General features: G+C 34.1%; 2 protein-coding genes and 2 pseudogenes across 2 annotated transcripts; all 4 read left to right on the forward strand.

Annotated features, from left to right (window-relative positions):
- The first annotated feature begins 17489 nt into the window (after positions 1-17489).
- Positions 17490-18265, forward strand: LOC120120522 (annotated as a pseudogene).
- Positions 18266-18692: 427 nt separating this feature from the next.
- On the forward strand, positions 18693-19326 carry LOC120120454 (allantoate deiminase 1-like). Its single transcript, XM_039140086.1, has 3 exons — positions 18693-18860; positions 18936-19108; positions 19193-19326. The coding sequence occupies exons 1-3, from the start codon at positions 18782-18784 to the stop codon at positions 19313-19315; spliced, it is 375 nt and encodes a 124-aa protein (XP_038996017.1). The 5' UTR covers positions 18693-18781; the 3' UTR covers positions 19316-19326.
- A 2128-nt stretch (positions 19327-21454) lies between these two features.
- On the forward strand, positions 21455-27157 carry LOC120120480 (annotated as a pseudogene).
- A 14287-nt stretch (positions 27158-41444) lies between these two features.
- On the forward strand, positions 41445-58243 carry LOC120120566 (the record flags this gene model as incomplete). Its single annotated transcript, XM_039140178.1, has 8 exons — positions 41445-42107; positions 42711-42829; positions 42952-43983; positions 44056-44665; positions 44755-44896; positions 45850-45943; positions 46375-46456; positions 58226-58243. Coding segments are annotated over exons 1-8 (2760 nt in total), but the record flags the coding sequence as incomplete, so codon positions are not given.
- Between the last annotated feature and the right edge of the window lie 13846 nt (positions 58244-72089).

The following is a 72089-nucleotide window of genomic DNA, read 5'->3' on the forward strand; positions in this document are numbered from 1 at the left end:
AAAAAGGTAAAAATTTTCTTTTTGATTTTTGAAGCTATATACTTGATTTTTGGGATTAAGTTATTAGATAGATAATTAATCTACATGAAATTCTCTATCATTTGGTACCAATATTTCATGGTGAAGATGCTTCTATGTTGAGATTGAAATTTAGGGTTTATGTAAGGTTTTGTGGGTTTGAAGAATTGATTAAGAATTTATATGTTTTTTTATGTTGGAGATTAATTCTAAAGCATGTATGATGATTAATTTGATGTGTACATGTTTTGGCCTAATTTGGGATTTTGGACATGTTGAGATCTTGATGTAATTGATGTTTTATGGTTAGAATAGCATGAATTTAATATAAGGAAGTTGAATTCATGCTTGAAATTGAATGAAAAAGTTCACCCTAAATACTTAGTGATATTCGGCCAATTGGGGAAAAATTAGGGAAAAATATTAAAAAAATCCTGATGGTTTAGAATTGATATTAGAAGTGTTATAAGTGATTTGGAGATCAATTTAGATCAATTTGGAACCTTGAAAGTGAAAAAGGGCTAGTTTTCAAGTTTTATGGACTTAGGGACATTATTGTATAAATGTGAGATTTGGAGTATTCAATGATAATATTTAGTATTTAGATGCTGGAAAATTAAGTTGGGAAGTTATTTGGAACCAAATTGAAAATTTGGTAAGAGTTTGGGTTGGAATTCGAAAGGTCCTAAGAAATGGGGACTTGTTTGCAAGTTAATAAATGTAGAAATATAATTTGGGTAAATTAGGACAATTCTGGAAATTTTGGAAGCATGATGAATTTTTTGTTTAATTATTAAGTTGAATCGAATTACAAGTTTACAGAGATTAGAAGTTGGATTGACAAAGTTTAAGAAAGTATAGGATGGATTTGCAAGCTTTTGAATGTTTAAGTATAGGATTGAGGTGCTAGAAATTTTATGTTATTAGTGTGAAATAATCGTAAAGGTGAAGAATCATTATGAAGTTAATATAAAAGTTAAGATGAATTCTAGAAAGAGTTCATAATTAGTGGTTTGATTGTGTAGTTGGCAAAAATTGAAGGGTTGATAGTGAAAATAAATATTCATAGGATCGAATAAGTATTTTGAGAAGTTTGAAAGTTACGATAGAAGTACGATTTAGATTTATATCGATTTAAGTATCGGATTTTTTTCTATTCAATTTTTATATTTAAGTTTAGATTGTATTAGTTCGATGCTAACATATAGTTTGAATATTTTATGTTATTATATAATATCGTCAGATCAAGGTAAAATTAATGATTCAAGTAGCTTAAAAGGGAAGGAAAAAGTGTGGGAATCGAGAAGATTATCTTGGAGAAGGTTCGGTAGCGAAGCAAATGTGAGTACGTTTAATTCGTGTTTGTGTTATTGTACAAACATTGGCTTGCGATGAGCCAATGATAGAGTTACTACGGTAAGAAATGACTCCTAATGTTGTGTGAATTGTGATTCTAGCCTAAATGTTCATTTATTAAGCTTACATAATTATGAAATTAAGCTAAGGATGCTAATTAAGAAAAATTGTCTAGAAATCAGAATTCATAAATTATACAGAATTGATTAGAGGATGATTTCTATACCGTTAGATTTTTATATCAGTCTAGCTTCATTTAAAATAGATGGTGACTAATTTTTAGGTGTACACAAAACGATATGAATTTTTAATCGGTTATAGGTCAGAAAACAAGGCATCAGATTCTGCCGAAACAACTTCTATAAGTTAACTTTGAAAATTCGTTATAAATTGTACAAGTGGAACGACAGAGTGCCTTATATGGTTAGATTCGTATTCGAGTCTAGTTTACATTAGTGCAAAAAGAATAATTTTTCAGTATATTAATTAATACATAATAATATTTGTTTGAAGGTAGTGCAAACTACCAGAATATAGAATTTTGATAAATTGTACATTGAAAGTAGTGGAAAGTAAAGTATTTAAATCTAAAGCTTAGTGAGGCTTATATTTTGATTTAATAATAATGATAATAAAGTGTTAAAGTGAGTGCAGTTTGTTTGTTTGATTATTATAGTCGATGAAAACTTGTGATAAGTTAACCTCATTTTATTTTCCAGTATGATTTATAAATTTTAGTATGGAATATTTCTATAAAAGTTTTCATCAAGCTTTATGAATGATTTTGGGTATGAACTGCCCAAGTATGATATTTATGATGATGAATTTTAAATATTTACAATTATCAGATGATTTTCAATTATCAGATGATTTTCAATTGTCATATGATTTTCAATTGTCATATGATTTTCAATTGTCAGATGATTTACAGTTAACAGATAATTACAAAAATCAGATATTTTACAGTTATTAATAAATGATTATATAATGATAAATATAGCACATTGTATGTTACATTGAGAGTCGTAGGTACATCTGGCATGCCATTAAGTGAATACTTATCAGTTTAGATTTGGTACATTCGTGTATCAATGTTTAATTATCAGTTCAGCTTTGGTATATTCGTGTATTAATGTTCAGCACTGTTGGTGCTCATTCAGGTTATGATTGCATTGAAGTGCATTATATCTCAGTTTTCAGTTATGATTCGGCACCATTTTGTGCCTAGTGCACACCTTAAACTCACGTATCTTATATTCTCTTACATATACATTGGGCTATAACAGTAAATGTGAATGTTATGACAATATATGAAATAAATGAACATATAATTGAAAAGAAAATAGTGAAATATGATCGAATGAAAAGAACAAAAATTATTTATGATATTCGATGTTGACTTACGTGATTTTTGATAAAATAATGAGATGATGATTTTTCAGGTTTTTAGAAGGAAAAACGACTTGATTAGTCAGGTTTGAAGTTTTAGTGTTTTTATTTAAATTATAGTTGATTGCTTATATTTTATGGATTTTACGTTTTAGTTATATTTCTGTCTCACTAAATTTTACTTAGCGCGTGATGATTTTGTTAGGATGTGAAGAGGCTCAATTGAACAACCGAAAATGTGGAAAGGGGGTTAAATGGCAATAATTTGATTAGGGAGTAAGGAGAAAAAGATAGAGAAATATGACACAATGATTTATAGTGGTTCGACTTATCAACCAAGTCTACATCCAATACCTTAGCTCCTCACTAAGGATTTTCTAACAAATTCACTAATTTGTTCTTTCTTTTTCAAATATAAAAAGATAACCTTTACACTCCCTATCTTTTTCAATTGGCTAAGATAGAACCAATCTTCTTTTACAAAAGGTAAAAAAAAGTAAGCAATTAAACCTCTCTAAGGTAGGTGTTTACAAAATAAAGCTCACAAAAACACTAATATTTACAAGAGAGATAAAATAAGATTAAAAAACTCTTCTCTTGTGTCTAAATTATAACACCCCTAACTCGTACCCGACCCGAATACAAACCTGAAGTCTCACATTGACTTTTAAAATCATTTGCTTGTACAAGATAATAGAAAATTCAAACTTTAATTAAAATAATATTGAATATTTTACATAAATATAATAAAACGTTTACAAAATCGATCATAGCATATACTATTTGAACTTATAATTACATGCCAACAATATTTCATATAAAAAAAGAACCTACTATGTAACTATTGCTTATGATATGATCCTGGTAGAGATATGCAGTCCCAACTTCTTATCCTTGCTCCTCAAGCTTCTTTGATCCTACTTGTGAAATAATCACACGCTAAGTCACAGACTTAGTGAGGCATAAAAGCATAAATAAACTAATGCAACATGCAGTTACATACTTTCATGACATGCAATTACATACTTCATAACTTACCTGAATCATCATATCTCACACAAACAAGAACACATATGATCTTGCATTTAATCAATAATAACATGTCACCTCATAAAATGTTAATTCAATTTATATCTTTTATAAGCCCATGGTACACTACTGAGAGCTAAAGATATGTGAGTGCATTGCGGTTGTGCACAAATGTTGTCACCACAGCTCGTATAAAATGCACCAAAGTGCCACATAGAATGTCTCGAAGGACCACAAAGATATCCCAAATGACCATGTAGAATTATCCGGAAGGACCACATATATGTCCCAAAGGACCGCGTAGAACCCTTGACTTTTGGCATGCCAATTATACCCTCAGCTCTCATATCATATACTATGGGCTTTACCATATACATCATATCTTATAACTTATTTCACATAGTCAATTAAACACGTAGGTCATGTCTCATAGCTTATACCATTAGTTCATTTAAACACGTAGATTCTATCACATAGCTTATATCTTATGCTCATTTATCCACATATTTCATGTAACACATAGACTAACATATATTACATAGCTCATGTATAACATTTCAAGTAATATATATAAATATGCATGTACTCAAGTACGCATAAAAACCATATTAATCACATTTTAGTATTCATTCAATCATGAAAGTAAATCATGGGAAACAGACCCATCACGAGTTTAATTTCCATATAATCTTATATCATTGTAACATGCACTCACCTTAGCCTCACTCATTCCAATCAACTCTTTATCTCTCTCTTGCTCAATCTTACTTCGTCGACTTGTCCGGACTTTTCTTTCGCTCAATATCTACACAAATATATGATCCATATAAATATCAAAACTTGAATCACTAATAATCAATCATCAAAACTTAATCTCAAAAAGACACTTGATTCACCATTTCCATCTAAATAGTATCGGTACTCAAGGTACGGTACCGATACTTCTCTACTGTAGTATTGATACTATACTTCAGTATCGATACTCATTCTCGGTTCTAGAATTTTCTCTAAAAATGGTATCGATACCTACCTATTGGTATCGATACCCCTATTACCGATACTACTACTTCAGTATCGATACTCCTTAAAGAATTTATTAACTTTAGCTTATGGTATCGATACTGTTCATATAGTATCGATACCCAACCCCAAATATTATATATTTTTACTTTAAAGTATCGATATTGTTCATCTAGTACCGATACCCCTTACCCATAATTTCTCCCTTTAACCCAAAAATTTACCCAAACTTAGCTAAATTTCTCACTTTACTATTCTTTAAAGCCTTTAAACTCATCTACATTTATTCAAATCAACTTATCTCACTTTAACTCATCTTAACATCCAATATCTAACTAGAACACTTAAACCCAAAAATCATATCAAATATTCAACATGTCCTAAATCCATATCTAATACTTTATATTCCTTATTTCATCTTATGACAAGTCAAATATGACTTTAAAATCCATTTATTAACATTTTCTCATCAATTCACTTAAAAACCCTTTATACAAAATCTCTCATATCTTACAACTCTGTTAATTTCTACTTCTCTTAAAGTTTCCTTAATCCTTCTTAATTCTCCAAGAGTCAAAACTAATCATAAATTATAAGAAATAATCACTGGAAGAATCCTTACCTTAATCAAGCACTCACGTAGAAATGAGAAAGAAAGAATGAAGAAAGAAGGTGAAAACTCTGGATTTCCTCCAACTCTTCTCCACGTGGAGATATAAAAACCCATTAAGAATTTTAAATTCATTATTTTCCAAAAGACCAATATGCCCTTCTATCCTTCCATCTTTACTAATCAATCCTACTCAAATAAGTTCCAATTAAATCCCTAAACTTTTTAATTTTTTTTGAAATTAGACCCAAAGTTTCAAAATATTAGAATTTAGTCACTAACCTAATTTTTGGGATGTTACATGAATGCTTGGATAGGTGTTATAACCCTTATTCAAGTATCCTCAACTTGTATTTATATGTTGGAATGTTGTTGTGGTCGTTTCTAGCCGTTGGAGGTGTTTTGGAGCCGTTGGGGATCAATTTTCGTGCAAAATAAAACTGCCCATAACAAAGGGTATCGATACTCCTAAAGGGAGTATCGGTACTACCTTTGTTTATATTTAAATTAACTAGTCGTTGGGGCCTGATGGTATCGATATTATGCCTATGGTATCGATACTACTATACAAAGTAGTATCGGTACCCCTTTGGGTATCGGTAGAATTTTTATATTCTAGAATTTGAGCAATGTTGGTAGTATCAATACTACCTAGTGAGTATCGATACTTCCCTTCCCTTGGTATCGATACCATATGAACAATATCGGTATTGTTCATGAGGTATCGATACTGTAATAATAGTATCGGTACGGCTTGTCCAAAAAAATTGTTTTGTGCTCAATTCCAAGTTTTAAGGACTTTGAATTATTTTTGAAAACTTTGAACATATTCAATTCAAGTCCAAAAATATTTTGCCTTAAATTGTTATATCAAAATATAGTTCAACAATCTCCCCTTTTTTTATATAACAAAACATTGGAAAATTGTTTTTGGCAAAACTCCCCCTTAATAAAATATTTAATGAAAAATATATCAATTGTTGGAAAATGTATGAAAATGTTCAGCTCCCCCTTTTTATTAAGAAATTTAAGAAATTGAATTTTTCAAACCATATTTCTCCCCCTTTTTGATATATCAAAAATAATTCAACTTTAAAGTTCTAAAATAACTTTGGAGAGTAAGTGGTATATTTGACATTAAAAGCATTTGAAAAATCAAAAAGCCCCCCTCAAAAAGTGCATTCCAAACAAAATTTGACTTTAAAAGCTTGACACTTAAACAAAATTGAATTTCAAAAAAGAGTAACAAACATGTTCGTAACACATGAAATTCAATATATCCAAGTCTAAAATACTTTATGCAATACCAAAAAGAAATTAAGTGCATATGCATAAAGTTTTCCAAAAATGTTTTGCATTTGAAAAACGGATATCATTTGTTAGAAAAATATCATGTATAATAAATCACTTGCATAACCATTTAAAATTAAGATCAAATATTTAAAGTTTGTAAAATCAAAGCATTTGAAAAGTTGATATCAATTGTTAGAGAGATATCATTTGCATTGAACATCAATTTTGACCAAAATTCATTATGATTAACTAAAAATTATGAAAAATCATTAAAACTTTAAAATATTCATCATAACACCTTTTTAACATACATGAGATGAAAAACAAAACCTAACCATTTAAGATCAAAACTCATGCAAGCCAAAGAAACAAATGAGCAACCAATTATGCAAAATTAAAAAGCTTTTAAGCTTAGAGGTTACCCATTCCTTTTTTAGTGTGGCTAGAGCATATTGATTTCTTCATTTTCATCACCATTGCTCCCACATACCTACAAGAGACATTTAATTATATTTTGGTATCCAAATTGCTTTGGATCCTTGAATATTAGTTTCAATGCCCCTTGTTCCCTTAGGAACCCATACTTGTCTAATTTTAAAAGATTTTCTTTTCTTTATGGGGCAAGCATATTCCATATGACCATGGAATGGCAATGTGAGCATTTTGTCATTTTTAAACATAATGAGTTGTTTTGAGAAATTAATTTTTTTTCTTTTGTTAAGCTCTCAAGCTTAACTTTCAAATCAAAATTTTCTTTTTCTAAATCATTGATTTTGATTTTTGAAATTTCTAAATCATTTTTCAAAATTTCATTTTGATTTTTAAAATCAATTTTTGCTTTCAAAACCAAATCATTTTCAACTTTGAGTTTTGAAATTAATTTCTTATATTTGGAATTCATAGTCTCAAATTCCAAATACAACTCATTATAAACATCTTGTAACTTATCAAAAGAATATGAATTTAAATCATTTGAGTTAGAAGATACCATTAAATCTCCTTCGATGGCCATGAGGCATAGTTTGACTACTTCATCTTCATCGTTAGAGTCATCTTCATCACTCAAAGCTGCCATAAATGCCTTTTTCTTGGATGATCCCTTCTTCTTTAGGAGGGGACATTCATACTTGAAATGCCCTGTTCTTTGATAATTGAATCACACTGAAAGACTCTTCTTTTTGCTCGATTCATGCTTCACTTCCTTGGAAGACATGAATCTCTTGAACTTTTTGAAGAGCTTGACCATCTTTTATTCTTCATCATCGTCTTCATCCACTTCTTCATTTGAATCTTGATAGCTCTCGTTAATGGACTTGAAGGCATTGCCTACATCTTTCTTCTTTTCTTCCTTTTTCTTGTCCGTCTTTTCTTCATCATCTTCATCTTCCTTCACCATCAACACATAAATGAGAAGAGAACCAATCAACTCATCGAGAGTGAGAGACTTTAGATTCTTAGCCTCAATGATCATTGTCTTATTCGATTATCAAGACTTTGGAAGAGAGTAGATCATCTTTTGCACAAGCTTCTCGTTAGGGATTACTTCTCCAAATCCCTTTAGACCATTGACAATCATGAAAAATCTATCCATCATAGATTTGATGTCTTTATTTATCTTGAAATTCTCGTAGCTATGATTAAGAAGATTTATCTTGGTTTTCCTCACTTCATCGGTTCCTTCATGAGTGACTTGTAGCTTATCCCATATCTCTTTGGCATTGGAACAAGATGAGACTCTTTCATATTCATCTGGGCCTAATGTACAAAAGATAATGTGCATAGCCTTAGCATTGAGTTGGAACTTTTTCTTCTCTCCATCACTCTAATCGTCCATCTCACCGGGTGGAGTGGAGTAACCCTTCATGATTGAGTTCCAAGCTCCTAGATTATTAGCTTGAATGAATAGCATCATCCTATTCTTCCAATAGGCGTAATTTGCTCCATTGAAGTAGGGTAGCTTGTTGACTAGTTGTGAATCTTTAATGTAATAGGCACTGGAGGTTGAAGCCATCTCTTTTGCGTCGAGAATCAGTAAAGCTTCTTATAGGATCGTTTCAAGGTGGTTAAACCTTCAAATAAATCAAGCTCTGATACCAATCGTTAGGATTTGAAGAGGCTCAATTGAACAACCGAAAATCTGGAAAGGGGATTAAATGGCAATAATTTGATTAGGAAATAAGGAGAGCAAAAGATAGAGAAATATGACACAATGATTTATAGTGGTTCGACTTATCAACCAAGTCTATATCCATTAACTTAGCTCCTCGCTAAGGATTTTCTAACAAATTCACTAATTTGTTTTTCTTTTTCAATGATAAAGAGATAACATTTACACTCTCTATCTTTTTCATTTGGCTAATATAGAACCAATCCCCTTTTATAAAAGGTAAAAAGAAGTAAACAATTAAACCTCTCCAAGGTAGGTGTTTACAAAATAAAGCTCACAAAAACACTAATATTTATAAGAGAGATAAAATAAGATTAAAAAACTTTTCTCTTGTGTTTGAATGCTTTGATAGGTGTTCTAACCCTTCTTCAAGTGTCCTCAACTTGTATTTATATGTTGGAATGTTATTGTGGCCGTTTCTAGCCGTTGGAAGTGTTTTGGAGTCGTTGGGGATCAATTTTCGTGCAAAATAAAACTACCCAGAACAGAGGGTATCGATACTCCTAAAGGGAGTATCGGTACTACCTTTGTTTATATTTAAATTAACTAGCTATTGGGGTCTGATGGTATCGATACTATGCCTATGGTATCGATACTACTATACAAAGTAGTATCGGTACCCCTTCGGGTATCGATACCATTTTTACTTTATAGAATTTGAGCAATGTTGGTAGTATTGATACTACCTAGTGAGTATCGATACTTCCCTTACCTTGGTATTGATACCATATAAACAATATCAGTATTGTTCATGAGGTGTTGATACTGTAAGAACAGTATCAGTACTGCTTGTCCAGAAAATTATTTTGTGCATGACTTTGAATTATTTTTGAAAACTTTGAACAAATTCAATTAAAGTCCAAAAATATTTTTCCTTAAATTGTTATATCAAAATATAGTTCAACAGATTTTCATGCATAGGTTCGAATAAAGTAAAGGTCGTGAAGTGAGAAGCTTGTCAGCATCTTATGCAAAATCAAACCTACCGACAATATAAGTAAGACATCCTAACTTTGACTTATTAGTGGCATGTACATTATATTTGGTGGGTTGTTTTGTCAAATTTATTTTAAAAGGGGTTTGTAATAGTAATTAGGGTTATTCTCTTTAGTTTTGTCTAATTTTAGTATTAATTGTATTTATGAGTGAATAGTATAAATGTTATATTTTAAATGGTTTAAAATCAAGCGGTATTAGGCAGTTGTATTTAGGTATAAAACAACACTGCATTGCCTAATTACTGACTGAAATCAGAAACAATATTTTATAAATTTATATGAATAAGGAAAAACTTTTTAAAGTTAAAAATGAAATGTTTTAAAAGAAAAAAAAATTAAGCATTTAAGTTCAACAAATGTCAGTTGAATTGATGTGACATTTACGACTCGTATTTCGAGACATATATGGGCTATGAGTGCTACACACATCATCTTATCCGTTAAATGTTAATGACAATTGGTTTTATTAACAATAATTAAATAATTAGGTGTTTAATTTAAAAAATTAAAAGATCATTAGTCAAAATGAAAAGGAACATTAATTAAGTGATAATTGATATAATTTATCCTTAAAAATATTACACTATTGTAAATAATGCATAATTTGAGGGATACTTTTTAATGTAAGCTAACAATTTATATTAATTACTTAAAAGTATTAAAAATATACATTTTATATATCTAAATATTAATATTAATTTGTTATATATTTTTACTATAATTTAATTTGATATATCTCATATATCATAATGCTAGCGAACTGTAACATCATTTAAATTAATTTATTTTTAAATTATGATTTTATGTATAAAATGTATATTTTTATCTTCATTAAAGTACTTATTAACAATGATACTAAATATTAAAAATCTTAAACTTAACTTTTGAAAAAACATTCATAAAAAATATTTTTTAACAACATTTTTCAAAAATAATATCAAATTAACTATTAATTTTTTTACAGTAGAAGTCCTCTCATTTTCTCTATTAACAATTTAAAGAAACTATTCAAATTTGGCAAGATGTAAAAAATATTCTTAATATTTGATTATTTTTAATCCATATTTTCTTAGTATTTTGGTGCAAACATTTAATTTTATGACAAAAAATTGTTAACATTGAATTAAATAGTCATTTTGGTCCTTATTTCTAGAACATTTTGGCTCAACATTTCATTTTAGGATAAAAAAGTTCTAACATTTAATTAAATAGGTATTTTGATCTTTGTTTGTTTTAATATTTTGATCCCAATATTTTATTTTTAAAAAAAGTATTCATATTTTAAAGTGTTAAACGTTTTATTAACTAATGATTTGTATATAAAAAATTGTTATTTTTATCAAAAAAATAAAATATTAAGAATCAAAATACTAAAAAGATAGACTTAATAAAAACAATTGTCTAAATTATGCATCGAAAAACGTTTTAGTGTGTATAAAATTTTCGCTAAAAATAAGTGCCTAACGTTTTCATCGAAGCACTTTTAGGTGTCTGGATAGTAACAATCATTAAATTTGATCACTAAGTGACATGTGTCACACTATGATAATTTTAAGAATTTATTTTTAAAAAATAATTTTTATTATTAAAAAACCAAAACCAAAACCAAACAACCCATGCCCCCTCTTCTCCTCCCTTCCCCATTCTATAGTTGTCGGCTGGCCAGCCGTGACCGTCACCTTCATCAGCACCGACATCGACCTTCGTTGGCCTTTCGTCGTAAATTACCATCGTTTTTCGTGGAGAAAGGTTGAATGAATTTTAACCCACGATCGTTGTTTTTCGTCGATCCCGACTTCCATAAGCCACACCGCCACCACCATTCGAACCACCGTGCAATTCTGATCAAAAACCAAGTGTTCGACAATGATGATGGTCGGAGATGGCCGGCGAATGTTGGTAATAGAAGTTGAAATGAGATATTTTAGTTTTTTTAGAGTTTTTTTATAATTTCATTAAAATTTTTGGTTTTTTATAAATAAAGTAAGTTTTTTAAATAATATTTTAATTATTAAAAAATAAAAAATAATAACAATAGACATCTAAAAGTGCAACTGATGCATATATTTTTAGCAAAACTTTGTTTAGACACCAAATCATTTTTTGAGGTAAAATTCAAGCACTTGTTTTTGTATTAAACCAAAAAAACAATTAAAACTACTATTAAATCAAATATTAAAAACAATATTTTTTTAATATTATGTCTTAAATTTTTGAACACAAAACGTGATAACCTCAAAGAAAAAAAAATGATAAACTACGTAAATGGTCATTAATGTTTGAGTATATTTCTATTTTCACTACTAATGTTTCAAAAGTCGCAAATTAGTTACTAAGTTTGTTATAAATTGGTCACTCGATGTTAACAGTTGTTACTGTAAGTGACAGAAAGCTGACATGGTGTGTTAACTGCTGATTTGACTACATTTGATCATTATTTTGACTTACCCTTCCCTTGTATCTCCACTATCTCATCTCCATACTTCTTTTTAACTCAAAATCCACCATTTTCATTAGTCTTTCTTCTTCAATCTTCATCTTCACGTTCATCCCATAGCTCTCTTTGTCTCATGCAAAGCTCCCCTAAGAAGAGAAAATACCATGGCACGGCATGGCATGACAATAATCAGAATCATTAGTTTTCAATTTTCATCCATGTTAAGAAGGTTTTTGAGGTGAAAATGATGTAGAGAATTGAAGAAAGGTATTACAATGGAAATATTCCTCACCCTTCATTGATATGTTTAGAATGTAATTTATATAGAGTTCATGCTAAACTTAAGGAATTACATAGGTCTAAAAAAAGGAAAGAATTACAACTGAGTTAATGAAAACCTGCTGCACTATCTATTTACATTGATTGAAGAGATCAGAGGCATTATTCTCGGTGAGAAGATTTGCATGATTGTAGGCTAAGAATCTGGTTGATAGTCTTGTGAATGATCTGTCTTGATACACCCCCTCAAAATTGAGCTGCCATCAGCAAGAGCAATTTTGCTTCTGAGTATTTCTGTCTGCTGCCTCGAGAGAGGTTTGGTTAATAAATCTGCTAGCTGGTCTTGAGTGTGAACATGTTTGACTTGAAGAACACCCTGTTGAACCAAATCTCGAACAAAGTAAAGGTCAATTTGGATATGTTTCATCCTTGAATGTTGCACAGGATTGAAACTAAGATGTGTAGCTCCAAGATTGTCACAAAGCACTGATGGAGCGGATTGAAGTTTGAAACCAAGTTCTCGAAGAAGAGAGTAGCCAAACAGTTTCAGCGGCAGCATTAGCAAGAGCCCTGTATTCTGCTTCAGTCGACGATCGTGCCACAGCTCGTTGTTTCTTTGAGCTCCAAGAGATTGGATTGCAACCGAGGAAGTTGATATAGGCTGAAGTGGTGGTGCGATCATCAAAGTTTTCGGCCCAATTGGCATCTGAAAAGGTTGTGAGAATGGGGTTTATCTTGCAGGTAAGTTTAACACCATGGAAGATGGTGTGTTTCAAGTAGCGCAGGAGACGCTTTGTTGCTGTCCAATGAGTTTGAGTAGGCTTGTGCATGAACTGAGACAGTTTGTTCACAGCAAATGAGATGTCTGGGCGAGTGAGGGAGAGGTATTGGAGGCTTCCAATTACTCTTCTGTATTCAGTGCTGTCAACGGAAGCAGTACCATCATTGAGTGTGAGAGGTGTGCTGGTGGAGAGAGGAGTGCAGACTTCTTTGGCCCCAAGCATGTTTGTATTAGATAGCAAATCACAGACATATTTATGTTGGGAAAGAAAGATGCCATCCTTAGTGGGTAAGACTTCCACGCCTAAGAAGTAATGTAAGGACCCCATGTCTTTTAATGAAAATTTCCAGCCAAGTTGTTCCACAATAGAACTTACAAATTTGGAATTATTGCCAGTGATTACTAAGTCGTCCACATAAACCAGAAAATAACATATAATACCTTCATGTTTATAAATGAACAACAAAGAATCTGCCTGTGAGATCTTAAAGCCAAGCTGAAGTAAAGCATTTGTCAGGGCTGAGTACCACACACGAGGTGCCTGTTTTAAACCATAGATAGCCTTGCGAAGGCGACAGATATAATCAGGCTTGGTTAAATCTTTAAAGCCTGGGGGTTGTAGCATATAGATAGTTTCAGTAAGTTTCCCATGTAAGAAAGCATTATTAATGTCCATTTTCCGCATACCCCACCCATTCATTACAGCAATAGATAATACAATTCGAATTATGGCTGGCTTAACCACGGGACTAAAGGTCTCTTTATAATCTAATCCTGGACGTTGGTGATACCCTTTTGCCATAAGGCGGGCTTTAAACCGATCCACAGACCCATCAGGTTTACGCTTCACTCGAAAAACCCATTTGTAGCCTACTGGACTGCAATAACTTGGAGGGGGTACTAGGTCCCAAGTCCCATGCCGCATGGGTGCAGTGAGTTCATGGGACATGGCCTCACGCCAGTGAGATTCAGAGATAGCTTGACTCACACATGTGGGCTCAATGGTGTCGGGTAAGGGATGTTTGGTAACAGTGTGCAACTGTTTTGGCTTGAAGATTTGGTTCATAGACCGAGTGGTCATATGATGGGTTCGGGAAGTGGATGAGTGAGGGTTTCGGGAGGGATTTTAAAGGGGTATGTAAGATGGATGGGTAGAGCTATCTCCTAGGTCAGGATTGACAGAGGGAGTGGAGGAGGGAGTTAGATTCGGCAATAAGTTGGGTGAGGTAGGGTTTGTAGATGTCGGGTTGTCAACATTTGAATCTAAATGCAATTGTGTTTGTAAATCAAAAGAAGTAGAGATCCGAGATGTACCTAGAGGTGCAGTGACTATGGTGGGAGAACCTGCCGGAGGCACTGGTGGCGACGGAAGTAACAGGGGCGGCACAGCAGCTGGAACGGAATGTGGAACTTTGGAGAGACTCAAAGGAGAAGTAGAGAGTGATGTAGAGGAAGGTTCAGTCAAAGGGTTTTGGGCCTCGTCAAATAAAACATGGCGTGAGATGTACAGGCGCCATGTTGTTGGATCGAGATAACGATAAGTATTCTGAGTGAGGGAATAGCCCAAAAAAATACAGGGTGTGGATTTTGGGCCCATTTTGTGTATGTTGTACGGTTTGGTGGTGGATAACACAAACAACCAAATTTTCTTAATTTAATATAATTTGGTGGTTGACCAAAAAGAGCTTGGTACGGAGAGATATTTCGGAGTAAAGGTGTGGGTTGATGATTTATAAGATATGTGGTTGTTTGAAAAGCATGTGGCCAATAAGTGAGGTAAATTTGCATCAAGAAGCAAAGTAAGATCGGTTTCTAATAGATTACGGTGAAGTCATTCCGAGACACCATTTTGGTGTGGTGTGTGGAGCGGTAGTTAAATAACTTATGCCATGAAGAGCAAAGAAAGGTTTTAAACTCACATATTCTCCCCCATTGTCCGAGTAGATTGTTTTAATTTTGCTTTGGAACCGATTTTCAACAAGAGTTTTGAATTGGGGAAAATTTTAGCAACACTGGATTTCGTTTGCATAGAATAAAACCACATGTATTTGGTGTAATGGTCAATAAAAATAAGATAATATCTAGAACCATCTAAACCAACACTATGAGTGAGACCCCAAACATCGATATAAATAAGTTCAAGAGGGACATTACTCGAGAGACTATTAGAACCAAATGGTTGTTGATGAGCTTTATTAATAGAGCATGAAGGACATAAAAAAATCTTTATTTTTTGTGACTAGAAGGGAAAAATTTCGCACAACATTGTGAACAATTTTGGAGGACGGATGACCAAGACGTTTGTGCCACTGGTCAATAGAGGTTCTTTCATGCACATTAGCAACCATTGGAAAAGAAGATTCCACCAGTGTTTTCGGGAAGATGTATACACCATTTTCACATGCTCCTCTTAATAGGTTCTCCCCCGAAGTCTTGTCCGTCACAAGAAAATAAGAAGGGTGAAATTCAATAAACATATTATTTTGGGATGTAAAATGATGCACAGAGACAAGATTTTTGGAAATGTTTGGAACACAAAGTGTATCTTGGAGAATGAAGGTCTTTTGTGGTGATTTTAAAGTGAGGGATTCGATGTGTGAGATATCCAAACCTGAACCATCACCAAGTACAACTTCATCGGTGCCATCATATTCAGAATGAATTGATAGATTTTTGAGATCTCCAGTGATGTTGTGAGATGCAGCGGAGTCCATGAGCCATTTGTTGTCCGGAACATTTGAGGTAGAGGTGTAATTGGCAGTGACGGAATGAGAAAGCAGTTGAGGACATGGCTTGTCCGTGTGACAAATCTGGTCACAGAATTGACATTTAGGCTGATACCGTTTTTGAGAAGTATTAGGTCGGCCCGTTGATTTGTTATGAGGCCTGGAGTCTTTGTTTTGGCCCTGGTTCCGTGAGAAACCAGAGGGCTTGCCTTGAGTTTTCTGGAAATTATTTCCTTGCGGTTCATGTAGTTCGCCGACACCACAAGCTGTTGAGTGGCCGACTCAAGTCGCCGGAGATAGCTGTCATGACCGACCAGAAGATCATGAAGCTCTTCGAATGTTAAGGATCGCTCCCTTGCACGGATTGGTGCAGCTATTTCCCTGAAATCAGAACCCAAACCATTAAGAATGTAAAGGGTTATATCATCATCGGATATAGGATGATCGATTAGAGCTATCTCATCAGCCAGCGCCTTTACAGCATGGAGATAGTCTGAAATCGAGCGATTTCCCTTTTGAATCAAGGTATTTTCTTCCTTGAGTTGCATAGCTCTCATTCGAGATCTGCTAGCATACATATGGTTCAATTTTTTCCAGGCCTCATAATAAGTCTTAGCGGTAGCAATGAGAGGAGTGATTGTAATGGAGGTAGAGGCAAGGAGGGCACTGAGAATCAGCTTGTCTTGCCGAACCCAGTGGGTCATTTTTAAAGCAGAAGATGGAGTGCCATCAGATGATGGACAGACCGAAAGATCAGTTACATAATCTAGTAGGTCGTACCCAATGAGAAGAGCTTCAAATTGGGCACGCCATTGTGGAAAGGTGGAGGGAGTTAATTTCTCATTGATTTGGCCTGTGTTATTGAGAGCAACCAGAGGAGTTTCGATCGGGGAAGGAGGTTGAGTATTTGGATTTTGAGGGGAAACCATGTCAGAGGAAGGGATCGTATTCTTGTATGAGTTATGGTCGTCTGACACCATGTAGAGAATTGAAGAAAGGTATTACATTGGAAATATTCCTCACCCTTCATTGATATGTTTAGAATGTAATTTATACAAAGTTCATGCTAAACTTAAGGAATTACATAGGTCTAAAAAAAGGAAAGAATTACAACTGTGTTGCTGAAAACCTGCTGCACTATCTATTTACATTGATTGAAGAGATCAGAGGCATTATTCTCGGTGAGAAGATTTGCATGATTGTAGGCTAAGAATCTGGTTGATTGTCTTGTGAATGATCTGCCTTGATAAATGACCCTAAAAAAAATATACCTACTTTACTAAAATTGCAGGCCTCTCAAGGAGTATAATAAAGTATTCTTCTTCATGTTAATGTTCTTCTTTTTATTGAACTTTGAGGTTTCTCGTTAGCTTTGCTTGAATGAGAATGAGTGGGAGAAACAGATACCCTTTTGCTGCAACTCAATTGAAAGAGCTTGAACATCATGCTTTAATCTTCAAGTCTATAGTCTCAAGCATTCTTATACCACCTGATCTCATTTTCTCCATCAAAAGAAGCTTCTTGGAGGAGGAGTACTCATTTTCTTCCAAGTTTTTCTCTTATCAGCCTCAACATGGTAAAAGCTTAAAGCCCCCATTTTTTTTGTAATGAATTGTTGTTGTTTGGTTATGGATTTAACAATGTTTCTTTGTTGTGTTTAGTAGTTGGATGGAACTGTTTCAAGGGGAGAAAAATGGATCCGAAGACTGTGAGTTGTTGAATAACAGATCGAAAAAAATGAAGATGCTCGAAACAAGCTTACATTGATTTCAAGTACTGTGAAAGGAACATGCATAGAGGCAAAAACCGTTCGAGAAAGCCTATGGAACCTACTGGTACAACAATGGAAAACACTCCGGCAGCAACCCAAAGCTTGTCCTAAAGCTTGTCTTTCTCCGAAAATGAAAATAACTGCCATGGAACCGGTTACACTGGTTTTCAGTCTCAGCTCAATGACCGCTTCATGTATCCCCATGCCTCAAGAGCTCTTGGCATTGGGTTGTAACTTTAAAAACATGCCACTAAGCCTTGTAGGAGCTTCTCAGGTTCATCAATGGAGGATTCATGGCAATTTACGCCATTAACAACGAGCTCATCTTCTTCAAACCATAGAACAAAAATCCATCGTTTCTTTGATGGATAGCCACCAAAACATCGAGACTCGTCATGGTTTCTTTGCTCGAGACAAAGAGAGTTGTGGGATGAACGTGAAGATGAAGATTGAAGAAGAAAAACTAATGAAAATGGTGGGTTTTGAGTTAAAAAGAAGTATGGAGATGAAAGAGTGAAAGTGAAAGAGAATGGTAGGTCAAAATAACAAATCATCAATTAACACACCATGTCAGCGTTTCGTTACCTACAGTAACTGCCGTTAATGTTGAATGACCAATTTGTAATAAACAATAACGTTAATGATCGATTTTTGATTTTCGAAACATTATTGGTGAAAACAAAAACTTAATCAAATATTAATGACCATCTGTAGTTTACACAAAAAAGAATAATAAAACAATAGGGCCCGAGAAAATTCGAGTAAACGTAACTAAAACACGAAAGTTGATAATAAAATATTAATTGTTCCGTGAACAAATCTCAATGTCAGCCTAAACAGGAATGCTGATGAGCAGTAATATCAACTCTAATGCAGGTAACATTCACTGTGGATTTACGTGCAATCGATGATGTCGGATGTGAGGCCGTTGTTTATGAATTATCTAATCAGATTTATAAAATATGTGATCGACGTGCTGTATCTTGGTAGTACATTTTCTTAACGTTTTCGTGAGGCATTTGTTCACAAGAAGAAAAATTGATAAAACTTTGTCCGCTGTGGATCATTTCAGCATGATGCAAATGCAGTAATTTGTGATCTAGAACTGAGCTCACGGCTACGATCCGCGGCTTACACCGCTGTCCACAGAATGATAGGGGAGATTCACGAAGAGGTTCCTGTGCTAATGAGCGGAGCAGGACATGATGCAATGGCCATGTCTCATTTAACCAAGGTTCATGTCGATTTCCCTTTTTTAACTTAAGGCATAATTAAAATTAGTGGTTGAACCGTAACGGCAGCCATGATTTTGGAACAGGTCGGAATGCTATTTGTCCGCTGTCGGGGAGGCATAAGTCACTCCCCCGAGGAGCACGTATTGGACGATGATGTTTGGGCAGCCGGTATAGCTGTTCTTGCATTTCTTGAGTCTCGCATGTAATTTGTAACATTGAAAAAATTGCATACCGTAAATGTAAATAGACTATCTTCTTGGATAAATATTGCTTCAATTTTCTGTTTTCAATAAATCTGTTATGTGTCCAATTGAAGATATCCAACAACGGAGATGGAATTAGATGAGGCGGGTGGGGCGGGTCGCTCTCTTAAAATTTTTAAATTCATATATAATTTAGATATTTTCTTTGTATTTTCTATTGAATATATGTTTTTGCCCCCTAAAATTTTATAAGTTTACCCCTACATAAAATTTTATAAATTTCACTATTCTTAACATTAAATCTTACGTCCGTCCTATCCAATAACATGTAAAAAAGAACGAACTCGACCTGCAGTACCGACAGATGACATATTAATTCAACTCGAATTATAAGGTCACATTTTAACAGTGTTCATATTTTAACAGCATTATGTAACTTTTTTTTCTAAATTATTAAAAAAATTGATATTATTGTAAAATAAAATATTAGCCTTAATTATAAATTAATTCAAAATAAATTTAAATTCTTTATTACAGTCACCATTAAATCTCATAAATAACTTTAAAAATCTGAAGAAAAGAATTATTATAGTAAACGAAATGTATAAACCAAATTCTTTATTATAGTAACCCAACAATATGTCAACTGTACATCTCAAATTTGTAGATACTTAAATTTATTGAATTAAATTAAAATTAAAATTAAATTGATAGAATATGTAAATAATATAAATCAAATACATAATTTTAAGGGTAAAGTATATAAATAGTCCCAAACTTTTAGGATACTTGCATTTTGATCATCCAACTTTTGAAACTTGAAATACAATCATCGAACTTGTAGTTCGTTTTCATTTTGGTCCCTATCGTTACCTCTTGTCAGTTTTTGTTGAAGTGGCACTTAACTCTGTTAACTTTTCTAACGTGACTTTTTCTTGTTCTTCTTTCTTTCTTCTTCTTTTTCAAAGCAACCATCTTCAACTTCAAAACCCGATTCATGGCTTTCAAACTTGTCGGTATATTTTCACACATCTTTAGTGGAGACAGCAGTCACCACCATTTTCATGGCTTTCAACAAAGGTTGCTTCCTTTCCCAAGTGTCTATGTCCCCAGGTAATAATGTCACCACTAGAGGACATCGATGTTCTTGAATGCATGGAAGTGGTAGCGATATTCCATTCGTATACATTTCACAACAATCTCGATAACTAGGTCTATGCATTACATGATGAACAACAAGAAAACCCAACATATTGGCAGAAATAATGGGTGATATCCAGGGTCTTTTAGAAGTGTGGCACCGACAATGGCGGCGGAGGAGCCAAGAGAACCACCATGAATGTAGCGTCCATGTTGCTCTACCAAGAACCGAGCTCTCATTCCTTGGTCTCCTTTCCATCGCTCCTAGATCCCACAGCTGCAACCTGCGAACATTTTTCTCACTGACCATGACAGCTGCTCATACGACAAACATAACCAATCCAAGCACGTGTCTTGTTTCTCCACCAATGTTGCCACCCTTCCTACCTGCCACGACAGATTCAACCTTGCGTTACCACCATTGGTACCACCTTCAACTATCTCGCCCCTACCGTTCTTCAAACCCAACCACAACGTCTTTGTAGCTTGGTAATTGCTATCTACCATCCCTCCTGCATGTTGGGTCGATTTTGGAATCGGGTTTTGAAGCTGAAGATAATTGCTTTGAAGAAGAAGAAAAAGAAGGAAGAAGAAGAAAAACAGAAGAAGAGGAGGAAAAAGAAAAAGCCACGTCATAAAAGTTAACGAGGTTAATTGTCACGTCAGTAAAAACTAACGGGAGGAAATGGTAGGGACCAAAATGAAAATGAACTAAAAGTTTGATGATTGTATTACAAGTTTCAAAAGTTGGGTGACTAAAATGCAAGCATCCTAAAAGTTTGGGGACTATTTATATACTTTACCCTAATTATAATATAACTTTAACTGTGACGTCGTATTCTATTTTAAATGTTAAAAATAGATAATTTGATTAACATTATTTAAATAATTAAAAATTTAATTGATAAAATTAAATGATTAATGCTCCTGTTAAGATCTCCTATAATTTAATGATCACAAGTATAATTCACCCTAATATTTGTCAGCTCAAGGGAGGAACTAGGAAGCACGGCCGGCCTTCCAGAGAAAACAAGAAAACGCTTCACGGCCTAACTGAAACTCGGCGGATTTCCGAATCCCACCTACAGTACAAGTAGAAGCAAGCAGTACGAGCAGGCGGTGGAATTCTACCATGGAAGTTAACAACGCTCTTAAACGAAAGAGGTACGACGGCGACAATTAGGTGGAGGCGGATGTCGACCTTTCCCTCCTCGAAGCCGTCGAGAAATCCCAAAACGCCGTCGAGTTACTCGACCTCCGCACCCTCAAGAAGCTAGTCCTTTCCTTCGAGCGCCGCTTAAAGGAGAATATCGAGGCCCGCCTCAAGTACCCAACCCGAGCGGTTCGCCGACTCGGAAGTGGAGCTTCACGAGGAGCTGGAGAAGCTAAAGATTCTTGCTGGAGCCCCTGAGTTGTACCCTGAGCTGGTCAATCTCAACGCCATCCCTTCCATTCTCAACCTCTTGTCCCACGACAACACGGACATTGCCATCGACGTTGTGCATTTGTTAGAGGACTTGACGGACGAGGATGTTCTTGAGGACAACGACGAGCCCGCCAGGATTCTGGTGGATTCTCTTATCGAGAACAATGTGTTGGAGCTGTTGGTTCAGAATCTGCAACGCTTATCGGACAAGGACTCCGATGAGATGAATGCTATTTACAACACCCTGGCCAGCATTGAGAACATGATAGAGGTGAAGCCTGCCGTGGCTGAGTTGGTCTGCGAGAGGACCAAGTTGTTGAGATGGTTGTTGGGGAAGATCAAAGTGAGGGAATTCGATAGTAACAAGCAGTATGCCTCGGAGATATTGGCCATATTGCTTCAAAACAGCCCTGCCAATCAGAAGAGATTGGGACAAATGAACGGCGTGGATGTGGTTCTGCAGGCGGTGGCTATATATAAATCAAAGGATCCCAAGACTTCAGATGAAGAGGAAATGCTGGAGAATTTGTTCGATTGCTTGTGTTGTTTATTGATGCCAATGGACAACAAGGAGAGGTTTGTTAAGGCCGAAGGAGTGGAGTTATGATCATTATTATGAAGCAGAAGAAATCTGCTTATGCATCTGCCATCAGGGCACTTGATTTTTCCATGACCAAGTATACACATGCGTGCGAGCGATTCGTGGATGTTTTGGGATTGAAGACTGCCTTTGCAGCTTTCATGGGTAAGGCAAGTTACCTTCTGTGTATGTCTTTATCTTTTGAGCACTTATCCGTGTCTAATTACATTCAGTACCTAATACTATGTCATTTGCTCCTGCAATTTTTAGATTCCTATAAGTAAGAAGAACAAGAAGGAAAGCTACCAAGAGGAGTTGGAAGAGCGCCTTGTATCACTAATTGCATCATTGTTTGGTAAGCTCCTCTATATAAGCATAACATTATTACTGCGTTGTTTTAAATGGCCTTATATTTCATTCCGGTTGTTCTTTGAATCTGGTCTAAACCTGGTTATTGATGGCGTGGCTGTGAGACCACTGACCATGCATAAGCATTCCTCTTCTGCAGATGATTAAGAATTAATCATAAACCTTTTTAGAACCTTAATGAAACACATTTCTCAACTGCTGAACCCTATAGATCAAATAATAGTCAGCCACATTTACATGCTTATGGTCTTATTTCCAGGTGGAATTTTGAGAGGTTCCAGAAGGGAAAGGTTGTGAAGTAAATTTGTTGAGAATGAATGTGAGAAGATAGACCGCCTTATGGAGCTATATATAAGGTATTGGCTTATTTCACTTGTTTTATTTCTTTTAACTTAAAGAAAAATAGAATTAATCTTGAGTTTCTTCTACCGTTGGCACTAATATGCAAAGAAAATTCTTCCTCATGTGAGGGCAGGGGATGGAGTATTTCTAGTAACCAAGAAAAGATTGCTCTTCCTATTGAAGAAAGGCCATAGTTGTAGGGGTCATTTCTGTGAAGGGTTGGATAGAGATTTTCTTCTATGATTAATATTCATATATTATTTTTTTTATAAGATTTGAAGGCCTCATTAAAAACCTCCTTCATGATTAATGGAGCTTGTATAGAAGCTCCTTAATCAGCGGAAGGAGGAAAAGAGTGCCTTATATTTCATTATAGAAAATAATAATTACAACCATGGAAAATCTATTCCAAATAACCCTTACAACAATGAGCAAACCCCATCCTAACATGAACCTAAAAACCAATATGAAAATACCAACAACATAAAAATCATCCTATACCAGTCTTTGCTAAAGCATCAGCATCCATATTAGCTGTCCTTGCAACCCATCTAACAACCCCCCAAAATTCTAAGACTATCAACTATATCTCTAACAATAAAACCATATACAACTGGACATGAATCCACATTATTGATCCAGTCTACTGCAACCCTGCTATCACTCTCAACAATCAGCCTATCTTTAAACCTCCCTTGAACAGAGGTAAAGAAAGAAATTCCCCTTTGAAGAGTTTTAAGTTCCTTCAAAGTCAGAGGTCCCGAACCATCAGGCTCCTGAAAAGAACCTAGGATTACACCAGAATGATCCCTCAAAATACCTCCAAGACCTGATTTCTTCCAATCACTGCTAATGGCTGCATCCGCATTCAATTTAATGAAACCCATAGGGGGAGGTGACCAAGGGATTATAGAAGACTTATTATAGGTCGAATAAGAATCCCCTAATGAAGGATCAGAAATCAACGAGTCCTTAGGAATAGAAATATCCTTATGCTTTGCTAAGAATCAAGAAGCAAGCCTAACTCTTGTTAAGAAGAATAACTCTGTCTGATCAAGCTTCCCCCCTTCAAAAACAATAAAATTTCTGGTTTTCCAAATGGTCCAAATAACAGCCCCAGGAATGAAAGACCATATCTTAGAATTAGATTTCAACTCATCCCACGCTAGAAGAATTTTTTTTGCATCTGCTGGAAAAACAAAATTGAACCTCCAGAATTTTAGAAATTTGTTCCATACAGACCACGACACCGAACAAGTAAAGAATAAATGTGAGGAAGTTTCTTCAACCATTCTGCACAGAGGGCATAAAACATCCTCAATACCTTGAACACCTCTTTTAACCAATTCGGATTTAACAGCTAATTTACGAAGCACAACTTGCCACACTAAAGTTTCAACTCTAGGGGGAACCAAAACTCTCCAGACAGTATTATTCCAAAAATGAACAGCTTCTGAACCTGATACACATCTCTTGACACAAGAACTGACTGAAAAAACACCATCCCCACTGCCTTTCCAAATCAAACCATCACTGGAATCTTTAGACAGAGAAAAAGAAGAAATTATACTCACCAAATTACACCATTGTTCAAGCTCCCAATCATTTAGATTTCTTCTTACTTGGACATCCCAAATCCAGCCCGATGAAAGAAATTCCCCAAACTCACAGAGTTTTCCATATTTATTAGTAGAAAGCGAAAACAGTCTAGGAAACAAAATCTGGAACGAATAATATTCATATATTATGGATTTAATTGATGCAGATATTCTGACAGAGTTAAAGCAGAGACAGAACGACTGGAGCAACTGGAACTTGATGATTTGGAGGTAATCCATGAACCTTTTAGTCTGCATTCAACTTTGAGATGACTTCCTCTACAACATGGCTTGCATTTTGCAGATGGATGAAGAGGAAAAGTGCAATAGGAAACTTGAATCTGGACTTTACACTCTTCGGTCTCTTTCTCTCATTCTGCTCTGTGAGTGCCTGATGAGGGGAGGATATTTTTAGCTTGTCATGCCTTTATTTTTGTGGATGTTTGTGGTGGAATTAGATGATCATTCTTAACTGGGTTGCGTGTATGATTAATCCAATGCTGCGGAGACTATCTATATTTATCATGAATTTAGCAATTAAACAGGTCTGACATGCATTTTTGACACAATTTTCCAAGATTCTTTAGTTTTCTTTCACCAACAGATATGCTCATTTGGCTTTCTTTCTTTTGGTTTGCATTCTTGTTGTAGCTATTCGTGTAGGACAGCTTGGAGGGATAAGATTTATGATAATATTAATCTGAAATTCTTTTAGGGTTCTAGGTATTTTGAGGATAGGTTGACAGTGTGGAGCATAACTATTGAGAAGATGTGTGGGGGGAAGAAGACAAGTGTTAGAGGAAAAGGGGGAGTCATGTCTGGAAGCAAAAGGAAACATAGAGAGACGGAAAACAAGAAACAATAGCATTCAGTATATTGAGATGCTGAGGAGGAGACCAAAAGAGGAGTTAAAATTTGAATAAATTAATTTTTTTTACTATAGTTGACACAGTGACATTATATTTTTATGTATTGTCATACCGTTAACCAGATGCAACACAAGAGTTAACAATTCTGTTGCTGACATTAGCATTTTTCATCCTATTTGAGTTTGATTGCACCCAAACGGTAGTATGAGAAGGCTTGATTGCATCAAATAAAACAGAAAAAAAAGGGTTAAGTAAAAATTATCACTAGGCCAAACATATTTTTGGTTTCACTTATTGTGTTTTGTTATATATAATTTAGTTTTTGTTTCAGGGCTAAGCATCCTTCATGGCTTCTGATTAGATTTTAGTCAAATCTTTACTGTTGTCGTGGTAAAGGTTGTAGGGTTTAGGAGTCTGTACACATCAACAATCTTTCTTTGGAGATATAGAATCACCATTTGAGATTCTCCATGATAATTTCTCCTGTTACTGTCCGATGCAATAAAATTAAAATATGACTTTGCAGAAGACATAAGTACTAAACTTAAGGTTCTCTTCCTTATTCATTAAAAATCTTTACTTGTCAATGTTTGAATATTCAACAAAAAACATGAGATCATAAGGAAATCATGCATATTGGACAACAAAAGAGAGAATCTTTTGCATTTTTAAAACATAAAGTGGACCACCTTTTTAGAGTTCATTATCAGTGTTATATATCTTAAGCTCGTATTATACGTATATTCCTCGACATACATACGAAAAAAAATTTATATGCATATTGCACCTCACTTTACTTGTTTAAGTGCTTTTTTGTGCCCTTTATCTTCAGCAATATAATTATTCTAGCACCTAGTGTGTGATTTATGCCTTGACAACACTGGTCAAACTATAATTGTCAGGTCGTTCATGATTAAAACCTGGTAATATAATTTCTTAGAAAGGTTATTCTGTATTCTAAGAGTAAGCAAATACAACGAGTTCATGGTTGGAGAATCAACATAAATACTGAAAGAAAAGCTAGGTGGATGCAATGAGTTCATGTCTAGGTTTTATAATATTCATTTGAATGAAAATTCAGTTCTCCATTAGTCAACAATTGTAGCCGTATTCTTGAACTCTGAATTAATTATTTTTCTTAATAGAAATCATTTGAAACAATGTAATTCTTCTGTTATTAACCAATATGTTTACTTATTATTGGTTTTGACCTTATGCTGTTTTGGATTGTAGTTGATTGCTGTTATTATGGGTCATCTTTGGTGCTCGGAGTAAGTTTTCTCACCTTTTTCTTGTCCATGTCTATCTATTTGTTGCTTGGTTTGTAGTCTTTACTCTTTTCAAACTTTGTTCAATTGAGTTGATTGAATACTGTGCAGACACCCTCAAATGAAGGCAAGAATTGAATTACTACTTAAGCAGCAGAAGCTTACTAAAAAAGATGTCAAGGATATACTTCAGGTATTTTTCCCCTTCAAAACTATTTTCAAGTCGTACAATTTGTAGGAAAAAAAATAGTCACATGCCAGCTTGTTGACAAAGAAAATCATTAAGGCTTTGCTTGGTGTGAAGGATCGAAAATATGTTAATCAAATGATTCATAACCACTTTCTTCCTTTGCAACTTAACAATTAGATGAATAAGTTTCCCATCCTTCATACAGAGCAAAGAGGCTTGCTTTAAAAGGGAAAATATCTAGTGTTGATAAAAGGCATTGCATTATTTCGGTCTTATGTGTTTCTTCTAGTTTTGTAACAAATGAACTCTTGTATGGCTGAGACTGACTGTATGTATTGGTGATAAGGTGCTGTTGTAGTGTAAGAAGTGGTAGTTGTTTGAAGTTAAAAAAATCTGGTTCCATGCTGGGTAAGAACTATTCTTTTTAGTGTTAATTAGTTAGAGAAGACAATTACGTTTGGTCGAAAAACTTTGGTTTGAGGTGGGAAAAACAAACGGAAACGAATAAATGGTAACATGTTGATGGTCTTGGCATTGAATATTGTGAACAATGAAATAGGGTTTGTGGTCGACCCTTTTAGGTTATATTAATGTGGATTTTTTAAGGATTTACAAGATGCCTACCCCCAGGGTTTATAAAAAGGCCTTGGGGTTTATTTTATAACTTTCAAACAGGTTTTAGAATATATAAGTTTAGAGGTACGATGATCCAGGGATGCATCTATACCTAGATTTCAATGCCCTCATACTGTGACCCTAGAGGCTTCATACAAAGGTTAGACATTACTTCATACCATCTTAAAGAGAGCACAACAGCTGTACAATGTAGAAACCCAACTTGGAGTGCTAAAAAACTGATCACAAATGCAGTTAAAATTTGAAATCGCGCCAAAGAAATACTTGACCGTAGGATTCATGATTCATTCCATGTCAACTTTGGGAAAAAAGATTTGTTATGATGAGAGAGAAATTAGAAAACATGGGTAGAAAGAGGGAGAAAATAGAGGGAAGATCAATAATGGAAAATAATTAGAGGAAAGATCAGGGTCCCGGGGAGAAAAAATTACCATATGACGACACTTGGATGGTGACTCACCTCTTTAATATTTTTAGGTAAGTTGAGGACTTTGTCCTTGTAGTATTACATGTAAATGAATACGTCTTTAAATTTTACTTATAATTCAAGATACAAATATCTCAATTCTTGCATTTTGATCCCCTTTTAATCAAACTTTTAAGAATAGCCTAATTGAATTAGAATTAATTCTAAACTTAGGCTTAATGATTCGAAAGCTTAAATTCAATTATTGAAAATTAATTTTCGATCATTAGAAGTAGGAAAATTATTAGATCGGTTTTAGGGATGTTACATTTGCTCTATAAATAGATTGTGCATCTTAACCTTTAGAATCATGGGAGAGAATCATTTTATAGAATTTTAATCATTTTTGTGATCTTTGCAGCTTTTGGAGTTTATGTTACAGAGATGATTTTGTAGAGACGTGAGAGTATTTCGGCATGCACTAGTTTTGGTGTGTATATATATCATGTTTTTAGATACATGGAATATCATGTATTTATAGTATTCGTGATCTCTATGTTTATAGTGAATTATTCTTCTCATCCATAGAGGTAGGAAAAGTTAAATCAGGTTAAATCTACACATGTCTTGTTTTATGTTGATATCACTCTTATTATTTTTTCACTTACGAATTCCTAATAAGTGGTATCATAACCATTGATCGAGTTATGGAGTTTTAGAAGAATTTGTTGCTACAGGTTTGATTAGTGATTTTGAAGATATATAAGAGGGATTTTACTACAATAAGTGTCAACACACCTTTTCGTCCTACTAGGATACAAACTCCTAAAAATAGGATAGAGTTCTACTATGATTTAAACTCCTAAAGATAGGATCCACAAGCACTATAAATAATCATTATAACTCACTATTATAAGAGACGATTTACAGACAAAATACAAAGGAAAACACGAAAAATACAAAGGCAAAGCTAAAACGATTCGAAAAGGAAATAAAAGGTAGCATTTTTTTTTTGATTCGTTCATTTCTCGCATGTGCACGTTATTTTTTTAAGATTTGGTTCGAATAACCCAAAACGTGGGTTGCGTCGATGACCAAAAATGGGTGGGGTTTCGAAGTTTCGAACCTAGGTCTACCACGAAGCGTGTTCATTTTTTATCCCCCTAATACGTAATATAAACGTTAATTGTCTTTCAAATTTGACCCTAATCTTTATTTTTCTTTATATTAATCCTTTTATTTGTTGTATAGATACTTTTATTTATTTATTATTTACATTATTGTCATTATATAAATATATATACGTAGGTTCTTTTAAATGATTTTCAATTGATTTTTTTACATATATTTTTTATTTATTTATATTCATTTGATTATTTTTTAATACTATATTTATTATTTATATATATATATATATATATACTTTTTTTAAAATATTTTACTTATAAGCGTATTATTACTATATATATGTATATATATTGTAATTATCTTTATTTAGTTTTTTTTTACTTTATGATTATACATATATATGTATGTTTTAAATAGTTTATTTATAAGCCAATTATCATTATATGTATATTTTTATATTTGGTTTATATATTTATTTATTTTTGTTTTTTGGTTTTTTTTTATATTATATTATATTTTCATATTACTATTATTATTATTGTTATGATTATTATTTTTCTATTTTACTCATTTATATATATATATATATATATATATATTAATATTTCATTTATTTATTTATTTATTTTTCTTTTTATTTTATTTTTTTACTTATTTTTATTCTTTATTTTTTCATTTATTCATTTTTTCTTCTAACACATCTTATGACTTTTTAGGGGTATTTTCGTCAATTAATCAGAGGTAAGTAATTCATTATCAAAATTTTCCTTTTAATTTAAAATTACAATTTTCTTAATTAAGACAACGGGAAATTACGTAGTACTGAAAGGGCGGTTCAAGGGTGCTAATCCTTCCTTGACCGTAACCGACTCCCGAGCCCGATATATTTTTGGTAAGACGCAGATCAGGTAAGAAATAGGGTATCCGATCAACCCATTTATTTTTAAATAAATGATCGGTGGCGACTCCTAATCCACATTTTTCAAGTCGAAGCCCAATCCCGGGGCCTAACTGAAATACGGTTGCGACAGTTTGGCGACTCCGCTGAGGACACAGGTAAGTGAGTCAGGCTAAGGTAATTTCCAGTTGCCTTTTTAATGAAAAGGGTAAGTTTAAATTTTAAGGTAACATTTCGATCCTTATTACTTACTTTTGATTATATTTTAGAGTAAATAGTTGTACTGATCATTTTTTAATGATTTCAGCCCTTGAAGATTTTTCATCCAAAGGCACTATACCCGAGCTCTAAACCCGTTTTAAGTGGGGGTGAAAGCGACGCCTTCGTGTGAATTTATTCATCGTATGGGCCTAGCAAGTAACCTTCGGGATTCATATACCTTATGCATTCGTGTGAATTTATTCTCCGTATGGGCATAAGGGAATGTTTCCTCTCAAGTTTAACTTAGTACACACAAGCCTGTGATGGGTTTAGGACTAAGGGTCTGGTAAGCCCAAGGGGGTACCAGCAAGGAGAACTTGAGTACCTTTTTTTAGAACCTAAATCCGGAGACTACAAGAAGTTAGGGCCCACCCCAAAACTAGTTTTAAACCCTAGGATGCCGAAATTATTTTCTGCTTTACTTTCTGTTCAAAACATGTGAACTATAAATTTATGCGGTTAGGACTTGTTCAAAATCAACTTACGGGATAGAGATCATGTTCGGGTAGGAATAATAAACATGTGGGGTAGATATCATGTGGGGTAGGACTTTTATTTTCATGATTGCTTTGATTATTATCTTTACCTTACTAACTCTTTTCATTTTTTTTCATCATCTGCATCATTCAAAAGAGGTGTTGATCCACCAAAAAACATGTTCGTTAACCATAAATAATCTGTATTAATGGACAAAGGTGTTGTAATATAGGAGATTAAAAATCCCGAGGTACGACTATGGTCCGAGAAGACTCAGAAAGTAAAGGGAGACAGTCTTCAAGGAAGTTATGTGTCAGAGCTTGTTAGCTATGCCTCTATCAGCCTAAAACAGAACAATGTGCAAGAACTTCGAGACATCTGGGATAGTTGGAAGAATGATCGAAAACAGAAGTTCAGTCAGCGGTATGGTGACATTGCACTTTTGCTTCATGTTAAGACCGGTGAACCCTTAATCAGAGCCTTGGTTCAATTCTGGAACCCGGGATACAGTTGCTTCACTTTTAACCAAGAAGACATGGTACCTACCATCGAGAAGTATACTACACTATTGCACTGTGAAAACATTAAACTGGAGCGAGCTTACATCAAACACATCAAGAGTCAGCCTTTCAAGAACAGACTGGCTAAGATTGTAGGAGTTGATGAAAAGTGCGTGACTGACCGACTCCGAAACAAAGGTAACAGGCAAGGAATTAAGTGGATCCACATAAGGAAACTAATGAATGACCAGCCTGATGAATGGAAGACTATAGACCTTTTTTGCACTAGGTCTGTATGGCTTGATCATCTTTCCCAAAATTTCGGGATGCATTGATGCAGCCGTGGTGGAACTGTTTGAGCAACTTCCGAAATGAGTCAACTCAGCACCAACCATCTTAGCCGAGACCTTCCTGTCTCTCAACCATTGCCGAAGAGCTGGCGGAGGTAGATTCATTGGATGTGTTCAGCTCCTTCAAGTCTGGATTCACAGCCACTTTTGGAAGACTAATTGGGTTGCCTACCGTCGATTTAGAACTACGTATTCACCTTTGAGAGAGTTCATCACCATGAAATGACATGAAGGAACTTCAAAAGAGAAGTGGATGAAAGTCTTCACTCATCTATCAAGACCGAGATATTACTTGGAGAGCCCCCTGGTTGTTCCTCAGTGACGTTCTTTTCTAATGTGGGGACTCTGACACTATGACCTTACCTGAACTTTGGGATGTAGTTGGGTATGCTCCATTATTAGCACTTAGACATTATGGGGCACGTCAATTTGTCACAGCAACATACGAACTAGCTAAATCAGAGTTTGAGTATCACAGTGATAACTATAAGAAGATGATCAAGGAAGCAGTTGATTCATGGAAAAAAGTATTCCGGATAGATGTTGTAGCTTCCAGAAATATGCTTACTCCAGACTATGTGGAGTGGCGAAGATTGAGAAAAAATGACAATATCCCGGTGCCAGACTGTGAGGACACCTGAACCCTGGAAGAACATCTCAGGCCTGTCTTTTCTGAACTTGAGATAGCCAAGATAGAGTTTGAAGCTGTGAATAACGAACTGAAGCAGAGGGTAAAGGAACTTGAAGCTGAGCGCTGTCAGTGGAAGCTAGATGTCGACTTTCAGAAAGATCGAGCGGATAAACTTGAAAAAGAATAGAAAAAGTCTATTTTGAGCTCGAAGACTAGAGAAATGGGTATCAAGATAAAGTCAAGGATAACTCCAAGTTGAAAGTGGCTTCTGAATACTGGAAAGACGAAACTCATAGCCTGAAAAGAAAGTTCGAAGGGCCTTATGAGAGAGCTTGGAAGGAACAGATGAAGACTGCCCAGAGACGCTTAACAGGCAGTCAGCATCAAAACCAATGCTTGAGAATCCAGATGGCTAATCTGGAGAAACAACATGAGAGATGACAAAACAATAGCTGAGTTAGAAGCTATTGTAGATGGGTTCAAGAAGAAAGTGAGCGAGCTTCAGATAGTGCTCTTCGACGGAGGTTTACAGTGGCGTTTCCGTTGGGAGCAAGCACAACAAAGGGTGAAGGCCAGAGACGCATTCATCCGAGACTTCCTGGATCAAGTACAGAAGGCAACTCGTCATCTACACGGCCTGGCAAGGGAAGCTGGAATGGTCTGAAAAGGCATACAACCAGTGACAGATGAAGACAGAAGACTTGTCAATCTACTAGAAGTTGTTCGGGGTCTAGAGGATTTAGTCTGAATGTACATTTGATCGTTTTTATGTCTCTTACAAGATAAAACATTTTTGTCTAAGTAAAGATTATTTATAATAATGGACATTTTTCTGGATCAATGCCTCGAACATTTCATGCATTCTTGCATTTTGCATTTTTGCCTTTTTGCATCTTCATCTATATTTTCAAGCATTTTCACATGAAATTAAGTCATGAAAGACTCGATGAAGTAGATTTAACCATATGGAAGCAAGATTGTAACATTAAAGAGCCTGATCAGCTGATGGTAGGACAAAGCCGGCCAAGATGATCTAAGAAAAGATCCCCATATCCTAAGGACTACGATGTTGAAGCTGTTAGGTGTTACCACATAAGAAGCCCCAAACATTCCTCTGAGAACTATAAGGCGCTGAAGCGCAAGATCCAAAACCTGATGGATTCAGGGGAATAAACGGCCGAAGAAGGGGGTATGACATATACCATTTGCACTTAGAGGATTGTTTTGTTTAAACACGTCTCTAATCTTTCATCGTTTGCTTAATCTTTTAAAGGATTGAATTTATGCTACTTTCTAAGGTGGAGCAATTGAACAAATTCTAATCTTTAGTTCTTCGAATATTAAATGAATTAAGGATTCTTTTAATTTTTCAAGAATTATAGATTTTTGACATATGACAAGGTTAGACTTTTCTTATCATGTCTCAAACCCCAAAACAAAATACCTTGATTCTTTACCCAAAATAACTCATGGTCATTACCAAAAAGACCAAATTTTGACATTACTTCCCTTTGAAATTCTTGAACATTACCTTTATCTTTTTTATACACCCACACCTTTCTTTGAGTCAATAAGATCACACCACTGTCTTTTTTAGACTCAAAAATAACCTTTCTTACCATTAAAACCCAATGCATTGAGTTGTTCATTTTAACATGAGCATTCTTCTAAAGAACCAACTTGGGGTATCTCGCGGGGAGCCTGAACATTGAGACATCTGGAAAAAAAGAAGAAAAATTCATTCGAAATAATTCTATCATGCATTAATTACACTGTTTTCATGTGAATAGAATTAATCTTGAAAATCTATCCCCCTGGGATACCTCTTCTGTGAAGATTTACATGTATGAAATGATGAACGGCTTTCTTTCTTTATCCCTTCACAACAAGAGAAAAAAATATATCCCTTGTGTCCCCTTTTGAGCCTGTAGTATTTTTCTTCTGATTCAACCCTAACCAAAGATCACCCTCCACACTGGGGGGCAAGGTGGAAGAAATATGCTCACATGAGCGAAGACATTGATTCAGATGAGATACCAAAAGGTGGACCAAATGGCAAGTGTGAAGATCCAATCAAGAACAAAAAAGAAAAGAAGCAAAAAAGCAAAAAAACAAAGAAAAAAGAGAAACAAGAACAAAAATAAAAAAGAAAAAGGGACAAAAAACATATGCAAAGATTCCCTAAAAAAATGGCACATCAAGCTTCAAACTATGAGATTGATCAAGCACAATCATTCCCGAATCACTGAATCACTTCACTCGAAGATCATAGAGCATCAAGAGAGTGAAACATTTTGAGCAGGATTGAAGACATCATAATGAATTGATCCTTGGTTCAACACCTTGAAACACTTGTTTGAAATGGCACATCAGGCTTCAAACTATGAGATTGATCAAGCACAATCATTCCCGAATCACTGAATCACTTCACTCGAAGATCATAGAGCATCAAGAGAGAGACATTTTGAGCAGGACATGATTGAAGGCATCAGAATGAATTGATCATTGGTTCAACACCCTGAAACACTTGTTTGGGCCTATTTATCATTTTCTTTCATAACCATGAACCTTGACCTACATTACGTGTCTTAAAAGTCCCTTCTAGTCATACATGAATTTCGAAACATAAGAGATTATTTTCAGATTTCATCCCGCCCATCAGGATTAATCTTTGTTTGCAAAAAACAATGTAATTAATGCATGGTAGAGAAAAATAACAAAGGGGGGGTTCAAGACGTAAATCCTGAATAACGTCTTGAAACCAAATGAGGGTTCGAGTTGAAAACCTGAAAAGGCGGCTCGAATATAAAAATTGTGCAACTGAGGCGATCACATAAATTCCTTGATACGGCATCACACAACCTGAGTGTGACCACGAAGGTTGGGAGTCAGAGAACACTTCCAGTAGTGGAGCATGCAAGCTACCCCACCAAACCGTTGAGCATCAAATGCCAAACCTATGAGCATCAAATGCCAAACCTTTGAGCATCAAATGTCAAACCTTTGACCAAACATAATAACCTGAGATTTTTTTTATCCTTTCCTTAACCACTTCCCAAAAATAGCTTTGATCTTGGCACTTGTCAAATAGCTATAATTCATTGAAGGATTAACAATATAATTAATTCTTTGATATCCGATGAACTCTAGTTTATGATTCGTCTCAATTGTAAAACCGTGAAAGTGACAATATTTTCAAAACTTTGGATCAAACATTTTTCAAAACTCTTTTAATTGATATTTCCATAACTTTGAAAATAAAAGAGAAAGAAAAACATTTTTTTTTTCAAACAAGACAGTCTCTCTAGAGTGGATCTTGGTAAATGACATGTGACTTTTAGACACAAAACTCATGCTCAGAATCAATACTGAAGCAAGAAATGAGGAACATTTGGGGCATCTTTGAAGATTCAACATCAAATATTGGGGCATTTTTGGATTCAACATCCTAATGCAAATTATCAGACATTTTTCAGGAGATAAAATATAACCAATTCATGTTACATGCATCTTATGCATACATTTTAGAGCATCATATTTATCATTTTCCACATACATAATTTTTTGCAGCTTTTAGAGTCAAGTTTCGACTTCAAGACGAAGAATACTCGATTCAAAAGCACCTTTAAAGATTCATGTTGGTTGCTTAACTCAGCAGCAAGAAGCTACACTTCGACCAACTCGACAGATTGAAAGTTTCTCTCGAACTCACAATTTGCTCGATAGTAGATTTCAACTTCACAACAAAGGATATCTAGCTCAAAGCCAAACAACCACGATTTCAAATCCACGAAACGGAGGATATCGTGCCACTCAAGACAACACAGTTCAACTTCACAATGAAGGGACCGTTGGTTGTCAACAAACAACTTCTCAATTTCAGAGCCAATTTCAACTTCACAACGAAAGAAATTGGACTCCAGACAACGCAAGTTCAAGTTCACGACGAAGGGACCGCTGGTTGTCAATAAACAATTTCTCAATTTCAGAGCCAATTTCAACTTCACAGCGAAGGATATTGGATTCCAGACAACGCAAGTTCAACTTCACAACAAAGGGACCGCTAGTTGTCAACAAACGAATTCTCAATTTCAGAGCCAATTTCAACTTCACAACGAAGGATATTGGACTCCAGACAACGCAAGCTCAACTTCACGACGAAGGGACCGCTGGTTGTCAATAAACAATTTCCCAATTTCAGAGCTAATTTCAACTTCACAGCGAAGGATATTGGACTCAAGACAACGCAAGTTCAACTTCACGACGAAGGGGCCGCTGGTTGTCAATAAACAATTTCTCAATTTCAGAGCCAATTTCAACTTCACAGCGAAGGATATTGGACTCCAGACAACGCAAGTTCAACTTCACAACAAAGGGACCGCTGGTTGTCAACAAACGACTTCTCAATTTCAGAGCCAATTTCAACTTCACAACGAAGGATATTGGACTCCAGACAACGCAAGTTCAACTTCACGACGAAGGGACCGCTGGTTGTCAATAAACAATTTCCCAATTTCAGAGCCAATTTCAACTTCACAGCGAAAGATATTGGACTCCAGACAACGCAAGTTCAACTTTACGACGAAGGGACCGCTGGTTGTCAATAAATAACTTCCCAATTTCAGAGCCAATTTCAACTTCACAACGAAGGATATTGGACTCCAGACAACGCAAGTTCAACTTCACGACGAAGGGACCGCTGGTTGTTAACAAACAACTTCTCAATTTCAGAGCCAATTTCAACTTTACAACGAAGGATATTGGACTCCAGACAACGCAAGTTCAACTTCACAATGAAGGGACCGCTGGTTGTCAATAAACAATTTCCCAATTTCAGAGCCAATTTCAACTTCACAGCGTAGGATATTGGACTCTAGACAACGCAAGTTCAACTTCACGACGAAGGGACCGCTGGTTGTCAATAAATAACTTCCCAATTTCAGAGCCAATTTCAACTTCACAGCGAAGGATATTGGACTCCAGACAACGCAAGTTCAACTTCACTACGAAGGGACCGCTGGTTGTCAACAAATAACTTCTCAATTTCAGAGCCAATTTCAACTTCACAACGAAAGATATTGGACTCCAGACAACGCAAGTTCAACTTCACGACGAAGGGACCGCTGGTTGTCAACAAACAATTTCCCAATTTCAAAGCCAATTTCAACTTCACAGCGAAGGATATTGGACTCAAGACAACGCAAGTTTACCTTCACGACGAATGGACCACTGGTTGTCAACAAACAACTTCCCAATTTCAGAGCCAATTTCAACTTCACAGCGAAGGATATTGGACTCCAGACAACGCAAGTTCAACTTCACGATGAAGGGATCGCTGGTTGTCAACAAACAACTTCTCAATTTTAGAGCCAATTTCAACTTCACAACGAAGGATATTGGACTCCAGACAACGCAAGTTCAATTTCACGACGAATGGACCACTGGTTGTCAATAAACAATTTCCCAATTTCAGAGCCAATTTCAACTTCACAGCGTAGGATATTGGACTCAAGACAACGCAAGTTCAACTTCACGACGAAGGGACTGCTGGTTGTCAATAAACAACTTCCCAATTTCAGAGCCAATTTCAACTTCTCAGCGAAGGATCTTGGACCCAATACAACACAAGCTCAACTTCACGACGAAGGGGCGGCTGATTGTCAATAAAATTTCATTCAGAGTCAATTTCAACTTCACAGCAAATGATATTGGACTCGAGACAACACAAGTTCAACTTCACAACGAAGGGACGGCTGGTTGTCAACAAATAATTTCCCGGTTCCAGAGCCAATTTCAACTTCACAACGGAGGATATTGGACTCAGAACAATGCTACTTACTTGGATTTCAACTTCACGACAAAGGATATCCAATTTCAGGCTCAACTTCATGACGAAGTGACCACCCGCGGTTTCAACTTCACGACGAAAGGAATCGTGCACACAAGCATCATCCATCTTTAGATTGGATTTCAACTTCACGATGAAGGATATCCAACTCAAAGAAGGAGTATCTGTCAACAAAGACCTTCGAGTTCGACTACGCTCAGCTACAAGGCACATCATTTACAGCAAAACTCAAGGCTAGAAGGGTTATCTGCCATCAAAATTATCGAGTTCGATTCCATTCAGCTCGATGACACATCAATCGTACTACTTTCCAGTTACAGTCGAGGTTTTCAAGTCGAGAAGAGGACCTAGGTTAACCGTGCTTTAGTGACAAGCAACCATTTTCAAGCAAAAGCTATCTGTCAATAAAGATTTCTCAGTTCGATTCCGATCCAAGGTCTTTAAACCGAGAAGAAGATTGAAGGGCAACAAGAAGCCACGTGCTGATTCAAATTCCGAACTACGGCTTCAATTTCATATCATTTCAAGATGAACTCGGCTTCACGACGGAGGAGTCATTCGTAACTCAATTCAACAGGGAGTTATTGAAACATCAGAGTCAATTTTTAACTCCACCGAACGAAAAGTGTATCTTTTAATCTTTGCCTTATCCCCGTTACACGACTATGGGCAAAGAGGGGCAGCTGTAAACACACCTTTTCGTCCTACTATGATTCAAACTCCTAAAAATAGGATAGAGTTCTACTATAATTTAAACTCCTAAAGATAGGATCCACAAGCACTATAAATAGCCATTGTAACTCATTATTATAAGAGACGATTTACAGACAAAATACAGAGGAAAACACGAAAAATACAAAGGCAAAGCTATTATAAACGATTCGAAAAGGAAATAAAAGGTAGCATTTTTTTTGATTCGTTCATTTCTCGCATGTGCACGTTATTTTTTTGAGATTTGGTTCGAATAACCCAAAACGTGGGTTGCGCCGATGACCAAAAATGGGTGGGGTTTCGAAGTTTCGAACCTAGATCTATCCCGAGGCGTGTTCATTTTTTATCCCCTAATACGTAATATCAACGTTAATTGTCTTTCAAATTTGGCCCCAATCTTTATTTTTCTTTATATTAGTCCTTTTATTTATTGTATAGATATTTTTATTTATTTATTATTTACATTATTGTCATTATATAAATATATATACGTAAGTTCTTTTAAATGATTTTCAATTGATTTTTTTACACTATATATTATTATTATCTATACATATATTTTTTATTTATTTATATTCATTTGGTTATTTTTTAATACTATATTTATTATTTATATATATATATATATACTTTTTTTTTAAATATTTTACTTACAAGCGTATTATTACTATATATATGTATATATATTGTAATTATCTTTATTTAATTTTTTTTCACTTTATGATTATACATATATATGTATGTTTTAAATAGTTTATTTATAAGCCAATTATCATTATATGTATACTTTTATATTTGGTTTATATATTTATTTATTTTTGTTTTATGGTTTTTTTATATTATATTATATTTTCATATGACTATTATTATTGTTATGATTATTATTTTTCTATTTTACTCATTTATATATATATATATATATTAATATTTCATTTATTTATTTATTTATTTTTCCTTTTATTTTATTTTTTACTTATTTTTATTCTTCATTTTTTTCATTTATTCATTTTTTTCCCTCTGACACATCTTATGACTTTTTAAGGGTATTTTCGTCAATTAATCAGAGGTAAGTAATTCATTATCAAATTTTACCTTTTAATTTAAAATTACAATTTTCTTAATTAAGACAACGGGAAATTACGTAGTACCGAAAGGGCGGTTCAAAGGTGTTAATCCTTCCTTGACCGTAACCGACTCATATTTTTGGTAAAACGCAGATCAGGTAAGAAATATGGTATTCGATCAACCCATTTTTTTTTAAATAAATGATCGGTGGTGACTCTCAATCCATATTTTTCAAGTCGAAGCCCAATCCCGGGGCCTAACTGAAATACGGTTGCGACAATAAGTTTTCAGTTATAGTGAAGTAATTCTCAATCAATATAACGGTGCTTCAATAGATATTACGTAAGAATTGAATTGTTGAACATTTCATGGTGGTGCTTCAATAGATATTTGGTTTTAATAAGAACTGAAGTTGATGTAGATTTGATGATCAATTTTTTTGTCATGGTGAGATCATTAGATATTGACTCAAATTATAATTAAAAATTAAATTGTATTTTGTTGTAATTCTATTAGTTGAATATTACTTTGTGACTAGGTTTATTTAATTAAGTTGTATTTTGCTCTATAAATAAATGATATGTCTTAGCCTTTATAATCATGAGAGAGAATTATTCTATAGAGATGCAATATTTTTTGCGATCTTAACTTTTGAAGTTTATGTTGGAGAGATGATTTTGTAGAGATGTTGAGAGTGTGTTTAGAGATAAACGGAGTTTTGATATATATATATATATATATATATATATATATATTGGGTCTTGAGGTACATGTGATATCATGTATTTGTACTATTCGTGGTCTCTACGTATATAACGAAATATTGTTCTTCTCATTCATGATCCATAGAGAAAGACAAGGCTAAACACGTAAAATTTTATCTCTTGCTCGTGTCTTATTTTATATTGATATTGCTTTGATTATATTTTACCAAACGAATTCCTAACACAATATTAAAATATTAATAGGTTGAAAAGTATAAAAATATTAGACTAGTACATAAAAATCCTTTTCCATAACTGTTTTATAAATCCTTTCCCATAAATATAATAGAATGATTATTTTCTATGTTTTTTTAAATGTATTTTTTTTATAAAAATCAACATTCGATTTAATCGTAGTAAAAAAATATAATTTAGTAATGACCCAAAAAAAGAAAATAGAATTAAAAAGGAGGTTATGGCAATGGAAACCAACCTTTTCACATGGTTTTATCTCTTCCACCCATAATTAAGGAGTTGGTGCTATCTGGTTAATGGTAAATATAGCATGGCTCATGTGCATGTTCAATAACAAAATTAACAATTTAACACATTTCCGATGACTTTTGCTCTGTTCTCGATTCTCGAACTCGTCATTGATATATGCTCCTTTGCATTGACTCGACTATGATCATGTTCACGTCCATTCGACTTTAATAAAATTCGCCGTCAGCGAATATGGCATCTTCTCAGCTGGAGATTGTTGCCTCTTCGACTTTCGGTTGTGTCGTAAATTATCACAACTGTAAAGAACGATGCAGAGACAACAATGTGAAAAGTGTGTTCCACAAGAATTTCAACGACTTGGTTCGAGATCACATCAATGGCTGCATATCTATGCCTTCCCCTCAAGGTCCACAAAATCACCACGTCAACAACGTGAAAAACGACGACCCTTCTGCTTCGACGATCCCCTCGAGGCCGCCTCCGATTCTCGATAGGTGGGTGACTAGGAAGTCCCAATATGTGGCGCAATCCAACACCAACAAACGTGTAAATGAAGTTGCAGAACCATTGTTGACTCCTTCACAATCATATTCAAACACTGCAACATCACCGATGCCACCGCCTTCTTCGTGTAGCAGGACTTTCGGCGCTTGGGAAACCGAAAGAGTGAGAATTGTGGATATCATCAAGAAATTGAAAAATGGTGATGAACATGAGCATAGTAATAACGAATACATGCATTGTTTCTCAATGGTCAGAAACACGCCCCTACTAAGAGGGCGACAAGCAGTCCATGATTTGCTCGTACAGATAGAGCGAGACAAGAAAAGAGAGTTGGCTTCACTAGTGCAACGCCATGCAGTTTCTAAATTTCAACAGCGTGGTCGTCTTCAGGTGTATATATTTCATAATAAGAAAATTAGCCCTTAATATCTGTTTAAATAATTTATATATTTTTTAGTATTTTAACTCCTAATGTGTTTAATTTGTGATATGGTATATGCCATATCATTACTTCGAGGGACGTGAAACATATCACATCATCATTTTTGATGGCGTAATATGTGTTATGTCTAATTAAGTATACGTAAAAAAATCACGCTAGCGATATGTATTGATCATTAATTAACTAATAATTTTCATATAATAAGGGTTATTTTGACATCATCATTTTGGATGACATGATATATGTCATATCATTACTTTTAATGTAATGTGTGTTATCTCAACAATTAACTATATATAAAAATGTCAAGTTAGTAATATGTATTGGTCATTAGTCAATTAACGATTTTCATTTAACATATATTATTTTAAGAAAAGAATTAAAACTTTATGGTTAAAATATTCTAAAAAATAATAAGAACCAAAGTAACTATTTGATTAAAACCTAATTTTTTCATTATGTTTTTTTAGAATATTCATTTATTTGTTTGTACATTCACTCCAACTGATCATGTGATTGTTACTGTTGGCTTTATGCTTCCATTCTCACAGTCAATGCTACGGCTTAGAAGTCTACAACGCTGTCGCACAATTCAAGATTCATGTCGTCCACAATTACTGCGGGCTCAGCTGAATCGACTCCCACAAGAGTCCTCCGCTATGCATCTCAGGTATCACTTTATACAAATGCATCCTTTCGGACACGGACTCAGGATTTTATATTAGGAACGAAGTTAAAAAGATTTAGGGAATGAACTTATAATTAATACGTCTGAAATTTAACTAATTCAAGGGAGAAGTTTAGAACTGGTGCTGAGCGTCTCATGGCACAGCAGAATGTTTTAGCTGCTTGGAGATGCTTTCAAAAGGACAAAAATTCCACCGGCAAACCCCAGGAAAGGGAAGATACTCATTGCCTAAACGTGGACCGGAGTTCATGGCCGGTTAAACGTTTGAAAACAAACAAAAATGAACATGCCAAGCCATTTTCAGATGCCATACAACAGAAGACAAGCCTGGATGCAAGGTGTTCTCAATCACCAATAACTGCAAGATGTTCTCAATCACCAAAAACTGAAAGATGCTCTGAATCACCAAGAATTGCAAGATGCTCTGAATCACCAAAAATTGCAAAGCCAAGGACATCCTTGAAGGGTAAATCTATGAATGAGGTGTCCTTAAAGCAAGAGTCCAACACCCAACAACATCTCTTCCATGGCTCACAAGAAATTGTAACTCGAAATGAGGTTGCAAAAGCAGACCAGGTGAAGGACCAGCATCATCTTAGTCTTGAATCGCAAGGAACCATGGAACCATGCGATGATCATCATCTGCATCTCGGGCTAGAGTCTCAGTGTCAGGATACCATAGAGAATGAGATTGGTGAAGAAGAGGGCGACGATCATCACCAGCATCTCGGGCTAGAGTCTAAGTCTCATAATACTGTAGAGAATAAGATTGGTGTAGAAGAAATCGATGATCGTCATCAGCATCTCGGGCTAGATTCTCAGTCTCAGGATACTATAGAGAATGAGATTGGTGAAGAAGAGGGCGACGGTAATCGGCAACATCTCGAGCTAGACACTGAGTCTCACGATACTTTAGAGAAGTCATCAACATGCTACATCAATGACAGCAACGAGAATGAGGCACCAGAAGAGGAGGATGATCACAACCAACAATATTTTGAAGAAAGTAATGATTATGACTGGTTCAGTAACATATCTCGGCCTAAAAGTTATTGGGAAAGCTTAAGGAAAGCATGGTACCATGAAGTGCTTAACACAGCCCCAAAAAATGAAGATATACGTGAGCTAGTGAAAAGGTAATATGATATTCACATATTCACCTGGTTTAGTAATACAAAATTTCCAATTTCCTTGCTCATGAATTGCAGGGGAAGAGTGTCAACTTTACTCGTAAGCGATTTTCGAGAGAGCATGGACCAGTTGTTGACTTGCCGTATACAAATACAAACAGATTTAGCTGAAAATCAACAAGATGTTGAGGATATGGATGGAACGATATCTAGGAGAAGAGTTTCGAATTTACTTTGTAGTGATTTTTTAGAGAGAATGAAACGATTAGTGACTTCTCGTGCACAAGTTCAAGCAGATGGAGCTGAATGCAGTCAGCAAGAGGTTGAGGGTAAGGAAGAATCAATCCAACCGATGTGTTGCCTGCAGACTAATTTTCATCCGGAAGGTGATCAGGGTGAAGAACAAGAATATGACGACGACGATGATGACCAAGACGAAGAAGAAAGTAGCTCAAGCAGCCATCAATGTCATGAAGCCAATAACTTCTCCCATCATTGCTCATCATCTTTGCAGATGCCTTCACCGGATGTTATGGCGATGAGGTCATGGAGTTCTCAAGATGATAACGAAACTGGGAAAGATTATGAACGTGGTGCATCTGAATTTTCACCTCCACCCCAACAATCTCAAGCTCAGTGTTTTCAGGATGCTAGTCAGTCGTCTTCTTCCACGAATCGTCCCTCACTCGTGAGTTGTTTTGGATATTTAATTTATGTTGGAAAAGAATTATTTGTCAACTCACTGATATGTTTTGCATTAATCGATGTATAATACAGGAAATGGAACTCATATATGAGTTAAGAGGGCATATAGAGCAACTTCACCGTGAGATGAGTGAGCTAAGAAAATCATTTCTGAGCTGCATGGACATGCAGATGAAAATGCAACAATATTCCTTCGATCGGAAAGTTCATTCGGGTGAGACTTCACTATTTGATGATATGTTAAGAATTAGTACGTGAAAAACAAAAAATGTGAAATTAACGTAGAAATAAAACATGTACAAGTGACGATATTTAACATTGTTCGATCTTATCTACCTCAGATGAGAAGAACAATAACCTATAATAAATGTAAATATCACGAAAAGTATAAATATGTGACATATATTTCATGTATATCAAAATCCAGTATAAATATTAGAAACTGGTGTATCTCAAAACACTATCTCGATATCCTTACAAAATTCATATCGGTAAGGTAAACCTAAAAGCTACATAGACTACAAAAATGATGAAATCTCTCCAAAATTCTCTTTCATAATTTTATTTAGGCATAATGCCAAAATTAGCCCCCCAATGTTTATCAAAATGGTCATTTTATCTCATATTCTATTTTTTGGAGCATTTTGGCCCTCTAAGTTTTATTTTAGGACAAAAATGCTCCTAACATTTTACATAATATTCACTTTGTCCCTTATCCTTTTTTTTGGAACATTTTAGCCCTTAATGTTTCATTTAAGTTAAAAAATCTCATATTTTGGAGCGTTAATCGTGTGTTAACTAATGATTTTCATTTATAGAGGGAGCTTTTTGCCTATATTCTAAAAAAATATGAGCCAAAATGACCATTTTAGTAAATAACAAAGGCCATTTTTGGTATTATGCCTTTTATTTATAGAGCAAAATATTTAGTCACCAAGAATCCTAATTCTATACGAATTTTTACTTAAATAAATTCAATAATCAAGTAACCTTTAACCATTAGAATTATAACAAAATTTAACTTAATATTTAGTTAGAATTTGAGTCAATATCTAACATGATAGTTATTAGTAATTTCCTTTATATTACCATGTTTATGTTCTTACATACATAATCTAAGTGGGACGTTCACTCAGTTCTGATGATTAAATACTTATAATGATACAGTTGAAGAGGAAGTAAAAAATTCAACAGATAAATTATCATGGAAACGCACTTGTTGCGTTTGCTACGAAATGCAGGTGGACTCATTATTGTACAGGTAAATATGTTAAAATTTATATAAAGTCCAAATCAAACTTAGCATGCAGTGTTCCTCAATTCTTTATACCAAATATGGAGATGGGCATGGCCAAAAATGTTATAAAAAGGTATAACATTTAATGTTAGATGTAAACTAAGATGTTACATTCTTCGTAATGTTTTCGGTTGAACTTAAAATGTTATCTTCTTCATAACATTTTCGTTAGAAAATGTTACATTCTTCATAATATTTTATGTTCAGCCAAAAATGTTATGAAGAATGTAACATTTTTAGGTTGTGCTCAACCTAAAATATTAGACTTTTTTGATAATATTTTCGGTTGCGTTTATTTCCATCGTTTTATAACCTTCAATTAGGTTATCTTTTTTTAACCTTTCCCGAATACCAAATATATTAAGCATTAAATTAGGTTTTGTGTTTAATTTCAGATGTGGACACATGTGCACCTGTTTGAAATGTGGGAATGAATTGCAAAAGTGCCCACTATGCCAAGCTTCAATCCTAGATGTTGTTCCATTTAAGTATTGATGCACCTCATCGAGTTATTGTTAGGGATGCACCGAGAGAAGGTTGACAGAGACGATTGTCCTTTGAGAATTTCAAATTCTTATATAATTTAGATTTTTTTTATATTTTATATTGATAATTTGTTTTCGTCTCTCTAAAATTTTATAAGTTCACTTCTCTATCATAAAATCTTGCGTCCGATGTTGATTCTTTTCCCAAACAACTGTTGTGGTCTACATTAATTCTAAGTCAACGCTTTCTTCAAATTAATGCAGCACATTCATTGATTTCCTTTTCTTCTTTTTCTCTTTGTTTTGAATGAATGAATTTTAGAAGTTTAAATAATTCTAAGTTGAATTGATTACTATACTACAAGTATTATATAAATCTCAAAATGTGAAATGGAGATTGCTATGTAGTCTTATTGTTTCGTATATGTTCAACTTAGCAAGATTTTAGAGAAAATAATTTGTATGGACCGACAAAAAATGAACTGAATTTGTCAATATATCCACAATAATCCATATTGAATCTTTTTTTTTTTGTTGGTGTTAAAAGCAACTCAATCACAAAATTCATAATCATATGATATCACTCAAAAGCAACTCTGTCACAAAATTCATAATCATATGATATCACTTCTATTATGGGATCCTGATCGGTTGTATAATGCACCGAAATCTTGTCTAAAAGTTTTGTTTAAGTAATTCGGGCTTTGAAATTAATAAATTTTGGAATTATGGACTTAGTTTAAAGAAATGAAAAATTGAAAGGATTTAATTGAGTTAAATTATGAAGTTTAGAGGATTAAATTGAACAAAATCTAAATCTGGTGGTTTAATTGAAAGATTTTATGAGCTTAAGAACTATAATGAATGCTGGTGAATCGTGAGAGTCTATTTTGAAAACTCGAGGATTCTACAAGGGTACATTTTCAAATTCCTCAAAAATATTTGTTTTAAGTTAAAAAGGGTAAAGTACACATATAGTCCCCCGACTATAGAATACTACTTTGTTGAGTCATCCGATTATTAAAAGTTATAAAATAGTCCCTCGACTATAGTTTGTTGCTTTGTTAAGTCCCTCGACTATTAAAAGTCACAAAATGGTCACTCTGTAATACCCCAAATATCATGTCATAGACTTTCTTGAAAAGAATTAAAATTTGAAGATTCATTTGAATAAATGATAAAAAATGAGAAAATGATTTGGAATAGTGTTTTAGACTAATTTATAGCAATAGATGAATTAAAAGGGCATTTTGGTCCTTTAGGGGGGAAATGATTTAAAATATATTTCCTTATTAGGGATTGTTAATAAGGGAAAGAGAAAAATTAAGTCATCAAAGCTATCTCTTTTTCTTCTTCCCCGTGTAAGGCTCTCCTCCATAGCCAAATGTAAGGTTTCATTTGGCTAGTTTTTCCTTTCGTTTTTTGTTGGTTTTTGAATCATTGAGTATTATAGAGGCTTAAGGAAGGTTAAATAGGATTAAAACTAAGAGATGGATGGATTATTTGAGATTTAAGAAATGGGTTTTTGAATGATATGTTGGAATATGAGTTTTTACTAATGTTTATTAGTATATTTGACTTGTCAAAGAAGTAAATAAGAGATTAGAAGCCTTGGATATGATTAAAAACATGTTAGAAAAAGTGGTATGATTCTTGGTTTGAGATGTTCTTTGGATATTTTAGATGTTATAAGAAGCTAAATGAAAGGAAGTTAGTTGGGATAAGTAAAGAAGAGTTTAATAGTATTGTTGGGGGTAAACATAAGGGAATTTGACCAGATTTGGGTAAAAATAGGGCTGAAAAATGGAAAATATGGGTAAGGGTATCGATACTATAAGAACAATACCGATACTATAGGTATAAATTTAGGAAAATATGATGAACGATATCGATACTAATGTAATTAATATCGATACTGATGTGAGTATCGATACTAAGAAGAGAAAGGTATCGATACCATGGATCCAGAATATAGAAATGATATCAATACTGAAAGGGAGTATCGATATCATTGTAGGGGTGTCAATACTATTGAGCCATGAATTATAAGATATGATGAAATTGTTATAAAAATTTAAATAATAGTACTTGTGAGTATTATTAAAGTATAAATGTTAGGGAATATATTAACATTGGGTATGGTATGTGTCTTTAATGGATGCTTGGGTAGATCGTAATCAAGCTTGTGAGTATTATTAAAGTATAAATGTTAGGGAATAATAGTACTTCTGATTTGCATTTTGGAGATAATAGCGAGGCAGGCCAAGTGAGTGCATTTATTATGTGCTTATGTGTTATGATAGTCATAGATGCATGATGTTTAAGGTATATATTGTAATTATCGAATGGGCACTATGTGCGCAACTAAAGAAATTCATAATAAGTTTATGAATTTCCGTATTGGCACTATGTGTGCAACCCCACGTAATTCTTAATAAGTTTGTGAATTACCGTATTGGCATTACGTGTGCAAATTATAGAGTTATAATGAATTGAAAGAGCTAATTGATATTATGAATAATTATTAGAGTAGAAATTGTACTAAAATGAAAGATTAACTGCCTAACTGTGCTTTTTGGTAGAAAGGTTTCAATAATGCAAGTTAGATGAAAGGTTAAATTCCTTTGAGATGAAAGACTAAATGCATAACGGTGAATTAAAGGCATGAAAGGATGCCATAAATGAAATGCATAACGGTGCATTAAATGCATAAAAGGATGCCATAAATGAAATGCATAACGGTGTATTAAAGGCATGAAAGGATGTCATAAATGAAATGCATAACGGTGCATTAAAAGCATGAAAGGATGTCATAAATGAAATACATAACGGTGCATTAAAGGCATGAAAGGATGTCATAAATAAAATGCATAACGGTGCATTAAAGTCATGAAAGTATGCCATAAATGAAATGCATAACGGTGTATTAAAGACATGAAATGATACCATAAATGAAATGCATAACGGTGCATTAAAGGCATAAAAGGATGCCATAAATGAAATGCATAATGATGCATTAAACGCATGAAAGAATGCCATAAATAAAATGCACAATGGTGCATTATAGGCATGAAAGAATGCCATAAAAGAAATGCATAACGGTGCATTATAGGCATGAAAGAATGCCATAAAAGAAATTCATAACGGTGTATTAAAGGCATGAAAAGATGCCATAAATGAAAATAATGAATAATTATTAAAGAATAAAGGGAAAAGTGTACAGAAAGAAATGTATCTGGACATACTAAGAATGTTTACGATGATAGTATGAAAGAAGTTTGGTATTAATAATAAGGACTTATCTAATCCTTATGGATGATACGAATTAGTTCGAAACTAAATAACCATGATATACTTATGTATACATTAATGTTTCTTTACAATATTATGTCTCACTAAGTAAATACTTAACGTATGTTGATTTCACGCGTAGGTAAAAGCAAAGACTAGTCGGGTACGGGGTGCAGTAGCAACTATCATCAATATAAGGTTGACTCTCATCAGTAACAGTAGGACAATCATGTTTATGTTGAAAATTTCATGGCATGTAATCGAAACTAAGAAAAATATTTTGGGAATGTATTTAAAGTGATAACTTTGGTAATATGTTTCAACGACTGTTTTATTGTTGTACTAAAATGTTTTGGTTTTAAATTTTGAAATAATTTTTTATGGGTTTTACAAATGGATGAATGTTTTTAAAAGTCATCTGACACCTTTGACTTGCGTACGGAAATGTATACTGGAAATGGGTGATACACACTCGACTATTCATTTTGCTCCAAACTCGTCCTTTTTTATTTAATAATTAATGGTCGTCTGAGCTGAACGTGAACGTGCTGATTGAGATATGATAGTCGTTTGAGATTATGAGATCAAATTTTATCATATCTCAGTTAGCAGGGTTAATGTCCTTCTTAGACTACCGTCAAATTTTTAACAAAAAATGACGAGTTTGAAACATAATGAATAGTCGGGTGATCGTTTTGTAAGTTTTAATAGTAGAGGAACTCAACAAAGTAACACCTTATAGTTAGGAGACCATTCTATAACTTTTAGTTCTAAGGGACTCAACAAAGTAATATCTTATACTCGAGAGATCATTTGTATGCTTTACCCAAAAAATTATTTTTTTTATTTTTTTTCCTCAAAAGTGCTTTTTGAAGCAAAAGGACTTTTGGGGAAAAAAAACAACGTAGAACATGATTTAGCATTGTTTTTCAAAAGTTCGGTGAAAAATACTTTTAAAAACTTTATTTAGATTAGTTAAATTAAGGGTTTGAAGTTGATATTAAAAATAACTTTTAAATAGATAAAATATCTATTTTGGACATTGTTTTTAAAAATATAAAAGTATTAGTGATATAAATAATGCCAAATAATTAATTTTGTTCAAAAGTGCATTTGAAAAAGTTAAAATATTAAGGTTTTGAAAGCTGTCGAAACGGTCCCCGTCGGCTATTTAGGGCTTTTTCGAGGATTGATCCAACTTAATATTGGGACATGTCGGATTTTAAAATGAATACATAAATAGACAAATTTGTAGTCGCCATCGACTTTTGGGTTAGGTAAGTCGAATACCTAAAAAATATCTTTTAAAATAATTTTAAGAAAAATAATTTTAAAAGATAAGAAATTGATCTACGATTGACCAGAGATTCATTTTGAAAAGGGTTTGGGAGTCGGTTACGTGTGGGGAAGGATTAACACCCCACAATGCCCAAAATTGGTACTTACACGATTATACGTCATATAATTATTAAGATTGGCAAATTCGAATAATATTTAAATTATGATACTTAAAAATAAAAATGGGATATTATTTTATACGAATAATCCTTAGAAACACACTCCTTGTTAGTTAAAGCGTGTTTCTATAAATTCCTCGTGTAAAATAACATTTAAAAATATTATAATTAACAAATATTAACAAATATGTAAATACTGGATTAAAATAATAACTATGATAAATTTAGGGATTAATTAATAAAATTACAAAAGATCAAGGCCACAACTACAAATAATTAATATTTTAGGTACTTCAAATGTAAATAAACCAATAATAATATTAAAAATTAAAAAAATATTAAATTCAATGATTAAATTGTAAAATAATTAAAATCCATGACCATACCAGAAAATATCACAAAATCAAGGTACTGGAAATGTAATTTAACCCTAATTACTATTCAGGATTAAAATAAAAAACTACTAAAATAATAAGGACTAAATTGGATATTTACCCAAAATACATATAAATACAGTTAGTGACTAAAATATAAACAAAATAAAATCTGAGACTCAAATTAAAATACATGGAAATTACTTTCAGTGACCAAATTGTAAAGATTACAAATTACAGAGACCGTAGGAATGATTTTCCCATAAGCTGAATACGCATATACCCCTCCCCTAAACAGCATTGTATAGGGGAGGGTATTTACACCCATATACCGGCCGTTAAGGGCCTTCATTTCTCATTTTTACTTTTTCTTTCTCTCACTAAAAAGAGAAGTATTTTTCTCTCATCTCTCTCTAAAATCCCTCGCTGGAGGGAAGCTGGTCACCAGGGCGACCTCCGTATACCGACGTCGGTGACCACCGCCGGCCACCGTCCATGGTGGCCGGAGTTAGGAAAATTACCCCAAATCGTAGATCACAACACCCTAAACATGAATCTAACCTTCCATCGTCCTAAAAGCCTTCCAATCGGCCTAGATCTATATTTTTACCTTCGAAATATTCGACGGTTCAACGACGCGTGAAGGCTTCGACGAGGGTAAGCTTCACTCGGTTTCCCTCTCTGTTTTTCTTTTTTTTTTTCTCTGGTTGTCCTCTCTCTGTTGTTGCTATTTTTTCTTTCTTCGAATGGTTCTCCGTTCGTCTCTTTTTTTTTCTCTGTTTCGAATCTTTGTTCGTGGTCTCTCTTCTTTGTCGGTGGTAGAGGCTTTTTATAGGCCTCAGGGTTCTCCCTTTTAACCGATCGGAGAGGAAAACCTCAGAGAGTCACCGGGGCTGTGATGGTGACTCACCTAGGGTCGACCATGAGGTGGTTGGGTGCATTCAATGCACCCAGATCTTCTTGATCTAGCTGGTGCGACGGCGGTTGTGTGGCAACGACTGAGTGGAACATCTGGCACTGGAGGTGGCGACTGGCTTATCTTCAGGCTAAGGCAGCAGCAGCTCATAACCCGGGTTATGATGAAACCCTAGGGTTTCATCTGGACCAATCTGGGCCGTTGGATCTTTCACAGATCCAATGGCTGAGGAGGTTGGTGGCGCTGGAAGCTGAGTGTGAAACCCTAGCTGTATTTGGGCCTGGATCGAGTTGGTTGTTGGGCTCTATTTGGGTCCGATTTTGGTTGTAAATGGAGCTCCGGATTTTGTTGTCAATTGGGTCCTGGATCTGTATTTTTTTGGGCTTGTAATTTTGTAATTATTATTTAACAACAATAATAATAATAATAATAATAATAATAATAATAATAGTAATAATAATAATAATAATAAATGGGACAAAAACTACCGTCATTTTTGACGTGAGAAGCCTTCATGACCTGTGAAGGATTCATCGCATCGTCGGTTGTCGTTTGTTAAAAGAATTCAGGTCACGACCCAAGATTTAAATAGTAAGCCTTTAACATAGTCATATTTGATGTCGCCATTTCAATTTTTGGTTGTCGTCGTTGACTTGTTTGTTTTTGGCATTGGTTATCGCTGGTGAACTATCATATCGATTATGTCGCTCGTCTAGTGACCTTTTGAATCTCAAATTCAAAATCTTTTGGGATAAAGTTTTTTAAATAAATAAACAAAATAAAATAAAAAGAATAATATAATATATGATTATTTTGTACTAATATAATAAATGAAGTGAATGGTGATAATTTTATCATAGTAAAACGGGAAATATCGATGTTCAATTTTAAGGTTCAGGGTTCAATTTTAAGGTTCAGGGTTCATATTTAAGAAGAAATAATAATATTTAATTATTATTCTAGGTAATTCTAATGCTAAAATAAATGGATTATCAGTATTATTATGTCAGGCACTCATAAATTTGATCGAAAAGTATTAATATACATACCATATTGTAGGCTCGGATTTAGCAAGGCTCGACATGTTCTATCTTGATTTGAATATTTTGATTTATGTGTATCCTAGTCTATATGACTTTAATCTGATCTGTATTATGTATAATATATACTTCTCTTAGTACATGCGTTACGTGAGTTGAATCTGTGTCTTGTGTGTAGGACAGTAAATGAGATGAGATTGATCGTAAGTTATTTGAGATCGACTATGTTAAAGTTTGTAAATACACGACTCGAATGGGCTTGACTCGGGCTCAAGCTTAAATCGAGTTCTTAACAAACCGAAATGAGCTACTTGATATTTGACTCAATAAGCTCGTGAGTAACTCAAAAAAATATTAAAATTTTATCTTTTAAAAATTAAATTATCAATAATATTAACATTTATGTGTTAATTGTTTTTAATGTAGTATAAGATTTTCATGTATTTTAGGTTCATGTTCGAATTTGAGCTTTAATTAAGATTTAGATTTTTTTTATTTCGAGTTTTTACTAGCTTCAATTTATGGTTTCGAGTTAGAGTCAAACTTAAAAATTTTAGGCTCTTGAATTTTCAAGCTGTGTCTAACTCCGTTTTAGAATTTTCGAGTCGAGACGAGCTGAGTGTTACCCCCTCAGACCGATGCGGATAGCCCGATCCGATCTGGAGTGTCACATTAGGGCCACCGGAGCGACCCTCTGTAAAAATAACGGAAAATTTAAAACTTTTATTAAAACATATAACTCATAATTGCCTTAAAAACATTCAGAAATAAAACAGATTTTTCAAACTCATATATAAAATAAAATACAATTACATGCCCCCTAATCACAAGTACCATCCTCTGCAAGCAACGCCAGAAGAACTCTCTTACTGAAATCGATAGCTGCATTGGTACAATTCTTTTAACCTGCAATGATTGGTAATAGAGTGAGCTTCGAAAAGCTCAGTAACACATAACTACCAGATGACGCTTCATGACATGCAGATAATTGGAAAACCATATAATTTCCTTATTGACTCTGATGTATACCAGTTTGAGGAATAATCTGGGGTTCCATTAGTAGTTCATCGAGTAGAAGCCATAAATATCACAGTTCATAGGAAACATTTCATACTATCACGTTTTTAAGAGTCGAAAAGGATGTCTAGTATGTTCCAATCAAAACCAGTGAAAATATATAAATCTTTTAAAACCATAGTAGGTACAATAAAGTAATAGTTCAGTAAATCATCATAAAATCATAATGAAGTTTCACTTTTGAAACTTGTAGTTTAAATCCTTTTCATGTACACCATCCGTAGTTTCCCAGAACTACATCCATAAGGCTTACCTTAAGCACACAGCAAAAAGGAAGTCAACCTAAGGATAGGCTTTAGAGCCTGTATCCTTAAGTCCGTAAGTCCGTAGGGCTTACCCTAAGCACACAACAAAGGGAGCCAACCTAATGGAGCATCTTGTTATAATCAAATATAAATAAATATGATATGATCATTTTGACAATATTAATTATCATTTTAAGAAAATAAAGTTTAAATAAATTTTGAAATGTAAAATGGTTTTCAAAATTCAAATAACATCTATAATCTGTATAGGTATAATTACACAGGTTATGGGTGTTACATTTATTGGCATCAGAGCTATAGGTTTAGCCGATTCTAGGACTAAACCGAGTTTGTTTTAAATTAAAAAGTGTATACATGCCACTAGGATGTCAAAAGTTACTGATAGTTGTATATATACTGTGATGATGCTTATTAGGAGTAAAGTTACTCTTTACTAATGGGCGATGATTTTGACCGTGTTCAGATGTCAGATCATCAAGAATCGAGTAGGCAGGCGATCATGTTACTCCTGTACAGAGTGAGAGTAATGAGGTGAATCAGAATCAACCTAATGCTCAGCCAAATATATAGCCGTCTAATATGAATCAATAAGATATGCTTGTTCAGGATCGAGGTTGTTTTTACAAGCCCTAGACACCATTATTAACCGTCGAACCCCAGTGTCAGTTCTGAAAGAACTAAGAAAGATGAGAGCACCTGAATTTCGAGGTGATTCGGATGCTAATCTGATGGCTGCTAACTTCTGGTTGAATGATATCAAGAATATGCTCAACAGGATTCCTTGTGATGATCAAGGAAAATTAGAAGGGGTTGTGTCTCTACTGATGGAGCAAGCCAGTGTGTGGTGGAATACAATCGTCGCACGAGTTTTCACTGAGCAGGTCACATGGGAATTCTTTCTGAGGGAATTCAAGGAAAAGTATATTGGGGTGTGTTTGTTAATGAGATGATGTAACAGTTCCTAAACTTAAAGCAATCCGGTAAAACAGTTTATGAGTACGAATGTGAATTTCACAAGCTGAGTCGATTTGCCTCAGAGCTTATTTTGACTGAGAAATCTAGAATTGATAGATTTATTTCTGGATTGGATTCTCAGTATAAGAGAATTCTGGTTTCTCATCATTTTACTGCTTTCCAAGAAGCGGTATACAAGGTTAAAGCTATGGAAAAAGTTAACCTTGAAGATATAGAGGCGAAGAAGGCTCAGACAAACAAAAGGTTTGGAAGCTCTTACTCTGCATCATTTTTCAAACGCAACAAAGGTCAGCAGCAGAAAAGTTATGCTTCCTCAGTATCCACGTGTAGAAAAGGATTTTATGGAGGAAAGTTCAAGCAGACACTGGCAACTTCGGTGGGTACTCAAGGTTCGAGATTCCGTCCTATTACAGAATGTAAGATTTGTTGGAGAAAACATTCGGGTCAATGTTGGTTTGAGGAAGGGAAATGTTTTCACTGTGGTAAAGTTGGTCATTTTAAAAGGAATTGCCCAGAACTTCATCCAGATTAGAGAGTATCGGGACCTCAGAGGGTTAGAGGTGGCAAAATGGGTAAACTTGGTACATTTGAGTATGTATCTAATCATGAAGGCAAAACTACTGCAAGAGTTTATCACATCAAGACTGATGATGACAGAGATGCTCCTGAGATTCTAGCAGGTACTTTTTATCTCTTTGATGAACCTGTTTTTGTATTGATTGATCCCGGTTCTACATACTCGTATATAAACAAAACTGGTAAGAGATAGGGGAATCTTTTTAGAACCTATTTCTAGGGATATTGTGGCTATCAATCTATTGGGCCATAGTGCAAAAATTTGTTGGAGTAGTAATAAATGTCCGATAAAGATACAAGGAGTGGAATTTCCTGTAAACCTATTAGAATTGCCTTTTGAGGAATTCAGGATAATTTTAGGTATGGATTGGCTATCTTCCTACTATGGTTAGGTATATTGTCGTTTGAAGAGATTGTTTTTAAAGGATACAACGAGTTTAGAGATAATATTTGTTGGAGAAAGGTTAAATCCCATATCCAATTTGATTCCAGCTTTTACTGCTAAGAAATTATTGTCACGGGGATGTTAGGCAATTTTAGCAAATGTGTTAGATACCGGAACTACTGAAGTTAAGTTGGAAAGTATTCCAACTGTATGAGAATATCCAGAGGTATTTCCGGATGAATTACCTGGATTACCTCTAGATAGAGAGGTGGAGTTTGGGATTGATGTATTCCCAGGTACAACGCCTATTTCGATGGCTCCTTATCGAATGGCCCCAACAGAGTTAAGAGAATTAAAGGCTCAATTGCAAGAGCTACTAGATCGAGGATTTATAAGACCAAGTATTTCACCTTGGGGTGCACCTGTGTTGTTCTTGAAAAAGAAAGATGGATCAATGTGTTTGTGTATCGATTATCGACAGTTGAATAAGGTGACTATAAAGAACAAATATCCTCTTCCAAGGATTGATGATTTGTTTGATCAACTTAAGGGAGCAACTGTTTTCTCTAAGATTGATCTTAGATCGGGATATCATCAGTGAAAGATTAAAGAGGAAGATGTTCCAAAGACAGCTTTTAGAACACGGTATGGACACTACGAGTTCGTAGTAATGCCGTTTGGGTTGACAAATGCTCCAGCAACATTCATGGATTTGATGAATCGAGTATTTTAACCTTATTTAGGTCAATGTGTGGTGGTTTTTATTGATGATATTATGGTATACTCAAAGAAAAAGATAGAACATGATGTTCATCTTCGTACTGTGCTCGAAATACTTAATGATAAAAAGTTATATGCCAAACTATCAAAGTGTGAGTTTTGGTTATCAGAAGTTTCTTTTCTTGGTCATGTTGTCTCGAAAGAAGGTATAAGAGTTGATCTTAAGAAAATTCAAACAATATTAGAGTGGAAACCTCCAAAGAATGTTACAATGGTCTGAAGTTTTTTGGGACTTGCTGGTTATTATCGAAGGTTTGTGAAATTTTTTTCGATGATTGCTTCTCCTTTGACCAAGCTCTTCGGAAAGGATGTTTCATTTGCTTGGGGTGATAAATGTCAAGAGAGTTTTGAAGCTCTAAGGAAGATTTTAACAGAAGCACCAGTGTTGGTACAACCAGAATCGAGCAAAGAGTATGTGGTGTATAGTGATGCATCTCATAATGGTTTGGGATGTGTACTTATGCAAGATGGTAAGGTGGTAGCCTATGCTTCTCGACAATTAAAGACGCACAAGAGGAATTATCCTACTCATGATCTTGAATTAGGAGTGGTAGTTTTTGCTTTAAAGATTTGGTGTCATTATTTGTATGGTGAGAGATGCCACATTTACACGGATCATAAGAGTTTAAAATATTTGTTGACTCAAAAAGAGCTCAATTTGAGACAAAGAAGATGGATAGAACTTTTAAAGGATTATGATTTGATCATTGATTATCATCCAGACAAAGCAAATGTAGTAGCAAATGCACTTAGTCGGAAAACTTTTGTAGCTTTGCGAGCTATGAATGTGCGACTATTGTTGAAGGAAAATGGTGCACTATTGGCTGAATTAAAGATAAAATCGATGCTTTTATATCAGATATTGGAGCTACAAAAGAAAGATGACAGATGCTTGAAAAAGATTTCACTAGTGGAAAAATGTGAGACTAAAGACTTTGAAGTCAAGTCAGATGGATGTTTGTATTATCGAGGAAGAATCTATATTCCACATGATGATGAGTTGAAGAAAGATATTATTTCTGAGGCACATTATAGTCCACTGACTATGCATCCAGGTGGGAGAAAAATGTATCATGATTTAAAAAGTTGATTTTGGTGGCCGGGTATGAAAAGACCCATTTCAGAGTTTGTTGCTACATGTCTGACGTGTCAGCGAGTGAAAGCTGAACATCAGGTGCCTTCGGGATTGTTACAACCAATTTCTATTCCAGAATGGAAGTGGGAGAGAGTTACTATGGATTTTGTCACAGGGCTACCATTGACATCAAATAAGAAGGATTCCATTTGGGTGATAGTTAATCGGTTAACTAAATCGACACATTTCATTCCGGTGAGAATGGACTACGCCTTAGATAAATATGCAGAGTTGTATATCAAGGAATTATTAAGAGATAAGTATTTTGATAGATAATGAGTTTCAAAAATATTATAGAGCTATTTTGGGATATGTTTATGTTAGTACAAAACTAACATATGTATTGTGATGAACTTGTGAATTATACAGATCGTGATTGATTTGTGATTGAAGCAAGTCAAATAGAAAAGGGTTATTTTGGACAATAGTGAGGAACAAATTTGGAAAATTTTAAAGTGTCAAGGTGAGTGCAATACATGCATGAAATTATACATGGGTGTTTTATACATCATCAGGAAGACTTGCGATAAGTCGACCTTATTTATATCAGTATGATATATGTTATTTTTATAACTTCGACATGACATTGAAATGTCACGGTATGAAATTAAAATGCATTGATCATGAAAAATGTGATATTTTACCATGAATGTTTTCGGGTATGAACTGCCCAATGTTAAATTTGATAATATACTTTTCCGTGGATGAATCAAATAAAATAGACTATATGCCCAAGTAAGTCATTGAGGGACAGGGTATAGTTGGCATGCCATAGAGTATAGCAGCTGCAGGTTTATATTAGCACTATAGTGTGTAAAGACACTAAGTGCAAGTTTATGATCGGATTAGCACTATAGAGTAAGCTTAGTGTAGATGGTGGCACGACCTTATGTGTAATGTCCGGATTAGCACTATGGCGTAAGCTTAGTGTAGGTTTAGCACTACGGTGCATGTATATTACTCGAATACCCAGGGTCCTCAGGGTTTTATAATGGGCTATTGTTTATGGTTTAATAGATTATTGGTTAATAAATGATAAGCATGAAAATAAGCTTACGAGCTTATGGAATAAATGGAAAATATATTGGTAAGAACTTTTATACTCAGTTATATTATTTTGATCATGGTAAAATATTGGATATGCTGGTAATATGATTTTAAGGTATTTGATTTTTATAATAAAATTCATGCATGAGTTGTATTGCACTGTTATTGTTTTAATTACCTCACTAAGTATATACTTAGCGTGTGATGATTTTCAAGCGTAGGTAAAAAGCCAGTAGAGGAATAAAGAGTTCAAGGCAATATCAAGTATCAAGAAGTATATTTCTATATCAGTAAGACATCCTAAGATGTAATGTAGACTTAATTAGCGGCATGTAATTATTAATGTTTTTATTTGCTTTGTTGAACAAAATTGGAAACAAAATGGAATTTTTATGAATTTATATGTATTTTCGGAAGTTACTATAGTAGTACTGTGTACATCGATGTACTGTAGTGCATCGATACATAATTTTAATTTGAAAGTTTGGTGCATCGATGCACTGTTCACGGTACTGTAGCAGTGCATAGGTACACTGTTAACTGTTCATGGTACTGTAGCAGTGCATTGGTACACTATTTACTGTTCACGGTATTGTTCATCACTATTCATAAAAAAATCTTTTGCCTTAAACTTGTTATAATCAAATATAAATAAATATGATATGATCATTTTGATAATATTAATTATCATTTTAAGAAAATAAAGTTTAAATAAATTTTGAAATGTAAAATGGTTTTCAAAATTCGGATAACATCTATAATCTGTATAGGTATAATTATACAGGTTATGGGTGTTACACGGTTTGTCGAACGGAGGTCGGACGACGAGTAGATCAGAGTTGAAAGTCGTTGACCGGGAGAGGAAAAATGAGAAATTATTCTGCAGAATACACGGGAAATGGTGGTTTATATTTTCTCCTAAAGAAAAATGGTCAAATCATGAGTTTAGCCACTGAATTTCCTGTACTTCTTAAAATGGTCTGCCAACTTTGAAGTTTTACAATTTAATCCACTATTTCTTTCAAAATACCAATTAAATCCACCATGTTATAATTCTAAAATTTAGCCCCTAAATTAGGGTATTACAATTCTCCCCTCCTTAAAAGAATTTCGTCCTCGAAATTCATTAATATCACATAATTGTAGCAATGAAAATCCCAATAGTTCTTTTATATCTTTCCGTAGCTTTTATAGGAGTATTGATACTCTATTAATCCTTAATCAGTTGAGTATACATTCTTATCAGAACTCTCCCTCATTTCAATAAAAGAATCTGAACAAAAATTTCCTTGAGTAATCAATTCAATCTTGGCCATGAGAATAGGCTCATAGAGCGGTAGTATATCCCAATTTTATTTCCGGAGTCGAGTCAGAATTTCGTAGATGAATAACTCTCACATGGCTCGTGAGGTACTTTACAACGTTTAGACAAAGGTTACTGGTATTCCTTTTTGTACAAGTATAGCCTTAACGGATAGAGACTTTGATTTACTCGTTACAGATAGGGACTCATCCATGGAGTTCCGGCTCAGAGAGTACGATTGTATTCTAAGGGCATGTACTGATCAGACATCTTTTTTTGAAATTTGTCCGATTGTTCTAACTTGAAATTTTTTACTCAAACCATAGCTCTGATACCATTAAATGTTACCCCCTCAGACTGATGCCGATAGCCCGATCTGATTTAGAGTGTCACATTAGGGCCACTGGAGCGACCCTCTGTAAAAATAGCAGAAAATTTAAAACTTTTATTAAAACATGTAACTTATAATTGCCTTAACAACATTCATAAATAAAACAGATTTTTCAGACTCATATATAAAACAAAATACAATTACATGCCCCCTAATCACAAGTACCACCCTCTGTAAGCAACGCCATAAGAACTCCCTTACTGAAATCGATAGCTGCAATGGTACAATTCTTTTAAGCTGCAATGATTAGTAATAGAGTGAGCTTCGGAAAGCTCAGTAACATAGAACTACCAGATGATTCTTCATGACATGCAGATAATTGGAAAATCATATAATTTCCTTATTGAATCTGACGTATACCAGTTTGAGGAATAATCTGGGGTTCCATTAGTAGTTTGTCGAGTAGAAGCCATGAAGATCACAGTTCATAGGAAACTTTTTATACTATCACGTTTTCAAGAGTTGAAAAGGATGTCTAGTGTGTTCCAATCAAAACCAGTGAAAAGATATAAAACTTTTAAAACCATAGTAGGTACAATGAACGAGTAATAGTTCAGTAAATCATCATAAAATCATAATGAAGTTTCACTTTTGAAACTCGTAGTTTAAATCCTTTTCATGTACACCATCCGCAGTTTCCCATAACTGCGTCCATAGGGCTTACCTTAAGCACACAACAAAAAGAAAGCCAACCTAAGGATAGACTTTAGGGCCTGTATCCTTAAGTTCGTAGGGCTTACCCTAAGCACATAGCAAAGGGAGCCAACCTAATGGAGCATCTTGAGGCCCGTGAGCCTACCCAAGAGTCACATTAGGTCCGTAAGGTTTTCCAGCTTGATCAGAGCTATTCCTCCGTAATTCAATCCAACCCAAAATCGGTATTTCAAAATACAATTTATGTAGTAAGCAGAATTTCCATAAATCCGTAATCATCATTATCATATATCAGTTAAAACCAATAATCATATATCAGTCGTAGTCCATAAACCATCACCAATAAGTCACTGTATCAATAACGGTAAACCATAGTTTTCAATGTACCATATTTCAAAACAGATAAAACAATTATGTAGTACATAAGGAACACACTAGAGGATCCAAGTATTTTTTAGATGAATTTTATAGTTATCAATATGGATAACATGAAATTTGTGCAATTTGATCAGATTCCAGAAGCAAGAACCTATTGACGAGAATCGATTTCTAACCGATCTAATCAGACATTTCAGATTGATACTTTAGAATTCCACTCTGATTCATGTGCATCAGGAAAACGTTCAGGAATAACCAGAGTGATTTAAGCTAATAAAAGAGAAACGGAGATTCCATACATTATAATTCATGTTGATCGATCGATTTATCGAACTATTCGAATTGAACAACTCTCATAACTAATGCGTTTCGACCCGTCAATTTATTACCTTTCCAGGTATTTACTCTTTAATACTAACAATTCCTGTACATAATCATCTTCGTAATCATTGCTGAATAGATCTTCCTATGGTCTTTATTTTATTCCACGTTTCAACGATATCAGAAAATACAAACGTACTTGATTCATGGTTTATGACCCATAAAGACAATTCATCATGTATGTTTATCAGTGTTTCGAAACTCCTCCAATCACCTATTAAATCCTCAATTATTGAGGTTACTTAGTTCATTTAGCAAGAAAGTTTATCCCGATTACTTCAGAGTTTTCCAAATTAATTCAGATACTTCTGAGTTTCAGATACATATTATACTTCCGTTCATTTCACTTTGGTCATATACTAAAATCATTTTGGTATTCGTGATTGATTTATCTCATAAATATCCACTTCTTAATATCGAATGTGCTCTAGCGTTGAGCCGAGCTGAGTACTTCCATAATTATCATCAATCCAAACTTGAGGAGACGAACTAGCATTCAAGTGGCACCTATGTCATTCAAGTACTGATATAGCACTATCATTGTTTGACCAGCTTAAATTGCGTTTCATAACATTAAAAAACAGTACAACATTCATGTTTATTTTAATTTCTTAATTATCCAAGACATTTACTTAGTATAGTCCATAAGGGCATTTTGGTCATTTTGGTGCTCAATGTTTTTCCATTCATTTCAAAGCTTGAGGATATCTATTCATTCCCGAGCTTGGTGATACTCTTGAGTCATTTCCATTACAAGGGTATTTTGGTCATTTTACATATCCCACGTATTTTAATCAATTCCTTTCGTCAGATCTTATTATTTAATTCAGACTTATTATCTATTCCATTCTATACGAACAATTCCGACAGAAGAGAACCCTCGATAATTTATTCTTAACTCGGAGATTTTCAGGTCAATTGCCTTCTCAGATGTTACAAACAGGTTATCAGGAATTTTCTGCACTAAGTGAGGATCTTAACAATCAAATACGTACTTAATCGAGTTCAGTACGAATCCCCAAAGTACTTTCTTATTCAGGGTCAACTTGAACTATTTTTACCTTTTAAGAGTATTTTCGTAATTTCTTAACCCAAATAATTTTGGTATTAACTCTTAACGAAAATAATTATACTTTATAGATCCAATAGTTAATTGTTTTCCCGAACTTTCTTTGATCTTGAAATGTTTCCTTAACAGACTTCTAGTATCTTGCATAAACCCTATTGGGTTAAAACCCGATTATCCAAGTACCTTTGATGAAATAAATTATATGTTACAAATCCAAGTTGATTCCTTTATCACTAAACACATAACTTGTAAATTTTAATTATAACAATCCATCAATTTCTTATAAAATCATCTGAACCATAATCAGTTACCGAATTTTTATCGTATTCGGATTGAGTGTAGAAATTAATTAACTACACATATTAGACCAATATTATCTTATTCATGCATTTACCAATATTCACATGTTCCATAAAGCATAAAGAGGTAGTAAAGTATTACCTCGATTTCCATGTCATACTGATCGACCATTAAATTCCATTCGAATGTCCTCGATCCTTAATTTCACTTCCAATAATTCCTCAGATGCCTATCAACAGAAATTACATAAAAAACGGAGCTGAATTCCGAAAAATGGATCGAATCGGGTGATAAATCAGTCAAAAACAGCTTACCGGGTTTGAGTTTGGCAAAATAGACCCCAAAAACAGATTCAGAACGTCGTAAAACGTCAGAATAGGTATACCCAATCAAAGTCAAAGGTCGTTCAACACCCGGTCAATGTCGGTCAAAGTTCTTGTCAACAGTGGTAAACGGTCAATGCATGTCAACGGTCGACAGTCGACCGTTTTACACAAATAGCATCCTAATCGAAATTAATTATAAAATTATCCACCTTCTACAAATATTTACAAAACTAATACCCGCGTTTTTACACAAATAGCACACAAATAGAAATTAATTACAAAATTAACACCTTGCGGCCAGATAATGCCCACTCTCGGGGGTGGCGCGTGAACAGTGATACGGTGTCGAAAAATTCCTAAAAATTATTTTAAGTGATTTTGAGGCACTTACAAAGCTCGGTTCACAATTTTGAATGGTGGAGAGCTCGATTTCAACAAATCTGAAACTTTGACCGCTTCACCTCCTCGCGCACTGCCGTCGACGGAGACAAGGAGGACATCGACAGACTCGTAACGGCACAAGGAACACAATGGTGCGAGAGGTGTCGAAAATGGATGGTCGGATCGTCGTGAATCGACGAAAAACCAACGGAAATTGAGTTAAAACCGACGATACTTCCGATTGAAATTAACGACGAACGGCGCCGATCCACAACGAGATGTTTGAGGGGTTTTGTTTATCGATCGATAACGAACACGATGGTGGTTTCGATTTGTCGATCGAAAGTCGGACTGCGAGTAGATCGGAGTTGAAAGTCGTTGACCGAGAGAGGAAAAATGAGAAATTATTCTGCAGAATACACGGGAAATGGGTGTATATTTTCTCCTAAAGAAAAATGGTCAAATCATGAGTTTAGCCACTGAATTTCCTACACTTCTTAAAATGGTCTGCCAACTTTGAAATTTTATAATTTAATCCATTATTTCTTTCAAAATACCAATTAAATTCACCACTTTATAATTCTAAAATTTAACCCCTAAATTAGGGTGTTACACTGAGCTCGGCAATACTCGAGCTCAACTCGACTTGTTTACAAATCTACTTGTGAGGTCTGCCAAATCGTCGCATTGAATGGTGGCTCGCTTAATATCTTTTGGGATGATTTGCTCTGTCATTTACTACTTGAATCGTATCTCGCTCAATATTATGCTAATTATGAGTTGTGGCTTGCTCTCCAACTTTTAGGCCGACTCCCTCTACTACTCTGAGTTGAAGCTCGCTTTGTATTTTTAGGTTGACTCATGACTGTTATGGATTATGGCTTGCTTTATATCTTTTTGGTTGATTCGTTCTATAAATTACGACTTATAGTTCATTATGTAACTTTTGGACTGATTCGTATCTATTCAGGGTTTTAGCTTACTTCGTTGTTAAATGGGATAATCCATGTCTGGTGTGAGGCTAGTTGAGTTATAAAAAAATAGATCCATTGTCTTGATGATCGAGGTATTCTAGATAGTTAGGGCTTACTAGCCGTAATCATTGACCGTGTATTGTACATTTTGATTTTCTGCATCATCTTTATGTCATCTTATTGTATGATCCGTGTGTGGTATAATTGCTCCTGTGTTTAGTTTGTCGACTCTTCAGACTGCACCAAGCCTTCTACTTATCTCTCTTCTTTCTTCTCTTTCAAACAATACAAGGTATTAGGATCCACTTCAACATCCGGAGGATCAAACACTTAGTTTTCTACATATATGTATTTATGCTTTAGCTGCTATTTTTATTTATCAGAATGTGACAATGATTTGTAAATTGTTACTCGAGCTTTCTGGATTTATTTAAATATGTATGTGTCGTAACCGATTTTTGCCCGGGTACAAATTTTTACTTGACGGAAAAATTAAAATGAATAAATAAATGATTTTGATTTAAAATAAAATATTTTGGGAGTCGCCATTGACCCTTTGAGTTAGGTAGGTCAAATACCTAAAAATAACCTTTTAAAATAGTTTTTAAGAAAACATAATTTAAAAGATAAATTGATCTGCGTATAACAAAAAAAATTTAGTAAAGAAGAGATTTGTGGTCTATTACGTTTAGGGAAGGATTAACACCCCTATAACGCCCAAAATTGGTACTCATTAATTATAAATTGCCTCTATTATTGGAAATTTAAAAATTCAAAAATATATTTAATTTATAATCATGCTATTTCAAATTTATTAATATAATTTTAAGAAAATATATTAATATATATATATATATATATATTATAAATAAGATATTTATTTACTTAGAAATATCAGAAAAGGACTTCTAGGTGCTTTAAGACAACACATTTCTTAATATTAAAAAAATATTAATAAAACATTTCTCTAAAAATAATTAAAATAAATTAATATATATAATTTATAAAAATAGGATATTTATTTATTTAAGAATATCAGAAAATAACTTCTAGGTGCTTTAAGACAGCCCATTTCTTAATATTAAAAAATAAATAAATATTAAAATATGATTATTTTTCTTAAAAGTAATTTATATAAAATTAAATTTATAAATAGGATTTTTATTTAATATATAAAAAATTAAGTAAATAAATATTATTTATTATATATGTTTATATGACTACATAATAATAATAACAATAATAATTAAATATATAAACATATAAAATTAAAATATAAATAAACAATGACTAAAATAAATAAAATTAAAACTATAGTATTAAAATATATTAAAATTTCAGTGGCGAAACAAGTTATTTTACCTATTATTAATTTAGTGACTAAAATAAACATATATTAAATTCAAACCTCAAATTAAAATAAATTAAAACATGTATTTTGGGATAAAAATATTAATTAAAAATATTACAAGGACTAATTATAATATTTATTTTGATTATTTTACCTAAAATCTATATCTTTATATTAGTGACTAAATTATAATGTAAATAAAATTTAAATATCGAATTAAAAGGATCATAGCTTTAATTCAGTGACTAAAATAGCAGTTTACAAACATGGGATGGCAACGGGTATAATTTACCCATTTAAAATTACGCAAATACCCCTCCCCAAAATGGCGTCGTTTGGGAAGAGGTATTTAAACCCGAATATGGTCGGCCTTTAAGGGTCATTCTCTCCTTTTTTTTCACCTCTCTCTCTAACTGAGAGAGTTTTAAAACTCTCTCGCCTCTCTCTAGATTCTCCAAATGGAGGAAGGCCAGTCACCGGCCGGTAACCGTCTGCCGCCGTTAACTCCGGCGGTGGCCGGAAAATATTATTTAACACGAAAATAACGCCCAAAATTCCACAAGGCCGAATTTGGCCTTAGTTTCCCCTAAAATACTCCTAATCAGAGTAGATCTAAGAAAATACCTTCGGTATTTTCTGTTCTCCGGCGACGTTTGGTGCTTCCGGCGATGATCGAGGCTTCAAGGGTAAGTTCTCTTTCTTCTCTCCTTTTTTTCTGTTGGTTGTGTTTTGGTTGCTTGCTGTTGGTGTTCGTTCTTTTTTTCTGTTCGTGTTCTCTTTGCAGGTTCGGTTGATGGTTTTATAACCATCACCGACGCTCATCTCGGACCGGGTAAAAGGGTGGCAGTTTGGTGAGTCACCAAACTATAGTGGTGACTCACCATAGCCCTCAATGTGGACGGCGTTCCTTGTTTCCTTTGGAGGCTCTTGTTGGTGTCGTGGCAGTGTGTAGAGTGGCGTGGAACGGCGTAGATCGGCGACAACAGAGGTGGCGGCCGTGTGTCCCTAGGGTTATGATACCATAGGGTTTGTTGCTAGGATCATCTGGACCGTTGGATCTAAGTTAGATCCAACGGCTGACAAGGAGAGGCGGCTGGAGAAGAAGATAAAACCCTACTCTGTTTAGCGTTTCCAAACTTGGGCAGATACGGGTTGGGCTTCTCAGATCTGGGCCAGCCTGGGTGTAAAATGGGCCTCCTGGTATTGGGCTCCGGGATTTGTAAAATGGACCTGTTTGTAATAATACTAATAATAATAATAATAATAATAATAATAATAATAATAATAATAATAATAATAGTAATAAAATATTAAGAGTATAAATAAGATAATATTAATATTAATATTAATAATAATATTAAAAATAAATAAAAAAAAAACAAATTGATAAAAAATTAGTATCTTCAGTTGCCCCTCTTTTCTCATTCTTGTTTTAACAAGAATAGGGCAAAGACGAAAAGATAATAATTTTTTTATCCATTTGACTTCACTTGATTATGATGTCAATGTTGAACAAATTCTTCTTTGGGATTAGTTCTTCTCATTATAAACTTTTCCACTGGGGATGATAATTTATCTCCTTCTATGATGTAATCTAGCAAAAAGTTGAACAAATTCTTCTCATTATGAACTTCTTCTTCTTTTTCAGATGAGTTCTTCTCATTATGAACTCCTTCTGGAAATGATGATTTTCAAAAGAGGGGTTGTTAATTCAACTTCAATGTGTGATGAATCAAATTAAGGTTGAACAAGTTCTTCTCATTATGAACTTATTCTCCTTCTTCATATGAGTTCTTCTCATTATGAACTCTCTCTGGAAATGCTGAGGCTGATCTATCTCTTTTTGCGATAGAGTCGAGCAAATGTTGAACAAATTCTTCTCATTATGAACTTATTCTTCTTTTTCAGATGAGTTCTTCTCATTATGAACTTTCTCTGGAAATGTTGATGCTGATCTATCTCCTTCTGGGATAAAATCAAGCAAAAGGTTGAACAAGTTCTTCTCATTATGAACTTCTTCTTCTTTTTCAGATGATTTCTTCTCATTATGAACTTTCTCTGGAAATATTGATGCTGATCTATCTCCTTCTAGGATAAAATCAAGCAAAAGGTTGAACAAGTTCTTCTCATTATGAACTTCTTCTTCCTCTTCAGATGAGTTCTTCTCATTATGAACTCTTCTGGAAATGTTGATGCTGATCTATCTCCTTCTGGGATAAAATCAAGCAAAAGGTTGAACAAGTTCTTCTTATTATGAACTTCTTCTCCTTCTTCATATGAGATCTTCTTATTATGAACTCTACCTGGCAATGCTGATCCATCGAGTGATGAATTCGAGCAAAAGGTTTAACAAGTTCTTCTCATTATGAACTTCTCCTTTTTTCAGATGAGTTCTTCTCATTATGAACTCTTCCGAAAATGTTGATCCATGGAATGATGAATTCGAATCTTTGCTAAAATCTTTGAAATTCCTGTCAAATATTCAACATGGATAAAATGAATGAAAAATGTTCCTATTTTTTCAAATGTCTAACTATGATGCATGAATATTAAGTTCATTTTTATTTGATTTCAAAGTGGCCAACTCGGTCTTCCTTCACTTGATCATTTATTTCCAGGGTTACCTTTGGATATCAGTGTATCAACTTATGCTATATTTCTGAAGAACCATTTGATCAACTTGTATCTTTGTGTTTTCTTTGCTTCATTTAAGTCTAAGAATAAATGTTTCATTTATGGAACTCTTGCCGTAGTTAGAACTATGATCTTGTTGCCCCATTTTATTGTGGATAAAATCGAATTTCTTTGTCTGGACTTGTGTAGAAATCCAATAAAGCTTTCATCTTTGAAAAGATAATCTATCATCTTTGAAGAGAGAATCTATCATCTTTGAAGAGAGAATCTATTATCATTAAAGAGAGAATCTATCATCTTTGAAGAATGAATATATCATCTTTGAAGAATGAATCTATCATCTTTGAAGAATGAAGATGTAGATATGCCAGACTCAGTAGAGATTAATTAGGATAGAAATATCTGTTCTGATTTGACTCTTGAAACACATCATAAGGAAGATTTATCCTAATTCCTTTCATGTCTCCATATCTAATCAGATCTCAAACAAAACCATTCAGACCATATCATGCTGAGATGCTTAACAACAACCTATTGTTCAATCTCAGTTGGCTCCACTAGTTTCTTGTTGCTAAAATTTCAGCTCCCATTATGTGAAAAAAATCTTCATCATATCTCACTTCAAACCTTAGTATTGAAGAAGACAAACTTCATTTCGAATCAATAAATGGAAACACCATATGACCGCAACATTGGTTCAGCACCATAATTACTAGTTCGTAAAACATTTGACAACACATTCATCATTTCTTGTGGCTTCTGCCCAGAATTTCTTTTCTACTTTTCTGTTTTACTTGCTTCCAAATGACTCTATGATGGTAATAACTTGTTTTCTTTTCAACAATGATTGAAAATATTGATAAGACTTACTTTGGATTTCATGCACTTAAAAGTATTAACATAAAGTGATAGCCAAAAATTTTATTTGTTTCAAAATTATGTTAATCCATTTGCAAGATGTTTATATAAAAGAATAAATTGAATTTCGAAAATATAAAATTGAAATGTATTAATAAATATATAGAAATGTATTCAAAGTCATGGCAAACATAGGAATAATAAAATTCAAATGACGCAACAAATTATCAGCATAAGTATTTCTAAACTAATCAACTTGATATAATTTAGAGCACTGAGGTAAGCTTATGTATGGAAGATCTTGAACGTTGCCATAATGCTTGTAGATGTAAAGTTCTTCCCAAAATGTCAAGCTCTTAAGAGGGTTTAATTGCCAGATGTTTAATATCAACATGCATTTGAGCAGCCTTTTCAGGTTTTCGACTCAAATCCTTCCTTTGGTTGCAAGACACCCTTTGCGGGTTTTCATCTTGACCCTCCTTTTCTATTTTTTTTCATTTCATTTTTTTCTTCTTCAAGCATAATATTTATTGACAGAATATGAGTTTATTGGATTTCTCAGAACTTTTCCATCCATTTCTGCCAAGATCAACGCTCCTCCGGAAAAATCCTTTTTCACAACATATGAACATTCCCAATTAGGCATCCATTTCCCACGAAAATCTTTATGTATAGGTAAGATCTTTTTCAGCACTAGATCACCCTCTTAGAATTCTCTTGGATGTACTCTCTTGTCATGAGACTTCATCATCCGTTTCTGATACATCTATCCATGGCAAATAGCTTTCAATCTCTTCTCATCAATAAGGTTCAATTGATCAAATCGAGCTTGGTTCCATTCAGATTCATCCAATTTTACCTCTCTCAAAATTCGAAGTGATGGAATTTCAACTTCAATTGGTAAGACTGCTTCCATTACATAGACTAAAGAAAAAGGTGTTGCCCTAGTAGATGTTCGCACAGTAGTTTGATATGAATATAAGGCAAAAGGTAACTTCTCGTGCCAATCTTTGTAAGTTTCAGTAGTCTTTGTAATGATTCTCTTGATGTTCTTATTTGCTGCTTCAATTGCCCCTTTCATCTTTGGACGATACACCACTGAGTTTGCATGCTTGATCTTAAACTGTGCACAAAGTTCAGTCATCATTTTGTTGTTCAAATTCAGAGTATTATCTGTAATGATTCTCTCTGGTAGCCCATACCAACAGATTATTTCTTTCTTTATAAATTTACAAACTGTAGAACTTTTAATATTGGCATATGAAGCAGCTTCAACCCACTTGGTAAAATAGTCAATTGCCACTAG

This window comes from Hibiscus syriacus, unplaced genomic scaffold (genome assembly GCF_006381635.1).
Source record: "Hibiscus syriacus cultivar Baekdansim isolate YM2019G1 unplaced genomic scaffold, ASM638163v2 tig00110339_pilon, whole genome shotgun sequence".
Lineage (NCBI taxonomy): Eukaryota > Viridiplantae > Streptophyta > Magnoliopsida > Malvales > Malvaceae > Hibiscus > Hibiscus syriacus.

Bases quoted from the DNA above. Each gene is read 5' to 3' on its own strand.
- LOC120120454 (XM_039140086.1), top strand. From the start codon at position 18,782: ATGATGTCGGATGTGAGGCCGTTGTTTATGAATTATCTAATCAGATTT. The intron at 18,861-18,935 runs GTAGTACATTTT...TTGTCCGCTGTG, and splicing joins GATCGACGTGCTGTATCTTG to GATCATTTCAGCATGATGCA. The intron at 19,109-19,192 runs GTTCATGTCGAT...ATTTTGGAACAG, and splicing joins CCATGTCTCATTTAACCAAG to GTCGGAATGCTATTTGTCCG.